Below are 53,320 nucleotides of genomic sequence, written 5' to 3'. Positions count from 1 at the left end.
TTCTTTAGAATTTATAAATATTCATACTACTTAGGTAGCTGTAAACCAAACTGCATAAAACCAACTACATCAAACACAAAGGAGCAGCTGAGCAGTGAGAAACAAAAACCTCTTCCATAAGTTGTCTGGGCTCTGGATCAGTCACATCATCTTTGGAAATCATCTCTTTGTCAATCTCCCCAGTGGAGATGTAGCCAAAGCACCACTCCCGGAAAAAGTTAGGTGGAGGACCACCTTGTGTAATGCTCACTGCAATAATCTCTCCAGCCGTCCTGTAGGAGTAGTGTATTATTACATAAACAAAATACTCATATGACGGTCACATTGCAGAATACAATTCTACATACTTGAAATTCTCCTTATGGTACTCAGTGATTGAGTAAATGGGGGTTTTCCCTGTACTCCCTCCCTGAAATAAGTTGGCTTCAACACCTGCCATCATTTCTATAATTGAAAGGGAATGCTTTATTTGAGATCTTTCATGTTATTAATCCACACAGTATATTATAATGTGCAGTAGGGCTGCAACAACGAATCGATTAAATCGATTATTAAAAAAGTTGGCAACGAATTTCATAATCGATTCGTTGCGTCGCGCGACTATCAATAAGTCGCGGAGAAGTATAAAAAAAAAGTTGTATATAAATAAAAAACAACAATTAAATTCTTACCACTGAATTAGCAGACTGTGATTTGAATCAGATAGACAGAAGATGAAAACACTTTCTTGTCTGTCCCAAGTTCCACTGTTTTTCCAAAATATGTGAGTGTGAGTCGTGAGAGTTTGTGAGCATGTGCTCTACTACACTATGAGTAGTGTAGTAGAGAACAACTTGAACAATAGAGAACAGTAGAGAACAATTTGTTCAAACAAATCCTGTTAAGTTTTCTGATTTGTATTTTTCTTTATTTTGTATAAATTATTTATTGTTCTGACAGCTCAGGTCCCTTTAAACAAAAATATACATCTTTTTGAGCACTTTATAAAAAATAAAATAAAAAAAGCATAATGTAAAGCATACATGTGTATGTTTTTTGTGGTAGTCCATTTTATTTTATTTTATTATTACAGCTCAGGGATGTTCAAGGAGCAATCCGTTTGTGCACTCTTATTTTTTGCACTGTGAATTTGCACTGTCAGTTCCGTTTTTGAATAAAGGGTTGGAAACGAATGCTTTTTTGTTTTCCCAAAAAAAAAAAAAAAATCCAATTCATCGATTAATCGAAAAAATAATCAACAGATTAATCGATTATTAAAATAATCGTTAGTTGCAGCCCTAATGTGCAGCCAACATCGTGTAAAGCCCTGAAGCTGTTTGACCATGAAGATAGCATGAAACCAGATAACACCCATACACTATAGTACATTTTCATTCATTATGACGAGGAAAACATACCTGTTAAGAATTCTTTCCGGAGAGCCTCATTGTCAATTCCTGATTCGCCAATGAAAGACACTCTAAGTGGATTTTTTGGAGAAGACTTCTTTTGACGCCTCCACTGCCCCATGCCCCTGGTAAACATGTCCTCTCTCGTGACAGAAATGTTGAAAACTGCTCTAGTGTCAACTCGTCCCTCAAGCGTATGGATGGCTTTGGCCAGACTAGAAGGAAAAAATAGAACATATATAGACCTCAAGGAAACCAGCAAATCAGTGATACGTGTTTCTGGAGAGGCAAGTTTAGATGTACCTGTTAGACTGTTTTTCTCCCCCTTTCAGTTCTTCACCAGCATGTTTTTTGTTGTTGTCCAATTGAATGGTGTGCGTCTCTTGCTCTGTACTGTAAGCAAAGATTTAAGGTGACGTGCCTTCATTAGTGAAATCCTTGTGAAAATTATGACTAACAATGTTTAACAACATGCAAGAATAAATTAAATGAATAAAGAATGTGTTAGATGTGCATAATAGAAGAAAACCTTTCTCCACAGGTGCTGGCATGTACTTCAACAAAATACTCAGGAAACAACTCGGAGCACAAAGGACAGGCCACCTTTATAAAAACAGAATATTCTAAAGTGAAATTGCCAGATGCCAAATCATTTTCAATAATGTAACTGACCGACAATGCTTTGTTTTACCTTTACGTCCATCTTCTGAGAGACGGTTGGACATGGTAGCACACCTGGAGATGTCTATAATAAAATGTAAAATGAATGTCAATCAGACATACAATGAATAGTTTAAACAAATAGCTACACATGACTAATCTTACTTTCCCAGGATTGCTCAAAGCTGGGGACTCCTCAAAATCTGTCATCACATCTGGTTCATCATTCTGAAACATAGGGATGATAAAAAAGCTGTACATTTATGAAAAAAGTGCATTGATGATCCTGCATTGAAAATTATAGGATTAACATCAGAGTTGGCATTACCGGTTCAGAATATCTGCTGTCTGAACAGCTACCCAGCTCACACTCCTGGGCATGTAAAGCCAGCAACTGAACTGGCATGCTCAGATGACAAGTGGCACGTCGGGCTTTTGGCATCTTTTCAAACTCCTTGGATGAGTATGGCAAGGGGGAGGTGTCCAAAGTATCCTGGATGGGCATGATGTACAGCTGGCCTGACCCTCCTATATGGGAGTATGTACAATTTCATACAGGAGAAAGTGTTTGTTATTGAAAATTTAAATGCACTAATCTACCTACAATCGACAACATTTATGAGAACATAAACCATAGAGAATATTAATTTTATTCAACTGCTGACATATTATACCACAGGCATTAATTGAATAAGGGGGATCCGGTCTAACCAGCAGCTTTATATAGCATCCAGGCCCCTTCCAGTGGTACCATTTTTGAGTACGTATCCATGAGTATTGTTGATATCTATGGGGAGAGAGAAAAACAAGTGTGGAATTAAAAAATGTAACCCTCCCTCAGTGTCATCTCTGTTCAGGTAGATTTGTTACTGGCGCTTCTTGGGAAAACAACAAGGCACATCTCCATCCCGTTTCTTATTTTCTTCCATCTTACCTGGGAATGGTCAGCATGTTCAGTAATACTGACAGTCCTCCTGCCGAGTCCAGCCCGGAGCAGGACCATCTCATCAGAAGAATTTGGTGTTCGCTTAGTGCATTTATCCAACAGAAACAATTGGATAGGGGTTGACCTGACACTGTTAGTCCTTCTTTTGGGATATGGGGTGTAGCCTTTTGCCGATTTGAATAGGCCAGGAAAAGCACTGAAAGTTGAAAGAGAACTTGTAAGATAAATGGAATTTAAGAAGCTGTTATACAACATTAATTTTAAAACATCTTAGGTTCCAATTCAAGAAGACCCTGAACTTTATTGAATAGTTTTTACAATGACCATCCAGCTCAGGATGGCAATGATGTTCCATCACACTGATCATGGGAACACACTGTGTAAAACACTTTCAAACCTGGCCATATTGTGCTCCACTGTGTTTCTTGGTATACGAGGACCACCACCGGGGGTCCTCTGCTGCCCCTGGGCTACCTGACGCTGCCTTGTGCCAGTCTCCTCCCTGTTGCCAAGGGCAGACTGCTGCTGTCCCTGTGTAGGAGACTGCTCTTCCTGACCCTGTACTTCATCTGTGAAAACAACTACATAGGTCTATAAAATCCTCGGAGCTACATATAATGAACAAAACATAGTTTTGCAGCTGACTTTCTGTGACTCCCCCTACCAAAGCCATAACAGCGCAGTGGGCTCCAGTTTGGATCCCACCTTTGTTGATGTCTTACCTTCTTTGGATTTTTTTTTGTGCATCTCATCATGTGTCTTTTGTATTTTACGTGTCTTCTGTGTTTCATCTTGTAAAGTGTATTTGGACCATGCATTCAATTGTTTTTTTGAGGTATTATTATGTGGGCAGTTTATTTTTATAGCAAGGGGGAAAACTCAGTTTAAAAAAATACCCGTGAAACAGTTAAAATTACACCTGGACATGATAAATAGTCACATGACCTGAAAATAATAAGGTTTGTAAAGGTTTCAGTGGTCACGTTGATATTATGTTTTGTTGTTACTTACTGTGCAGCCATTATAAACAATAAAACGGTATCTTAAGGAATGACACACAGCTAAATAATCTTAAACAATGTTAACCCTTAAAGGGGCAAGCATTAATAAATTTGTTGGAAAAATTATTCATTGCTATTTTTGTATGTATCTAGACTAAAATGACACAGTTCATGCATTTTTTTCCAAAATATGACCTTTATTTTCTAAGTTACACTCTGTATCTCCCGAGATACATTGCCCATTTAGGGTAACATTTTGCAATGTATTCTTTTTTATTATAGTTCATATGACAACTTTTAAAACATTTAATGAACAATTAATTAGCTACGTTTTTTCATGTTATCCATACATAAAAAAAAACGTTTTCTCCCAAGATGCATTGCCTATGTAGGATATACATTTAACATTTCGTAACTTTTTAAACAGTTCATGTGCCGATTTTTAAAACACCTTTTTCCTGTTTTGTTTTTTTAATTCTACCATCTTCCCTGTGGTGCCCCACACCAGATATATTATATGGGCAATGGAAGCTGAGAAAACAGTTGCGAGCATTTTGTCCAGTGACCAGGCAAAGCCTCACTTTGCACTTCTGACACATGATGGATGTCTGCCCATCCTGGCACATCCTGCAACCTTTATCCTATTCAATATCTGTAGAGAACAGGCCTCAAAACATAAGAATATCTGTGAGTGATCAGCCCTGTTAAATACCCTTATATGGGCAATGTATCCCCCAGGATACAGGCATTCAATGCCTGATAATCAAAGTTCAACTGTACATTGTTTACCCAGGTCTCAGGTATGATGCACACCTTTTATATTTTTTATATTTATTGAGCTTTAAATATTGTCATATTTTGTGTATGACCCCATACAGTAGTGAAATACATAGCAATATTTGCATATGATTTAGCAGTTTATTGTCATAAATATCAAAAATCTAAAAGGTGTGCATCATACCTGAGACCTGGGTAAACAATGTACAGTTGGTTTTATGACTGTAAGTCATTGTCTTCAAATGCTATTGAGCTTTAAATATTGTCATATTTTGTGTATGACCCCATACAGTAGTGAAATACATAACAATATTTGCATATGATTTAGCAGTTTATTGTCATAAATATCAAAAATCTAAAAGGTGTGCATCATACCTGAGACCTGGGTGAACAATGTACAGTTGGTTTTATGACTGTAAGTCACTGTCTTCAAATGCTATTGAAGTTAGAAACGTTTATACCAATGTCGCATGTAATTTTGAGACGGTCCCTAAATATGCGAATATTGAACGTCCAACGTCAAACCAACTTCATGCCAGTGCTAAACCTCGTGGTTTGTTTTGCTGTGTGCTAGCGCTCGCCAGTCTATCGTCTTGTAATGCAGCCCACATGTTTCAGTTGTCCTTTTTCTAATGTTAGGCTGATTCTGAATGGAGATAGAATCCTGAACTTTTGCTCTCTTTGAAATTGTACGGGTGGGTGATTCTCCAACTACAGGCACTTTTGGCACTGTGAGATTATTGAAAAATCACTCTCTTAAAACACACTTAAAACAATCTTCCTAGCTTCGTTCATTTGTCTTCTAACACAATATAATAGTGGGCAGTTTTAGAATTCAGTGGAATATTATTATTTTTAACAGTTTTTCTGAAGAGTGCTTTCAGAGATGTCATTTCCACCACTTTTCAATTTATGTATTTTATTACAATATAATATTGTAAAACTGATAAGATTATGTATCAGTCAACAACATCATTGGCTACCTAATCATGTAACAAAATAAATCCTAATATTTCATGAACTTAATCATTTTTTATTTAAAGTTGCTAAATGCCACAGGTTGCCACGAGTTGGGATTTTTGCCTACAGCATTTCATTTTTGCTCAGGTCTATGTTTATTTTTAAAGTCACTCACACATATATTGTAAGTAATGAACTATTAATACTTGATTTAAAATAAATGTAGATCCACATCATTGGTTATTCTTAATTTTTTTTTCTTAAAAACGTCTCAGGTTACGTATGTAACCCTGGTTCCCTGAGAGGGAACGAGACGCTGCGTCGAGACGCGGTGGGAACGCTCTGCGTGATTGCGTCGTGAAGCACGTGTATAATCAGTCCAATGGAAAGACGAGACGTCATAGGCGGGTGACGTTATCGACCAGGAAGCTATAAAGCACCCCTGCGACAGACCGCGGCAGCTTCTGAAAGCCGAAGCAAGTCGATCACAGGCATGCAGGGAGTATGGCAAGGCGACGCAGCGTCCAAGTCATAAAATCTAACAAATGTATGCGGTGAGGACCTGCCTGCCGCATTACAGATGTCAGAGTGAAACTCCTGATAATAAAGCCTTAGAGGCAGCCATACTCCTGGTAGAATGGGCCGGGACAGCCAAAGGTGAAGGCTGTCCGGCCGCTTCATAAGCAAGTGAGATAGCCTCAACTACTCACTTGCTCATTATCTGTTTAGATGCAGGGCAACCTATCTTAGGTAACCTGAAGCAGACAAATAACTGCTCTTATATATATATGCCACAGGTTGCAGCTCTGTGGACATAAGCATCCAAGAGCCCGGACAGGGCAAAACAGATTAAGTTCTTCCTGATCTGGCTTGTATTAAGGTGGAGGACAGAAGGCCTGCAGCACAAATGACCCACAAATTTAGTAGGAATACAACCCGGCAAGGGGTGAGGAAAGACTATCACCATACCAGGTGCAAATCCAAGTACTTGCAGGCCTCAGCCTCAAGTACCACGGAGAAGATGAAATAAGGATCTCTCCTCAGAGATAACCCAGCAAAGAAACATTCATTGCAGAAATCAAGTACTGTACCATAGGGCAGATAGCAAGATTCAGAAGGCATTCTCCGCACCAGGCAGAGAATAGTTTCCATTTCAATGCATATTCAGTCTTCTCGTGGAGGGAGCTCTAGACTGGAGTATGGTCTCCACGACCTCAGTCGAGAGACCTGAATCTATGAGCTGGGCCCCCTCAGAGGCCGAGCCCATAGTATCCATAACTCTGGAAGAGAGTAACTCCCGGGAGCAAAGATATCGGGAAATGCGTACAGGTGTAGCCTCAACCACACCTAATACTTTGCATCCAGTTCAAGCAGAGCTGGATGCATCAGGGAGAACCAAATGGGCAATGCGTTGTATAAACGATGCGAAAGGTAGACTTGAGTTTTGACCGAAGTTCTCCTAAAGGAGCTCCACCACCTTGGGGTGAAGTCCCCATTCCCCGGGCCTCAGCCCCTGCCTCAACAGGATATCTGCTCTGATATACGAGACCATCAGTGCGTTGTCCGGAAGGACAAGCACATGGTAACCTCTCAGGTCTGGCAGGAAGTATTTGAGAGCTCGAAATACCGCCATCATTTCTAGCCGATTTATGTGGCAAGAACGTTGATGGTCCTGCAAAAGACCTTTCGCCGAGCGGCCACTCATGACCGCCCCCCATCCCGTGAGGGAAGCATCCGTCGAAAGCGTTACGCGTCGACAAGAAGCCCCCAGCACTGGGCCCTGGGCGAGGAACCAAGGTTTCTTCCACATGACCAAGGCACGAAGGCATCGCCGCGTGACCTTGATCGTGCGAAATGGATTTCCCCTCGGAGAAAACCCCTTGATCCTGAGCCACTGCAAAGGTCTCATGTACAAAAGGCCAAAAGTGATTACGTTGGACGCAGCTGCCATGAGCCCCAACAGTCTCTGAAACTGTTTCACAGTGAGTGACTGGCCTAGTTTTATCCCCTTTACGGCTGTGAGAATCGCAGAAATACGTGCAGGAGACAGACGTGCTTGCATTATTGTCGAATCCCATAAAACACCCAGAAAAGTGGTCCTCTGAGCTGGGAGGAGCACACTCTTCTTGGCGTTGAGCCACAACCCCAACCTCTTTATGTGAGACAGAACGACATCTCGATGCCGAACCGCCAACTGCTCGGACTGAGCTAAAATCAACCAATCGTCGATAAAGTATAATACGCGAATGCCCTGGAGTCTCAGAGGAGCCAGAGCTGCATCCACGCATTTTGTAAAGATGCGGGGTGATAAACCTAGGCCGAAGGGAAGAACCCAATACTGGTATGCTTCCCCCCGAAAGCAAACCTCAGGAACCTCCTGTGATATGAGGATGGATAGATAAGTAAGCGTCCTTCAAGTCTATTGTGACAAACCAGTCCTCGGACTGAATCTGTGACAATCATTTTAGCGTATAGCATACTTTGAACTTGAGATTCTGAAACCTGCTGTTTAATTGACGCAGGTCTAGAATAGGACGCAACCCCTCATCCTCTTTCGGAACAATGAAGTAACGGCTGTAAAACCCTGACTGTCTGCTGGGAGGAGAAACCCCTTCTATAGCTCCTTTTGCAGAAGTGTCAGTACTTCCTGCTCCATAACCAGAGCCTGCTCGCGGTCCACCACTGTGGGGAGGACCTCTAGAAATCTGTGCGGACGAGAACCGAACTGAATTCTGAAACCCTTTTCTAAAGTGTGCAGGACCCACTGAGAAATATATGGCAGTAGTTTCCACGCTGCCAGAAATTCTACTAGGAGAACCAGTCTCTCGAGACTGGCCTCTGGATTTGGTTGAACAGTCACTTTGGTGCCCTGAAGCGGCGAACCGGCAGGGAACAACCAAACTGACCGTTCTACGCCCCTCCTCGGAGGATCGTATGGGGACGCTGACACCTCGGTGCCCTGAACGGAGAACCGGCAGGGAACAACCGAACTGGCAGCGCTGCGACCCTCCTCAGAGAGTCGCACCCCAGAGGGTGCCGAGGAGAAACGATTTCTCAAAACCGTCCCTGCCCCGGGGAAACCTTCAGAAGCCTGATAGCCTCAGCGTCAGGACTTCTTGTCTAAGTTTTAATAGAGATAACGACAGTCCTCAGATCTTGCCTACCTCTAACTAGCTTTGTTCCGACGACCCTCCTCGGAGGATCGCTGGAAAAAAGCAGGCACCTCGGCGCCCTGAAACGGCGAACCGGCAGGGAAACCGAAATGACTGCTCTACGACCCTCCTCGGAGGATCGTTTGGGGACGCTGACACCTCGGTGTCCTGAAACGGCGAACCGGCAGAAAAACCGAACAGCCAGCGTTGCGACCCTCCTCAGAGAGTCGCACCCCAGAGGGCGCCGAGGAGAAACGATTTCTCAAAACCGTCCCTACCCCGGAGGGGACCACCCTCAGAAGCCTGCAGCCTCGGCGTCAGGGCTTCTTCCATTTTTAGCTATTTTAGAGATAAAACAGTCCTCAGATCTTGCATATCTCTAACTGGCTAGACTGTGACCGCCACCCAGGTCCCCATCGATTGTGGATGAGCCCGAATGGCGAATCTTTGTTTTACCGCACTCTATGCTGCGAGGAGCTTAAGTATGCTGAGACTGCTCCCGCCCAGCAGTCTCAGGAACGTTAGATCGGTGAGGAAGAAACCTTTGGAACGCCACTGAAGAGTTTATTTCTTCGTTTTTTTGAAAGCGGAGCGTCCAGAAGAAAAGACATATTTTATCTTAATTTTTCTTTACATCAGAAAAACTATATATATATATATATATATATATATAAATAAATATAACACTCCGTGGCCACCAGCAGGAAACAACCGAACTGGCAGCGCTGCGACCCTCCTCAGAGAGTCGCCACCCAGAGGACGCCGAGGAGAAACGATTTCTCGAAACCGTCCCTCCCCGGTATAGTTTATCTGTTGCGCGACGCAATTCTCGAATAGCGTCAGTGCTGTTACATCCTCACATTCATCCATGCTTATACATTTTACCTACCAGTGCTGCCTAATAATATTTATCTATTATTTATGGTGGCTGGTGGGTAACGTCGGGGTTATTATGACACCAACACGGGAGAGAGATAGCTTGCAAGCGTCTCTTTAACCCGAGGCACTGTCATACCATGATACTTAATACCCATAACATTACTGTAGTAAAAGTTTAGGGATAAAACACATAAACAGAAACCGGTTTATTCCACGATCTCGACACCTCAGTGTGGAGATAGGGAAAAAACGGCACTCCCCGACGAGGAGGCTGAGATATAGAGTTTCCTTTCTTTTTTTTTCCTTATACTTTCACTCTCATATATGTTCGGCTGGCCAGTAATATTTAACTTAGCAACAGCATTATATAAAACCTCCTTTTATAAGCTCCTCTTTATTCAACAGAGTTATGAGCTGACTTATTTATGTATTTATTGAAAACTCATAAACATCTGCCTTATTTTCTTTTATTTATTTATTTTTAAAACAAAAACACTAACGATACCAATTCCTCGGAACTGGAAATCGCAGCATGAGTGCCTCATCCCGGGGAGGAGAAACCGCAGAGCGTGCTTCTCCCCGAGATAAGGCACGTGGATCGAACAGGTGTTTGTTAGAACCATTTGCGATCCCCAAGATGCGCGTCGACGCCATGCCTCGGCAGCAGCGGGACCCGCGCCTCGGGGCGTGCGCACCGAACCGTCCTCCTCGAAGAACGGCCGGCGGGAGCGGAGCGTCCTCACGGACAGCTTCTCGCAATGCTCACAGTCAGCCCCCTCGAGAACTGACTGTTGGCATGCTCCACTCCCAAACAAGCAACACAAAGCTGAAGTGTGTGTCCCCACCCGTGATATAACGTGGGGAGGGAACAACACATCACTTGCTTGCTCTCTTTTGCCATAATAAATATATATATTGCAACTTGACAGACAACAATAAATATGACAAGGACAGAATACACAGATCGCTTGCTGAAGGCACAGAAAGCTGCCGCGGTCTGTCGCAGGGGTGCTTTATAGCTTCCTGGTCGATGACGTCACCCGCCTATGACGTCTCGTCTTTCCATTGGACTGATTATACACGTGCTTCACGACGCAATCACGCAGAGCGTTCCCACCGCGTCTCGACGCAGCTCGAAGTTCCCTTGAAAGGGAACTGTGTAGTGGTGGAAAGTGGTGGAAATGACGGTTTATGGTGGAAAGATTGTTTCTGTTTATTTTTACTTAAATTGCCAGTCCAAAATATTTTTAACCATGTATTTTATTATTTAACATATATGAGTTGAACAGTATACATAAAAATAATGATTACAAATGATATGCAAATTACATGAACCTGCTCATTTCATTCAAAAAAGCTGTAGAATGTGTGTGTGTGTGTGTGTGTGTGTGTGTGAGAGAGAGAGAGAGACTGAATGTAGTGTCATAGTGTCTGAGTGCATGAAACATCAAAATGCATGGAATGCCCCAGCTTATCAATCACGTTGTGTCGATTAGACATTAAAATGCTACCATCATAAACAGTTAAAAAGACACGAGTGTAACATCATAACCATATCATAACCGCTCTTTAGCAAAAATACAAAACAGATAACTAGATCATATACTATCAGAACAGATAACCATATCATATACAATCTGTATATGGATTGTTTGAGTTAATGTGTGTCAAATGGACTCAACTCATTAGACATTAAAATGCTACCATCATAAACAGTTAAAAAGACACGAGTGTAACATCATAACCATAACCGCATAGGCTACTTAAATACTTGAAACAGGCTAGACATACTAACATGTGTTATATAAACAACAACAGTAAAAAACAGTTATAACACATTATGTTCATCAATCATAACCACAATAACCTTGTGGGAGTGTGGGCTCTTTAGCAAAAATACAAAACAGATAACTAGATCATATACAATCAGAACAGATAACCATATCATATACAATCTGTATATGGATTGTTTGAGTTAATGTGTGTCAAATGGACTCAACTCATTGCAATTTTCTAACCTTTGCAATTCTCTCAACTCATTGCAATTTTCAGTCATCAAATGACTGAAGCAGTTACTTATCAACTATCTGGCAAATTTCCTGCCAGGCAGTAGCATTGATTTGAACATGACGTTTAGTCACTGCCGTAGGCTCAGGGATGAGACCAAGAACATTGTCTGGTTCGTACCAGATTACGTCATCACGCATCGGCCAGAAGAACCGATTACAGCCTATACCACTCATTGTTTTAACACGGACACAGCTGTCAGTTGCATCCACCTCCTGGATGATGCCTGGAAATGCATCTCCATCATATATGACGACACACCAGTTTCCAGTCAGGCCATCATTGACTTCTTCAATGCGCTGCAGCACATTGGTTGATGTGTTGTGCTGTGCTGGTGGGCCTTGTGAGAGGGCAACCGATCCTTCCTTCTGGAAGGTCACAACTTGCGGATCAAAGCAGCTGCAGCCATTTGGAGATGAACAGAGGCAACTTAGGATGCTCCAGGAGATCACACCAGGACTCTCTGAAACAATCTGGAAGGACACAAACTAATTATTACCATTGTCAAATTACTATTAATGTTATGTCATGGCCACAGAAAATGTTAGACTATTTGAATTTAGTAGGCTTACCTGATGGATTGTCATTGTGCCGCGAACAGTTTGAAGGTCATCTGGCAGAATAATTTTCAATGAAGAACAATTTGATGTTAGTCTTCGAAGCTAGAAGCTCATTGAAGAGAGTTTTTGGACTTGATATATCCTTTCCCATTGCAACCATTCTGTCTGCTTTCTGTTTCACTGCTGCTCCAACTCCGTCCGCAGGCCCTTTGCCATGACCATGTGGCCTGTTGGTGAGAGTCACCATACTGCACTGACTGGATCTCATTCCCATATTTGCAGAGGTAGTTCTCAGAGAAATCCAGATGTAAAATTAAGTCTCCCTCTCCCATCTTCTCCTTGAAATGGCTTATTGCCATGTATTGGTGCTTCATGTTATATGTGTGTCTCCCAAATTTATTTTTCAGCACAGATGAGAATTTTTCCAGTAAAGATTCCAGTGTGTCACAAACTTTGGTCTTGACTGTCAAATGTGCTTGAAACTTTACATTTGGCCCATTTTTTTTCTTTTTCTCTCTCTCCTCAGTAATGGACTTCCACTCATGCCACCAAACATTCTCACCACCATCAAAGGAGGCTGTTTGCAGATCTTTTTCTTTGCAATTGACACAATCACGGTACATGCACTCTTTTGTGCTATTCTCACAACAGAGAGAGGCCATGAGGTCGTCAACGTTGTTTGTGTTAATCACTTTACACTGCATCAACTTATCCGCCATGAATTGTGTATTGGCATGTCTTTTGCAGAGACATGTGTCTCTGTCCTGTACTCTCGGCCTAACCACCCAAAAGGGACGCCTCTTGGAGAATTGTGAGTAAGAAATCTTTTCCTCAGGAAATTCTTTTAGGAACTTCTCATGAAGACGTTGCATAGATTCATTCAAGAAGCGCTTCTGCATTTTAGTTTTATTGCTTGTTAGTGTTTCTTTTTTTCCTGTTGTGGCCCTTGAATTTTCATCCTGTGAGAGGAAGTTGAGGATGTAAAAATCACTTATTTAACATTGAATCAACATAGAAACAATATAAAATCAATCTTGCTTTATGTACAGCAAGATTCTATGCTAGTTTATCATGCTTGTACTGTGCTTGAATTTTTAAATGACTCCTTTCAGACAGAGACCATGTAGGGTTGCAATTAAATATGGTTTTCAATCAAAATGTCTTTCAAAGTAAACTACATCTTTCAGTTTACAAGCAAATGTATGTATTTATGCCCCCAAAACTGAACAGGAAATATCACATTCAGAAAAAAAAAGGCATTTTGTGGTGACAAAGACAGAAACAGCGCAGTACTACAGTAAGAAAGAATGAAACATTACTCTGATAAATATTTCACAAGGAGCCATTGCTTAATCTGTCAGCATTAGGCTACTACTTGTCAGTAATCAGTTTCACCCGTTTGTATCGCGACGCGAGTATCCCTTGTGTGCTAGCTTCATTAAGCGTTAGGCTAAACCGGAACTGAGATACCGTCAGCAGGAAGTATTGAGTGTCATGGCGACGCCCAATAAGACTCGCTTGTGAAAGTTGTGAAACGGTGGGGTTTTTTTGGGGGGGTGCGCCTTTTTTGACTTAAGGGTTCGCTCTAGAATGAAAATTAACAATTTACCCACGATGACGTTTGGCAAAAGACAAATTGAAATTCAGTAACGTCATGATTGACAGGTTCTCTGAGCGAAATAGTCATTGAAGCACCAACGGACTTTTTTTTCGGGATCTTTGGAGGACTGAGCTGATTGTATTTATTTGATCTTAACAAGCCTCTTGTCATACTGCAATCAACAGACATCAAAATTGGAGCAGAATGGAGGAACTGAGCAGAGGCCACTTAAAAAAAGTGCAGGGAGAGAGGACGGGCAGAAGTGTCGCACGGACACCGTCAGCGCCGTGAGGGCGAGGATTGATTTCACGGCTTTAATTCCTGCTCACTGGGCAGACTCAAGTCACAAGATGTCAATCGATGGCGGCTTGGCGCCGTCCATCTTTTTTACAATAACGTTTGTAAATTATATTTGACCAAAATATACGGACGTCTCGTCTTTGACCCTATTACAGCTGTTATTCCTCTATATTTTTACCCCTTTTAGGAAGTCGTGGAAACGCTATATCATCATGGATAAAATAAATAAATAGCTAGCTATTATTGGAATACAAAAATTCCAATATGAATTCTATGAAATTGATTAAATGGATTTAAAAAAACACACAAAAAAACACATAATGTACCACTTTATTTACAAAATATTAATCTCAGACGTATGTTCAAATAACGTCTCTTCTCACGTCAACACGTGAAAATCTCGTGAACGCTTATTGGAGATTAATATTTTAATAGGTAAACTATGTTTTTTGCCCAAAGCACTCGCATCGCTTCATAAAACTGAGGTTAAGCCACTGGAGTCACATTAATTAATTATGTCTTTACTACCTTTCTGGGGCTTGAAAGTGGTAGTTGTGTTTTCATCAAAAAGATCTTCATTTGTGTTCAGAAGATGAATGAAAGTCTTACAGGTTTGGAACAACAAGTGTGTGAGTAATTAATGACAGCATTTTAAATTTTTGGGTGAACTAACCCTTTAAGGGGTCTCTCTGGGCTGATGAGGTCACCACATATTATAGGCTCTAGGTCACCACACAGGTCATAGGTCATACACACGCACAAATATTATGACACTGAATATAGAAATCTAAACATACTCACCCAATTTCATCAAGGAAGCCAGCAGCACCCATAACAAAATTTCGAAAGGGCACCCGGACGTGGTCATAATCAAATGACAGAACCGGGAAGTTTTTCTTGGTGTGATTTCCATCGGTGCTCGTGTCTGGAGAGCTGGCGGCCCCTCCGATGGGCATCAAACTGCCCACCAGGAGCCCCAGGACAACGATGAACATAGCATTACAGTTTACTACAAAAACATTGTTTTTTTTTAATCGAAACAAAACTGTTAGTTTTACTAACAATTTAGCTTCCACCATGGCTAACTAATGAGTTAAAAAAAGTTAGCAGATGAGGGGAAAAAACGATTTATTACACCGTGAGTTTCCTGTAAATTACACCTTTTAGCCTTAAAGGCGTTCTGTGTAATGACTACACTGTACATATATTTTGTATCTGCTTCATACAAACTCTTCATTCAGGCTATATCATGCTCGTATATACCTACTGTATATAGTGATAGTGATATCAGGTTTGTGGAAGCTCTATTTTGATTTATGTAAGCTAGCAACAACAGGCTAACAAAAATGCATTACTTGAATTAACCTTGAACTTGAAACATAAAACCTATACACAGGTCTTTCTATCTGTCTGCTTTCCTGCTTATGTTTCTCTGTACTTGACTTTGTCCATCTCATTTTACAACTTTTGATTCCCAGATTAGGAAAAACTGTTCCAAGATTGCAGTGGTAAGTTTGTTTATAATTTGTCCATAATGCATTATTGTAAATAAGGTTTTAACCAAGCTGCATGGATTTAGTGGGCTGATTGTGAAATATGTGTAAAGGCAAGTTTATATCCATTTATATTCCAGGTTGAAGATGGCTCAGAGAGGTACTTGTATTTACTAATCTAGAAGCCTAAGTCTAGTGTGTAAAAGAAAACTGGTATGGTGTGCAAAATCCACTCTTTCCCTCAGCATTATGTTTTTTTAAATAACTGGTTTATTACTGACTACCTTTTTTGTTGTTTCTTAACAAGAGCGAACAGAGATAAGGGACGATCAGAGAAACACTCTTACATCCTTCTATAAGGAGGGAATGACAGGTGTTGGCTCGCCCTTGGTAGCAGCAACCGGTCTTGACATCTGTGTCATACAAGTAAGGGTTACTTGCTGCACTAATACACAGCTCTTTAAACGGGTTATAATCCCATGTCATTCATTTTGTTTACTGTCTTTCAGAACTGGATTGGAAATTACAAGAGATCCCAAAAAGGTTCTGAGACCCGGCCCTCAAAGCCAAAGTTTTACACTCGGGATTTGTCACCATACAACCTTTTTTGCAGGGATGTTCTCCGAAAGAAAGGTGAGAGGGACTGTTTGTCATATTAGAATTTCATGTTGTCAATTTTCATCAGTGGTTCACAAGGGTCATGAAACTAATGTTTAGTATACTATTTGGCAGGCACTTTACATGTAGAAGTTACATAGATTGATATAAGACTGGTCTGTTTGTTGATGTATTTACAAATTATTGTTTGAAAGGTGGATTTCACAATCCAAGGGCAAACCGAGGTGTCAGACACATTTTCTGCAGACTGTAAAGTGTTAAAGGAGAACTCCGGTCAATTTTAACATTGAGCTCATTTTTTTGTAAATTTGGAGTGCTGTCAATACAGAGAACAACGACAAAAATCGGTGTTGCCTACACCGTGTTATCCTCTTTTTAAAATTTGCACCCTATTGACTTCAATAGGGCAAGTTTTAAACAATATTTATGCTGTGAAACTATTATGTTAACCCTCTGAGGTCTGAGGGTTTTTTGGGGTCCTTGAGATGTTCTGACATGCCCTGACATTTGTGCTTTTTTCAGTTGCTTATAAACATATTAATGGCAAAGGTATAATTACACTCTATTTAACACAAACAGGGCTACCATAATATGTGAGCAACATGCATGTACATGTTTGTATTTTTGAGAGAATAATGTTTATGCATGGTTATTGAAAAAACTAAAAACTAAAGTTTCTGAAATAAGGCCACAAAACACATACTAAATACGTGTCAATAAGACTTTTGACTAATTGATGTCTTTGCCTAGAGTTTTTTCTTCAAAATGATGTGAAAATCATCCTGCCCTTATCATTCACATAACACAATACATTGATTTAAATCTTGTAAAACACTTTTTGTTTGTAAAGGCAATATGCGCAAGGGGCGTCAACCATTCAACAGCATCATGCATATGTAGTGGTTCACACCTCAGGAGACAATGGGGCCCGCATACTTAATGAGCCATTCATTCAGGTGTGTCACCTATAGCCACAAGAAAGAACGCAAGAGCAATATATATACAGTATATATATATATATATATATATATATATATATATATATATATATATATATATATATATATATATATATATTCTATCAAATTGGTTCACAGTTGGAAGCATGTCAATTTTTTTATTAATTTTTTTTTACAAATTTTGCTTGCAAATTGTATAATATCCAAGGAAAACATGTCTATTAATTGTGCAGTTAATTCTCATACTGTATTTTCAGTTTTGGAATATGTATCCTCTCCCCAAATTTGTCAATAATAAAACACAATAAAAATTATTTAAAGAAAATGCTTATATTTACCTTTTAAAATTTGTTTACATCTACCTTGTAAATATATATTTTTTTATTAAAAAGGTTACAATTACAACAACAATTGAAGTGTAATCTTTCTTTGTAAAAACTAAAGTATACATTTTATCATACATATTTCAAACTTCGAATATAGCCTACATTTGACAAAACATACTATATTTAACATATTAGCAAAAATTGGCAAACAAAAGCTTATTTGAGGTGGCATATTTTACAGTAAAAATGTGTAATCTATCCAAAACTAATCAACGAAATGTTGTCTTTCATTTGTCTGTAAAATAGGTCTTTCGTTTTTATTATAAGGAATATAAATGTTAATTTGCAGTTTAATACGTTGCTTATACAAATACATTTTATTTCAACATATTTCAATCGATTTTACTCAGTATAGCAAAATAGTTTGCTAAAAGCAGATCATTTATTCACACACAGAAACGCAATTCAAATTTAAACCGTCTTTTTGCGAGTTGTGGTAAACAGCGCATCTCTGCGTTCATTCATTCACACAGAAACGCGATTTACTTGAGAATGAAAAAAAAAACTTACTACATTATTCCATCCGTTGCTCCTCGAAATACCAGCACTTCTGAGGTAAGTTTTCCATTATTATTATTCCTCACAGCGCTGCGAGACAGTGTAGACAACTACACTTATCTGAATAAACTTGATGTGTTTTCTCGAGCTGATATGGGGGCGTTCACAGTTTGTATGGGATCGTCTCAGTCATTTGCGTTTGAATAGCGCGCGCTCTCCGTGGGCGTGGCCGATTATAACGTAATGAGATGAGATGAGCTCGACTGGAATCGCTCTCTTTTAATACAGATTTCACAAGATGAGAATATTTGTTTTTTATATAAATTACTTCATTTAAAAGAAGAGAATTCAAGCTTCATGCCTGTGTGTCTGTATGCCTGTTTGACTGAGTATTCGCTCAGTTATTGTTAATTTTCGGACGCGTTTCAGAATGGACTTCACTGGCAGAGAGAAGGCAGAACTCGCTTCGTGTTTATTTTTCTTTATTTGGCAAAAAGCACAACACTTTGTTTTTATTGTGAGTATACACAAAAATAATACACATTTAACAGAATCGAATGATGTATGAAACTCCTATGGAAAATCAAAGTCAACAGAGTATTTATGAGTTTCTTTTACATTGATAAAAAAAAAGCGAACTGGTATCGCCGGCGATACCGTAGACCTCAGGGGGTTAAAATGGCTCCTCTGTTTTTCACTGATTTCTTCTGTACAAGAATGTCAGTTTTGACTTTTTGACAATTTTGACTTTTTATGTCGTAATTATGACTTTTTATCTCATAACAAGGGTCAGGTTTACTTGGTTTATGAAATGACGGTGAGTAAATAATGACATAATCGTGTGACTTTTGCACGAACTCTTCCTTTAAAACAAGGATTGTGAATACGATGGTCCAGATCTTTCTCAGAGTGGTCGTGACCGGTCACAAAAGCGCTTTGAGTGCTTTTAAAGGAAATAAGATTATTAAATTAAAATGATCTTTGTTATTAATAAAGTATAAGCAACGAAAACAAAACAGGATACATGATCACAACCAATCAATTTGGTCATGCAACTTTTTGGTGTAAAATCAAGTCTTTACAAATGCGAATCTCTGTGCGATCTCCACGAGTCTCTAGTTGGTTCTCAGGTCTGTTATGCAAATAAAGCGTGACTTCATTGGCCTTCACGTGTGGTTAACGCGTCGACAAAATAATTAGCCAGAGTAAATATGCACCATCTGACTGATAAATATAAGAAAGTTTCATATTATTGCTCCTGATAAATGAGTCTAATTCCTCGAGAGGTAAAACAACAAGTGATAAAGACAAATAAAGCCAATTTATGTGAACGAACACAAAACGCATCAATGCTCTGAAAACGACAACGGAAGCATTTTACCTGAATATAGAGTGAGACTGAACAGTGCGAGTGTTTGGTAATGCATAGATCTGTTCCCTCGAGCAGAATATTATAATTCCACAGTCAAAGCCACATGTACTTGCTGACACGAGTTCAAACCAGGCGTGATGTGACCAGCAATAATAAGGACCAATGAGATTTCACTGTTCTGTCACTCATCGCTAGTTGCGATTAAAAACCTCTTCAGCTCTGGCCACGCCTTGGAAAGGCCTTGGACCCACCAGTGGTATACATATATGGTATTGTTTGAAAGCTTAGAACCTCAGCTTTCCTGAACACCCCATCTCTTTTGCATGTATGTTACATATAAGAAGATAATAAGGTCTGAATTCGACCCCCCCGCAACGACCCCCCCTTGAGAAAATCATATAAATATGAAATTTTATATGATTTATATCACACAATCTCGCCAAAAATAGACAAGTCATATATCAAATAAAAGCTCTCACTCTTAAGAATATCACTGTGGAGTTTATTTCACCGATCCAACACATTACAGTAACATTATTCACAAAAGAATCACGACGATTATTTTGATTCCTTTGAACGAGCAAACACATGAGTCACATTCCTGTTCGGATCACTAAAATCATGTGGAGCTACTAGCCTCAAACGCAATATCAGCTCGTTCATTAGGTTGTTTTCTTCAAAATGAGACTATTTTCACATGTCTATGAGCATGCATGGCCAAACGACACTGTAATATGTCACCGATGTCCAGATCAAAACATGCGATGCAGACATATCGTCGCTGTCGGGCGGAAACCTCGTATGTCCAAATTTGGTCAATTTCATATTTTTTCACAAATCGATGCTATTGGTCAGTCCCCACGTGGTTCTGTTATTTTTACAAATTATTAACCAATCTAAAGTGTTGAAAATAGCTTGAGAGCAAATCTCATAACTCCATTGGACACTTCAACTGTCTGAGAATCCTCGTAACTCCACCTCTTCTTCACTCCGCGGCGGGAGCCTCGCGGCATTTTGTCTCCTCAGGATTGAAACTCGCAACGATTAAGAAACTCTCGTCGAGCAACACGTAAAGCAAGCCTTAACTCTGATTTTATCTGTGTTAAACTATGATATCAGTTATTGATGCATTTTAAATGTCTACGTATTACTAGGCTTATTATTAGGCTTATTATACTTGTGCATTGAAGTTTTAAAATGTATGTAATATAATACTTGAATTGAATTAAATGTTTTGGATACCAGCTTTAAATTATTGTTTTATTTATTATTTTACTGACTCGAAGTTGGCCCTGTGCATGTAAAATACCCCAAGTAGCAGGTTTTATTTATGGGAGAAAAAGGGTCTGTCTACTGGCGCCAGTAAGTTAAGCCTATTTTTGCATAACTCTGTCTGTTTTTTAGACAATAACGAGTGAAAATAGTTAGGTTAGATACATTTGAGTTGGCTTGTTTTGTTAAAAATCGATAGCTGTAATGCTTCGGTGCAGAAGGAAGCCTGTGAGCAACGAAGGTAAGTTTGCGTGCAGATTAGGCAAATTTCCACCTATTAGACAACGTTAGTCAGCTCATCATTTTTTGTTCTTCTTCACTTATAGCTCTTAAACCTTTAAAATGGAGTTTAGGAAGATGTATGTAACCACAGTCGTTAGCTTTGGTTAACTATTGAAGCCTTTTCTCTTGTCAAAAGGCTCAACGCGACCGCCGATTTTGTTTGCGTGCAGATATTAATTTCCGCCTATTTTAGACAGCCTAATATTTTGGTATTGCATCAATCATATCTCTTAAACGTTTAAAATGGAGTTTAGGAAGATGTATGTAACCACAATCATTAGATTTGAATAGCTCTTAAAGCCTTATCTCTTATCAAAAGGCTGAACACGACCGCAGACTGTGATGAACACTGCTGGCAGCAGCGACGTCTGTGTCCGTTCCATTATAATCAATGACAGCGTAACCTCGTATCTCCCTGCTCCCAAGTCATAAATCTCGTATCTCCGATTAAACATGATTTTAGGGAAATGTTGTGTTAATGTTGGTATACAACAGTATATGATAGCAATATAAGGTATAATACCAACTTTAACGATACAATGTTTAATAACTAAAAAAAAAATCAGTTTTTTTAATTTCCTGAAAAATAATGGTTTTGGAGATACGAGGATTCCGCCCGACAGCGACGATATACTCTTATTATCCATAGTTTTGATTGTCTATGTTAGCATCGATTTCTGATGACGTCATCACGTATTGCGTCATACGTCAGAAAAGCTAAGATTCTCAGCTTTCTATAGACACGTCAATCAAGCTTCTAGACCATTCAGAGCATGAGCTCTCACGTTGCAAAGTTGAGGAGGCGGGGACATTTTCATGATTTTCCAGCGGCTGCGTGCGATCATCGCAGATGAGTAGGAGTTGATGTTGGATGAGTTGGATAGTTTGGACAGTATTTTTTCGAGTTTTTGCGTGCTTTTTACAACTGGTTGGAGCGATTTGTCTTTGGACAATGGCTTCAAGAGAGTTTTTTGTTGGTGTGGATTCGGTTTTGGAGGAGCTTGATCGACTGAGAGACTGAAACTTGCAGCGTGGCAAGTAGCATACCATGCATAGACTGTAAAAAATATGGACAAAGCGTCTGTGACGTCACCCATAGACTTTCTGAAGAACGGGTTTGAAGCCGTTTATGGGGGGTATGGGCGGCGCCATCTTGGAAAATCTTGGGAAACCCTAACCCCGCCCACCTTCTGACGCAGAGCGTGTCACTCAGCTCGCTCTGCTACTCCGGTTATCTCTGTGTATATTTTAGGCAACGAAATATGTTATAAAACACCATACTAACTCTTTTCGTTTTCATTTAAAGAAATCTTAAACATTATAGCCACACAAATGTGGTTCAGGCAACGCGTATTGATTATATTCACTGCACATAACGTTTGCCTATTTATAACAAAACGAAATATAAAACACAAACCTGCCTCTTTTCGTTTTAAATATAATATAAAAATATTAAACATTTTAATATGGTCCAGGCAATATGTGCATTTGTACTAAACAACAGATGTTGCAGTAAACAACATTACAGATAATCTTCGTTGTATTAAAATTTAAAATGACAAAACTCAACCCAGTCTCTTTTTGTTAAATTTCAGTTTTATCAATATTAGCTATTATAAAAGTATAAGTAAAAGGTAAAGTTACAAGAAGCTATACAAATAAAGCAAACAATTCAGTCAAACATAAAAAGTCAGCGCTCGATCTAGTCTAACCATACAACGGTACAAGTTAAATATAGGTTATAAAGTTATGAAACTTCCCCTCAGCCAAAACGATTGCCCAGGGAACAAATTATAGATTCACGAGACCAAAAATCGCCCGTTAGATATAGACAAGACGAATTATATCTCATGTTTAACCACTACAGAGACGCCAGAGTCCGCGGCAAACCTCAAAACGTCTAGCCGATGAAAGGCTGCTCCAGGCGGGGTACATCGCGCCGAGCGCCCGGTCATCGCTGGATCTCACAACTGGATACAATTTTCATAAATCTTTATAAACCACAGATTTGAGCTTTAAACAACTACATTCTCGCCTGAAAAACTCTTAAAACTACATTTCATGATACAGAAACAGTAGTATTATATGTCAACTGTATTAAAAAATGGCGCTTCTTATGTTGTCATTCTCCGTGGCGCTGCCTTTCAGCTGTCAATCAAGCTGTCAATCAAAGTTAACCACGCCCTTATTGTCATACATTTTATATCTAAATACTATCTAAACTAACGAGTTAGAAAAAAATTCACTACCCTCGCCGTTGTCAGGCACTCGGAACCTATCGAAAAATCCAATAAAAGTCCATGGGACCAACCTGTAAAAACATGATTTTATGCTGTGAAAACGGACATTTTAACATGGGGGCTATGGACATTTGCTCCCTTTTGGGACCTTCCCCTAGCGGATTTTCGATGTATTGCAGTTTTTCGCACTTCCGGGTAGGCTTCATTTTTCAGATCAGAATGTTGCCCCTTGATACCATGAGGGCGAAGACCCTGCATTTGAGTGAGTAAACTTATAAACATTAGCTGTGTCCCAATGTGAAGACTGCATCCTTCGAAGGCTGCGGACTTCAAACGATGCAGCCTATGCGTCCTCCGAACGACACACCATGTAGCCTTCGTAGGATTTCCTAATTGTGCAGCCAGGTGTTCCCGATTACCGCTCCAGGCGCCAAGCAACGGTGCGAGAGTATGCTGCCATCCTGACAATTCATTTGATATAATTAAGTAAACAGCTATGGAGCCAGAATTGGCTATTGTCATTTTTATGTTTTATTTTTTACTGGAGGACCAGGTCATGTAGGCCTACTTTCGGCTTAGCCGAAGATTCAAATGTTCATTTATATCTTACCTTGATGCGATTTTGTAGGCTAGTGTATTCTTTTTATTATGCACATAAATGGACCATGGTAAATATATTTACACAGGTTTTCAACCCTATTTGAATATAAAACTCAGTTGAATATAAAAAGTCCAGTGCGAATGCTACTCCCACTCGTCATCGGCAGCTGTCAGTCACTGTTGCTAGGCGACAAGAACAATCCTCCTTCGCTAGACCGGTCCGAGCGCTTCAGATGCGCTCTTTGAAATGGGACGGTGCTGTAGTTAGCAACAATTTGTTAATATTGTGACAATAGGCCTACATTTTGTTACATACCAGTGGTGGTATGTAAGGAACTACATCGTTAATACTCGAAGTGATTTTCCCACACAGGACAGCAACACTACAAAATTATTTTACAATATGATGCATTGTTTTACAATAAACTACACAAAAGTATATAGTTTAAATGTATCAACCTTGAAAATATTCAGAAGTAAAATGCAACATATGCAGTAATATAAAAGCAGAACCATCATAAAAACCCTGACAATGTTTTTTTTCCTCCAGAATTCCTTTACTTTTACTCTTGATGCCTTAAGTAGGCCTACATTAGAGTATGGAAGATAAGTTTGCTTAACTAAGGTTTGAAATATATGACTAGTAGTTTTTCCCCAAAGCGGTATTAGTGGTTATTTAAAGTACTTCAGTGTAATAAAGTATCTCAATATTTATTCCATGAGTCAGCCCTGCAAACCTGTTGGTAGACGTGTATAGTGTAAATATGCAGTCAAACACTCTGGAGAGCATCCCAGATGATGTCCCACCAGCAGACGCCTTACCAGGGTCTCTATTGTGGAGCCCATCCCGGTCCAGCAGCAAACCAGGGTTTCCCACTCAGCGGAATAAAAGTCTACATCATTTTTTCTTTATGTTGATTTTGATATGTTTAAAATATGTTGTAAATAGTTGGGGGGAAAAAGTTATAGAAGAATTTGTTTCATGTAGAAATTATGACTGTCATTACAAAAATAAACAATGTCCCGAGCAATGAATTCTCTTTTATTTACACATTTAAAGTTGCATAATTTTTTTTTCCTTTTAAAAAATATAAGTGAAAAAAAGTTAAACAAGAATATATATATATATATATATATATATATATATATATATATATATATATATATATATATATACTGTATATATATACATACATATTTCTCAATGATTCTTTCAAGAGAAGAAAACAGCCTGTCCATTCTCTCTTGTGCTCTCCTCGCCTCTGCAGTCCCATGTCTTCTCTAATCAAGTCCAAAAACTCGTCCTCTCTGTCTTGCCTTCATCATGGTGCTGGTGCTGATGCTGCTGGTCCTGGTCCTGGTGCTGATGCTGATGCTGCTGCCTCTGGCTCTTCCTCTTCTTGGTCACACACTGCTGAACTCGGCCCTGGTGTGTCCTCAGGGATTGAGGCAATGAGGGTGCAATGCCTCTGTCCCAACAGATCATCTATGAGGACAAACCAGGGCCAAGTTTCAGCAGTGGGTTTCCCACTCACACCCTCTCCTGTCCCAGGACACGTGCAATCCTAAGGCAGAGCAAATTAACCATGGCTTGTTAATAACAACAGCACAATACATTTCAGCAAAGATGTGATCTCAACTTTCTTACTTTGTATTTTTAAAATCATATTCATGAATACTCAAATTTGGTTAAAACCTTTGTAGACATAGCTTGCATGACAGCACTACAAAAACACATAAAAGTGAAACCCCATTGCCTTATCTACTGCTTTTCTTATTGTTGTGGGCTTTATAGGGTGAGTGATATTTCTTATTTACACAATTAGACAGACTAGTGCATATATTACAATAAAATTTAATTTAATTTATTTCGTTTATTTATTTTTTTAATTGCAGTTTAATATATTGAGCTGTCTGCTCCTTGCTCCTGAAACAATTATTAAACTAATATTAGCACAAGTTTTGCCTCAGACCACCTGACAAATGAAGCCACGCAATGGTGATGGAGTTAAGATGAAGTTCATAAGAAAGAAAAACTTGTGGCTTTTAACTGTGGTTTCACTAGCTATTTGAGTAAATGAAAACATAATACTTACATTTAAATGTGAATTTGCCGTCCACCAGCGAACTCTCGGCCGTCATTTTTTTTTTTAGAAAAATGCTGTCGTCACCGACGCGCGATGACTTATGGGGTAGGATAGTCCGCTAAGTGTCCATTTATGTATCCTTCCTTTCACGGGGAAACGAAGGGTGCATTTGGCGTCGCTTTAGCCTTCGTCGCGCCGCGATGACGCAACCGGCCTTCGAATACGGACTTCGGAGGATGCAGAATTGACCTTTCGCCGGCTCCTCCCCCAAAACGGCCATTGTCCAATCACACATCATAGCAACCGTTACTATGTGAGCAGGTCCGACAAACAATTGACTCCAAGCAAGATGGTGAAGCGGTGCGCACACGGCGTTTGTAAATCGGATAGTAGATACCCCGAGAGATTGTCTGGAGGAGTTTTGTTTTTTCCATTTCCAAAGCCGAAAACGCAACGTGAGCGGTGTCTACAATGGATCAAACAGTGTGGACGGCCCCACTCCCAGTTAAATGTGTCGAACATTACAAAGCATAAATACGTCTGCTCAAATGTAAGACTAACAGCTTAACTTAAGTTACTTAACTAACGTTAGTTAACTTACCGTGTTGTCTAACATTAGATCTACTAACTAGAGGCAAGAACACAAATTGGACAAAAGTTATGATTACCATGGATATCATTGCCAGAATGTTAACCTACTCTCTAAGCTAAGTTTAACGAGCCCTTTAGCTTTAGCCAACAGTAACATGTTAACTAACGCTAGCTACATTAGCTGCTGTTGTGTTGGGTCTTTGAGCTCCCCAACTTAATTTTTTTTATCAGTTTACAACAAAGTCGAACATAGCGCCCCAACAAGCAACTTTAAATAATTTTGTTTTTATCTCTCATGTAGCATTTTATGAACGGAAAACCTACCCCTGAGTTCCCCAATCCCGTAAATGCTGTGCAAGGGCCTAACCCAGCTAAGGAGAAGCTTGGAGGCTGTCGAAAGTCGCCCAAAAAACGGTAGGCCAATTTATAAATATGATAAGCACTAATGGTAATAGTGCTTATCAACATGTTACATTTATAAGTTACTGTAAATAAGTTAAAGGGTGATGATGCTCATGTACAAAACGTGTGTACATACGCAGAGTCTGTGTGCAGAATGCCTCCTCCGGTTCCACCTCCACTACTGATACAGGAGAGTGTCAACAACATGCTTATGAAAGTGGTGAGTGGAACGCATTTTTCACATTACTACTGGCGTAAATGTATTTACTGTATTGTTTTCAATGATAAAATAGGCAGCAATGGGTTTCAGACATTTGATCTGTTCTTTTATTGGCAAATTCTCAGTTCATAGGTCAATCCAACATTGTTAGTTACAAAAGTAACTAGTTATAACGTTAGATATATACAGGAATACAAGTGCATCTCTCCCCAAATAAGATAAATATACAGGAATACAATAAATAATAATAAATTACAATTTATTGATCAATATAAACAGGAATATATATATATATATATATATATATATATATATATATATATATATATATATATATATATATATACATATATACAGGAATACAAGTGCATCTCTCCCCAAATAAGATGCAGTACCAAATCAAGCTGGATATTGGTGAAGAAAAAGCCGTGTGCAGAATCAAAATCAAACTCAAAAGAATGTGGACTGAGAAAAATTAATCTGTGACTGCACTTTTGCACTGTGGCGTTTTGCTCACCATTTTCAGTTTCAACTTTTGCCAAAAGAATATTACAATGTTAAAGTAACTTGCTCAACACTGCGAACCAAACAATCGAACAAAATAAGAATCACTGGCACATAATATAGAAGTTAAAGAAGAATGCATCAAGCTTGCACTTCATTTGTTCCCATTTTGCAGCATCAGAATGCATTCTCTCTAGGTGGTAGTCTTCTTCACATTTAACAAAGAAATCACACCAGGACATACCTGAGAGACCAAGCTGCCCCATTATTTGATAATGATGGGCATGACACTTGTTTAATTTATAGCTGCCATCAACCTGCTTGCAAAGGTAGGGACACTCTGTGAAGCTATTCTTGGAAGGGCACTTAATTTCTAAAAGGCCGTAGTTTGAGCTTTCACTCCCTCTCTCTATCACCTTACGGTCAGGTGACGTACCAAGGTGTGGGGCATTGGGATTTACAACAAAACGACATGGATACACTAGATGACCTGTGAGCTTGGTGTAATGTATCGCTGCTATAGGCTCTTGTTCTATGCCTCTTTTCATGGCCTTAGTTTGAACTGATCCTGCGCTCTTTAAACTTTTAGCTAGTTTTTCATGGTCAGCTCTCCTAGAGCAGATTCTTTTAAAAGAAGTTGATGTGATTCGGCCAGACCTTGCGTTAAACCATAAGTTGTTTGTGCTCTGTTCTCTGGTCTCCTGTTCCAGAGCTATAGAATCAGGCAAAGAAATGCTCAGTTCTGTGTAACGATGCATGGCACTTTCATTTAGCACTGTGCAGAAGCCGGCAGGTTGGGATGGCAGGGGAAAGTTGGGCAGGTCATCTGGTTGTCTAAATGTAGCTGCTCCAGGGTCAACACAAGGCTCTCCAATTTGACTAACCAGTGGCAGCTGTAAAAGGTGAGAACAATAAATTATAATCATTAATGTGCAAACATATTTTTCTTTACAGAGAGTCCTGAGCACCCCCCACTTCCTGGATGCCAGCGGGAAATGGAGCCTGAGGAGGAGCAGTCATGTCAGAGCACTGAAAAGGAGAAGGAATTGGAAGCAGAAAACAACAACATTAAATTGCAATTGTCTTTACAAGAAACTGAATTAAAAAGCCTTAAAGCACAAATTGGCACATTTAAAAAGAAAACTCTAACACCTGAACTTCTTAAAAGCAGTGAAATCCACAAGATGTTGGAATACAGTACAGGGTTTACATATGAACGATTCAATCAACTGTGCACAATATTTGACATTCCAAATGATCCACACACCACTCAAACAAATGTACCCCTAAACTACAAGCACAATGATTGGCAAATAACAGAGATGCCCCTCCGTACTCAGTTGCTGTTTGTTTTAATGAAACTCCGCAACAACGAAGACTTAAAAAGCCTTGCCTTCAGATTTAATATAAACATGCAAGCAGCAAGTAATATTTTCAATTCTTGGATTCATTATATGTTTGATGTATTAGGTGAATTACCAATTTGGCCTCACAGAGACGTCATAACACAAAACATGCCAGAAACTTACAATGTAGACTACCCGACCACATTTGCAATATTAGACTGCACAGAGCTAAAAATTGAAAGGCCAACATCACTGGTGTTGCAAAGCCAGAGCTATTCAAACTACAAAAGTACAAACACACTAAAATCACTAGTTGCCTGTGACCCCCGTGGTGCTGTGATTTTTTCATCTGCCCTGTTTACAGGAGCAATGTCAGACAAGGAGCTAGTCAGGCAGTGTGGCATCCTCCCGCTACTAGAGAAACTTATAGACAGTGGCTATTTGCAAAGAGGGGATGGCATTATGGCTGATAAGGGCTTTTTAATCGAGGAAGAGATGCAGGCACTTGGACTGAAGTTAAACCTGCCACCGTTTTAAAGGTCTAAGAGGCAAATGCCAGCTGGGGATGTGCTGGTGACAAAGCGCATTGCAAAGCACAGGGTGCATGTAGAGAGGGCCATCGCTAAAATAAAAAAGTTCAAGATAGTGTCAGGCAAAATTCCTAATACACGGTTAGGGATTATAAATCACATCTGGTATGTGGTGAGCATGCTTTCAAACTTCCAGCCACACATACTAAAGTAAGAGTCAGTCAGGGACAGTAGTAACAAAGCATGAAAACAAAGTATTGCTACATCATATATTACAAATGTTTTAACTGTTATTTTTACTGCATTTTGTAAGCCTGCAATAGTTAAGTCCTATAAACAGATTTCTGGATACTATGTGGTTAAATCCTTGTTTAATGTGTTTTTGTGTCTGTGTATAGTATGTCAGGCCAATGATTATTATTATTTTTACATTGTAAAACCATTTAAAATTGTAACTTCATGATTTTACTGAAACCCCAATAAACCTGTGAGGGAAAATCTTTTCTACAACAGTAAGTAATGCTACTATTGATTCTGACTGGTTTGTTTACATCTTTGATTGTTCATCTTACCTGGTGGCTTAGACCGCACCCCAATGCATATTTCCTGCCTTCAATTTCGATCTCTGGTGCAGCTTCATCAGCTATGTAGCTTATGGGTGCATCAGTCATCTCCCTAAGTAGACCATGTACTCCTGTCCCTAACTCTTTCCTATAACAATACATGCTGGTGAGTATTGTCATGTGACAGTACACAGAAATATATTCAGAACAGTGTGATGGTGGGACGGGGACGTACTTATTATGAACGTAACTGGACATGATGGGTTTCCGTTTGCGGTTGACTTTGGCCTTAGCTGCCACCACACTACTCACAGGTTGTCCAGTGATTTTTTTTACCCCTGGCTTTGTGCCATTGCTGGGGCTGGCTTGTGGAAGAGATGTCCTCACTTCTGGCACGGCACAGGTCCAGTGTGTGCATAAGGCCCACAATATGGGAGCAAAACCCTGGTGAACTAAATTAAGACGAATTACAGAAGTAGCATTAGTTATTAATGTTATTAGTTATGTTATTAGTGTTAGCTGTTTTCAGAATCAGAATGTTTTATATCCATTGTTGAACATAATTCACAACTAGGAAATAGCTTTGGCTTAGTTAAAGGTGCATAACAGATATAATAAAATAAAATGGATATTATATTTTGTTTGATCTATTTCGTTTTATTATATTATCTGTCATGCACCTTTAACTAAGCCAAAGCAATTTCCTATTTGGGAATTATGTTCAACAATGGATATAAAACATTCTGATTCTGATTCACAAAACGGCTATTCTCAAAACAACAGAGAAATGTTAGTTAGCTTTGAATGGCTTTGACGCACATGTAGGTTTAACAACATAACGTTACCCTTGTATTTTCACAAAATAGCTACTCGCAATAGACAATAATAGACCATAACATATGAAAGAGAACTTACCCGGCAGTGCAAGAGCATGACTGGTCCACAAGGCTGTGCTGGTTGCATTTGAGGTACAGGTCATGGGGTTTCTCTGATTTCGCTTGAGACCGGTAAGCATTAGCCTCAATAGTAGTCGTGTCTCCTTCCTTGTGTATTTTTATTTGTTGAATATATCCCTCCACTGCGTACTGTAACCCCTTTTGCCTCGATCTGGAGGATATCGCGGAGGTATTGTTCCAAAAAAGGTCACTGACACGCACGGGTATAGTTCCCATCATGGCAATCTGCAATCTGTCGCGCTGGTTTGGACCATTTGTTTGTCGGACGTAGCAACAGTAACTAAGGGGGGCGTGGCTCGGCGAAAGGTCAATTGAATTGGGACAGCCTTCATCGCGCCGCGGTGACGCAATCGGCCTTCAAATGCGACCTCCGAAGTGTGCAGCCTTTGAATTGGGACATCCTTCGTCGCTCCGCTGTGACGTTTCGACGCGCAGCTGTGACGCAATCGGCCTTCAAATACGGCCTTCGGAGGATGCAGACTTCACATTGGGACACAGCTACAGTGTTTGTGTATTTCATGAACAAATGCATGCAACAATACAAAATATGCATGCAACAGACATAAAGAAATAACATGTGCGTGCCAAAAGAAATATCAGATCCCATGCATGCACGCTAATTCAAATTAGCATGGGTTATTTTGCTAAGCGTGTGCGTAACGTTAGTTATTTTTTTGTCGCGTAAATGTATGTGTGCATGTCTGTTGCATGCATAATTGAGATTATTTTTGCATGCAAATACATGTGCAAAAATAAACGTGCACATATGCATGCCATAGTTCAAATAAGCTTAAGTTTTTTTTTACTTTTTTGCGCCCACGTGTGCTAAAATAATGTTACATGCAGATTTGTAATTTTCCACGCATTTGTTGCATTTTTTTTTTCATTTTGTAGACATTGCAGTGGTAAACCGTTTCATTCTTTACCAGCACCTCTGCACATCTCAGAACAAAAGTCCTCTCAGCCAGAAGGAGTTTAGAGAGAGACTTGTGTCTGAGCTGGCAGCACCTCAGATGCCCCAGAGCCGCCCACATCCACATCTCATGCCCCAGAGCCGCCAGTGTGGTGGTTACAAAAGTAGATACGTAATTGTAAATCATTAAGTAGATAAATAGTAGTAAATATGTTATATGTAAGATATATGGATGACAAGAGAATTTATTCCTTAAATGTGTTTATTTCGTTGATTAATGTTCCCTGCTCAATCGTTCGATTATTTGATTGCTTTTCCTTTGGGAGGTGTTCGCCTGCTTGAGGAGGGGGCGCGGGCGCGCGCGCGCTGCTCAAACAATACAGACTTTGATGATGTGCAGCAGCTCCGTGTCTGTGTTAATTTATTTATCTATTTCCCCTCATCAGGTATGAACTATGGATAGTAAAACAATAAGAGTATGTTTTTAATATGTAAGAGTTTAAGAAATGTTAACTACATTGTTTAAAGTGTTTAAGTTTACTGTTATTACGGACATGTAAAAGTTCGCTTCAAGTCACGTCTGTGTGCTGCGTCACGCGTGCTAGTTACACATTTCCATGCTAGTGATGGAGACCATGCGGTCTCAGAGAAAATACGCCATATTAGAGTAAAGTCCACAAATAACATGTGTTGTGGTGAAATAATACGATGAGTAAGTTGTAAGTGCCAAATAACTGTGAAAATGAGTGTCTGTACTAAAAAGTGTATCAGAAAGAATAATTCTATTCACATGGAAAATGTCATAAATGTTATCAGTGAATATCTCATAGTACATAATGCTTAATCTGTAGACACAGCAGTAAAGGGAAAATACTGTATGTATATGTAGTTATATATTTTGTGATTACTACTCTTGAAATTATGCGCTGTCATTGATTGACATAAGAGTGATTGAACTGTTTTACATTGCAATAAAACAATACAGACTTTGATGATATGCAGCAGCAGCAGCTCCGTGTCTGTGTTAATTTATTCATCTATTTCCCCTCATCAGGCGGTGAGGGTACTACACCCGCTTCTACATCTCATGCCCCAGAGCCGTCCACATCTGCCACAGCAGCAGGTGAACAATGTTTTCCAGAGTACTTTGGGTCCGATGCCGCAAGTGGGAGGAGAGTTTGTGCTTTGTGCAAACTTTCAGGCCTCAAGTAAAGACTCCTATGTACTGTACAAAGTGCAATGTACCCTTGTGCTTGGTGCCATCTAGAAACTGTTTTAGAAAATGGTACACTGATGGACACTCTAAATAATGTCTTGTCATTTCATCAACAGTTGCAACCAAACAAACAAACAAACAAAAACTACAACTTGGGCTTGTTTTTTCTTCTTTCTTCTATAGTAACTTGTTGACTTTTTATAGTTACTATATGCTGTATATAGTTATTTTATATCTTAGATTTGTATATTGTGTTTTTGCACTGTTTTTTGCACATTTTTCTCTAAAACATTTATTTTGTTGAAGTTTATTATCTTTGTGTATAATAAAATACAAGAATTGCTACATTCTCATACCTCACTAATTTTTCCTCCCTTCAGTTAAATCTAAATAACTTTTCTTTAGAAGGTGATATCAAGAAGATATTTTTTCCACTGGTTACTGCCACATAGAGGATTCAAAAGAAACCTTCCGCAGGGAAATACACCAAACAGGTCCTAAATTACAGACTCTCAAATAAAAACTTAATTAAAAAATTTATCAATATCTGACTTTTTATCCTTGTTTATCATAAAATTGTGAATAAATACAACAAAATATATGCAATATTCCACCACTGTGTTAAAATTTAGAGTGTTTTCTGTAAAAAGAGACAATTTTTATCCATTTACTCCAATGCATGTGGGTAGGACGCAATATTAAATTCAGGTATGCCCAATTCTTTTAGCAATCAAAAATGGAAACTGTAAAAGTAGACTTGGAGACACCGGTGACTCCTTTCCGATAAATCTCTAACTTTTTTTTTTAGAAGGAGATATCAAAAAAAAAAAAATTTCCCCCTGTTTACTGCCACCTAGTGGAATCAAAAGAAACTTTCTGAAGGGATATAGAAAAAAAAAGGTAAAAATTATTTTTTTTTTAAATAAAATATTAATTAAAAACTGTATCAAAAAATGACTTTTTATATGTGTTTATCATAAAATTGTGAATATATACAATATAATATATGCAATATTCCACCACTGTGTTAAAATTCAGAGTGTTTTCTGTAAAATGAGACCATTTTTATCCATTTACTCCAATGTATGTGGGTAGGACGCTCTTTTAAATTCAGGTATGCCTAATTCTCAAAAAAATCCAAAATATGTTGCAGAGCTGAAGAGGTTAAAACATTTGAATCGCATCATGCCTAGTAAGAACAGAGTTAAGGCCCATTCACACCAACAATTACTATAACTATACAGGAATGGGATATTTCTGGGGGGGAAATGGCCTTAATTTCTAAATAAATTGTAAAATGTTACATTTTCGAATACATTTATTGTATGCACGGATTGCTTGTGACTGCGCTGCGCGAGCTCACAGCGGCAGACTATTAGCATGTTAGCCAGGGCCAAACGAGAGTAGAAATCGACATTGCAACGCTTTAACTCGCCTGTAGCCCGGTGACTTTATGAATTTTGACAATGCACAGTTGTGAGAATGTTATATGGCTTAGTGCGATCATCAAACCACTACAGTTGTGATTATATAAATATACTGTATAGTCTGGCATGTTTCAGAGTAAAACTTAGTTCATGTTCAGTTTCGATTCAGTGTAAATGCTACTCTGCATGCGCTCTGTGTGTGTTTGAGACGCTTATAATCTGCATTCTTCCCGAATAGTTCATAAATCTGTTGTTGTCAACAGAGTTTTCCACCAAAATAAAAGTTCAATTGATTTAATGTTTGAAAGCAAAGATATTAAGGCAACCATAAATGTTAGTACTGTAATTTTACTGTAAAATAAAAATAAAATATTAATATTGTTGTTGTGTTTGTTAATAACAATTCTATATTTTATATAACATATTAAATTAACGCAATATATTATTAAATTAACGCAATATATTATTAAATACTCTATCTGTACATTTTACAATACATAATAGTATGTACTAATTTAATAAAATATATTTTTATTTTGTGTTCCTTCTCTTTTGTCTTTAGCTGATCACATGCCTGACTATATTATCGTCCACACCAATGCACAATAACGTTCTGTCGTTTATGTCTGCAACTATAAACACTCGAGCTCTTTAAAGTCTGGTGGATTCTGATTGGCTAACTGGTGGGTTCTGATTGGCTAACTGGTGGGTTCTGATTGGCTAACTGGTCAATGTTTTAATCGTTCATTAAAATCGTTCTGAAAGTGATTCTACCGATGCCGATATTGTTATCTCTGTCGTGTGGACTCTGCTATCCTTTTAAATTTAGAATGATTTTTAAAACTATATATTTTATGTTTACGTAATATCGTTTTAAACATCGTGCTTGGTGTGAACAAGCCTTTGGGCTTAAAATAAAAAGAACAATGACAAGCGGAAAAAAATAAATCTTTCATTTTCTTTATTTTGGTTCATCAACAGTTTGGTTTTCCTGACGTTTCTTCTCTCTTCCTATAGAATATAAATCTGTCCTCCATGTTCCAGTCGAAGAGCTCGTTCTGCTCTCTCAGGGGAGGAAGGGTTCGTCCTCGTCTTCCTCGTCGGCGGCGGGATCGCTCAGACAGCGCATGAGTCACTGCGGCTCTTTATCATCATCCTTGTACGCCATTTTGTCCTTGCTCTCCTTCGCAAGAGAGGGTGCTTTCATCACCAGGCCGCCCTCCTCCTTGCTCTCCTTCGGCTGGCTTGCTTTGCTGCCGAACTCTTCCCGCATGTTGCCGGACTCCGGGGTCTGCGGTGAGGCCAGGTCCACTTTAATAGTTAATAGCTCGTGGACACTGCATGTGGTTGAAGACCAAGAGCGCTTCGCAGAAGTAACGGTACAAGGTCTTGTCCGTGCTTGGGACCTCTTTGTTCATTTCCAGGTCCCCGCGGATCCTGAGGACGTCAGACTTAGACAACGGGCCAGGTCCACTTTAATAGTGGGGATGCTCTCTGTGCCAGCCTTGATGCCCCACGCTTGAGGGTCTGTTTCAGAGAAGAGGGAAATCTATCACACTAAACCTCTTTCTTAATCAGTATTTTACTCCAGTGTTCTAACAAACTGAATTAAAGATAAATTAAATAAAAAAAATATATACACAAAAAAACCCTCAAATTTAAACGAAAATTTTAATATATTAATCACATTAAAATAAAACAAATCAAAATATTTATAAAATACAATATTATAGTATATAAATAATAGTAAAATAGCACTGTTTTACTTAAAGATAAATGAACTTAAAAAGCATAAGTATAATTAATTATAGAATTGGCTATGCATTATAAATATTTTTTGAGGTTTTTTTTGTGTGTTCAAAGTAAAAATCTAAAATATTTTTATAAAGTTTGTTTGAAACAAGATTTTTTTTTTTTATATTTATCAATTAACATTCTAAAAAATATATAGTCTAATGCAATTAAATAAGCACAATTTAGTAAGATTAAAGTATTTTTACTGGAAAATAAATGAATACTGATTAAAAAAATTTGTTACAGTGCAAACAGTTCATTTATGCAATTTACTAATTCAAATATATAATTCACTGTAATAAGGGATTCAAGATGGTTTTCTGATTATTGCAATATGATGCATTTCTTGATTCTATCCATTGATACTATAGCTTATGCCAAAGTACTATAGTTATTTTTACTACTGTAAACCATAGTAATTCACTAGTGTCTGCTATATTCACTATATCTAATATCCATTTACCACAATTGTATTGTAACAATAACTTGTAGATGTTTGTAAGGAATATGGCTTGATTGTGTTGTTGAACATGGAAAGTTATGCATATGATTAAATCTGCTGAATCAATAGGGGGCGCTGTGCAACAACTGAAACCTGAGTGATCAACCGCACACTCACTGAGAGGAAAGACCCGGCGCTGCAGAGACAGATTTCAGTGACACAACAGGATCTTAAAGTCATGTGATCCAGCAGAGAAAGCGTGCGCTCACCTGAAGCCAGTCGAGCTCCAGTAATGGTCGGGGAATCAGGAGGCGGAGCTGGAACAGTGAGGCGATTGTTCATCAGTGATATCTGAAAGAAACAGTCTATTATGATTAATAAAGCACATTCCAGCTATCAGTGGCTTTAACTGAGATGAGTTTTGGTGGCCAGTAACTTATATACTGCCAATATACATATATAATAGAGTACATATGAATAAGGCCATTGGAAACGACAACTTATCTAATCAGCTAATATTGATATTTTTTTCATATCCAATGATGAATCAATCAAACGTTAACGTCAAACCTTCTTTTCCAGCTCTATCATCCTCTTGTGTTTGATGGGGTCGTTCCAGTCGTCCTCGAACGGATCAGCCACCAGCATGTGTCTATTGTACGAGCGCAGCTGAAAAAGCAGAAGACAATCTAGCTTGATCTGAATAACTCTCACGAGTGAATGAAACCGAAAGAAGCCTGGTTTGAGAGTGTGAAGTGAAGTGCTGACTCACTCTCTGGCGGGTCTTCTGCAGGTTTGTGCGCAGGATCTTATGGATTTCTTCCTCACAGGACTTGGAGAGCTGCGGCTTAGGCTGGATGTTCCTGGAAAACAAAGGGAAAAACTCATTATCCTAGAATAAAAAATAAATAAATCAGACCCATACATTCTATAAACAATCCATGAACTCCTTATGTTCTATTTACAGTAATGGCCAAAAGTGAGATAGACATCTTCACCCTTTATTTGAATATTATTAAAGATTTTGTAAGCAGATTGCAGAGTATTGCTTGGGGGCAATTTTTTTGTGTGTGATAACGCAATTATAATTTTTTATATAATTTTTGGTTATATAATTTTTGGCCAGGCTGTCATACGATATAAAAAAATTATGAACACATGCAAAAAAAAAAAAAAAGAAGAAGAAAGAACCAATGAATATCACAGTAGCAACTGATTATGTTGTAGTCAATATATGCTTTTTGTTTTTGCATAGTAAAATAAAACCTGTAGTTTGCCCTTTTTTTTGCCAAATAATATTGTCAGCTAAAAACATCAACCAAGTTCAGTGTTTTGTTCTTCCCTCATATTTTAAATATCTTATAAATAGAAACTATTCCTCATATATTGATGGTTTAATTAAACTTGTAGGGACATTAAAAACAAATATCCACTTTTTCTCCTGAATATAATTCCACACATTCTCCATTCATTGCATCAATTCCTTTCAGATTCCTTTCATTCTATGTTCTATATGCATTCTAAAAACTTGTTCTGTGCAATGCTTCATATGCATTTTTCACAATCCATTACATATTTTGCATGCATTCAACACATTCTCTTAATATTCATTCACATTCCAAAAATTCCACACGTTCTACTACAATATTCCATGCATTCAATATACTAATGCTATAAACATGCTATAATCATTCTTTAAATTCAAAGCAGATTCCACACTTTCTATATGCATTCTACACTATTCTCTATACCCCATAATTGTTAAGTCGTGATGCAGGCGAGGTGTGTACTCACTGCATGGAGCTGGTGGAGGGCATGGCAGAAGGCAGCTTGTATCCTCCTCTGTTCTCCACCAGCTCGATGTCCTGCTTCATCTCCATCTTGTGGAAGATGGTGATCAGCTGAGGTTCTTCGGAGCGCTCACCCGCTATCAGGCACTTCTTAATGTATTTTTCATTGAACCTGTTCAGTCTGGAAATGAGGAGGAAAAGGTGATGCTTTTGATATGATCTCTGGAGGGATAACAAAGTCCAGATAACAAACCCCTGCCTCCAGCATCATTAGTGGCACTGAACACTGAAACTGTGTCTGAAATCAGTGTGGTAGAGATGGGCACACACACACCTTCAAATACTAAATATATCAAAAATAATATATATTTTTTGAGATATCTTTTTCAGAGAAGGAGAAGCACAAATAGTTTTATCCATTTTATTCATACATGTGTCCCTGGACCACAAAACCAGTCACATGGGTCAATTTTTTTTTAAATTGAGATGTATACAGTACATCATCTGAAAACTGAATAAATAAGGATTCCATTGATGTATGGTTTGTTAGGATATGACAATATTTGGCCATCTATTTGAAAATCTGGAATCTGAGGGTGCAAAAAAAAAAATCAAAACACTGAGAACATCTCCTTTAAAATGGTCCATTTATGTTTGCGATTGTGCAGCATTCACACACAAAAATAAATGTTTTATATATTTACGGTCAGAAATTTACAAAATATCTTCATGGAACATGACCTTTACTTAATATCCTAATGATTTTTAGCATAAAAGAAAAAACAATCATTCTGACCCATACAATGTATTGTTGGCTATTGCCATAAATATACCCGTGCGACTTATGACTGGTTTTGTGATCCAGTGTCACATAAATGTGTGTGTGAATAAAATGGATCAAACTATTTGTGCTTCTTCTCTGATCCCAAATCTGATCCTGAAACTCACTTTCTCTTCAGCAGCAACAACAGCACAGTATATAAGGATGAAAAGACTGAACTCGGCCAAATATACTAAAAACATGTCTGATTTTAATGGCTAAACATCACTGACGTTAGCCAATCAAAAACATGTCATATCTAAATTCTTCAAACACCAGATGTAGGAGTCATTATGATTTCATTTAGAATTCAAATAATCACTTAAAATCACCAAATTTGACTTTTTGAGTTTTATACGTACTTGTCTCTCCAGTGATGATGTCCATAATGTCCGCAGATATCCTCAATGCCAGTTAGCAGATGGTCCAAAAACTAAAAGACAAATGTACGCGCTATTAAGTAAACATAAGCGACAATATGTCAATAACGCTGAGATTATCAGTTAAATATCTAACAGAAGCTACAGCTGACTATGATGTTGACAATGAGCAATAAAGTGGACAGCAGAGAGCTTTCTGCCAATCACTTAAAGCATTAACGATAATGAGACGCCCATGCAAATGGGTGTTTCCATAGCAACAATCAGTTTTATGAGTGGTGAATAAATGGCAATTTGTGGGCAAAATGTTCTGTACTGAGTTTTGTGGAGTGGATCCAAGCTCATGTCTGGCGTACAAACAGTAACCTGCTCTTTCTGCAGAACATTCACATTCAACTCATAACTATTTATAAAGTTAAATATGAACTTGAATGTTTACAGAGTCTCATCCTCATGAGTTTAATGTGAATGTTCTGCATATGAAGAGTTCAGATGCAAAAGCCTCTAAGTGCCATCTGGAATTTTCTTCTAGAATGATAATTTTTATCAAGCTTGTATATTTAAATTCAGTAATTTCACTTAAATGGCACTGAAAAATTACCTATGAATTGTCATTTAAGTGAAATTACTGAATTCCAGATGGCACTTAGAGGCTATATATATATATATATATATATATATATAGCCTCAAAGTGCCATCTGGAATTCATATATATATATATATATATATAGCCTCAAAGTGCCATCTGGAATTCATATATATATATATATATATATATATAGCCTCAAAGTGCCATCTGGAATTCATATATATATATATATATATATATATATATATATATATATAGCCTCAAAGTGCCATCTGGAATTCATATATATATATATATATATATAGCCTCAAAGTGCCATCTGGAATTCATATATATATATATATATATATAGCCTCAAAGTGCCATCTGGAATTCATATATATATATATATATATATATATATAGCCTCAAAGTGCCATCTGGAATTCATATATATATATATATAGCCTCAAAGTGCCATCTGGAATTCATATATATATATATATAGCCTCAAAGTGCCATCTGGAATTCATATATATATATATATATATAGCCTCAAAGTGCCATCTGGAATTCATATATATATATATATATATATATAGCCTCAAAGTGCCATCTGGAATTCATATATATATATATAGCCTCAAAGTGCCATCTGGAATTCATATATATATATAGCCTCAAAGTGCCATCTGGAATTCATATATATATATTAGGGGTGGAGCCGAACCCGAATACGGTATTCGGAAAGGCACAAATAACATGGTTTTTACAAATACTTATTTCAAACAAATACTTTAAAAAATATTTGTATTCGGGAACAAGAAAACCGTTATATCAAAAAGTTGCGTTTTCTCATGAGACCGCAGTACATGCCCGGATGAGTGAGTGAGAGAGAGAGAGTGACGTTCAGTCGGGGGAGGGGAAAAGAATAAAAGCGGTAACTGACACAGGCTGCTCCTCACATCTCCATTCTCCACACAGCAACAGAGCTCGCTCGGCTGAGCGAAAAAACGTAACTGCGTCACAATTTTGTTTAATGTTTTTTGTAGCTTAACTGGGTTCCAAAGGCAATTTTTAACTTTCAGGAAGCGGAGTTTGATCGGGATATTATTTCATTACGCTGCAATCGGGTGCTCTGTGTACGTAACGCTCTGTGTTAGCTTGGCTATTTATAGACTGTTGACAGAGTAACGTTAACGTTTGGTTAAAAAAGTTAAAAAATGCTTGTGTAGTGTCGAATTGTATGCACTTGTGGGAGTTATATGCCACATATATGCTTATATGCTATATTAACTTATGACAGTTCAGCGGGTTTTTTTTTTTTTTTTTTTTTTTTTTTTGCAGACAGCAATATGTAGGCTATAGGTTAGTTAACCTTAGCATTATAGCATAGCTTCCAGTCACTCATTAAATTAGATGAAACTCCCCACATGGATTTGGGCAACCAAATAGAAAAGAGTGTGGCTGCTGCTGAGCCATCTCTTGGTCCTCCACTAGCCAAAAAAACATTCTCAAGTTCTGTGTGGAAACATTTTACAGTCAGTGCTGCAGATATTACTAAAGTGATATGTAATGTGTGCAAAAGTCAAATCAGCAGAGGCAGAGATATCAAACATCTGTCAACATCTGCTATGCATAATCACATGCACTTAAAGCATCCTCTCCTGGTACTGTCTGCCAACCCCACCACAAGCACAAATCCCCCCACCAGCACCAAATCATCATCACAGCCATGTTCTACCCCTGCAAGTCAGTTTCAATCACCTATATTAGCTGCATTTAATGCAAAACAGGCTTATCCACCCAACCACCCCACTGCAAAGCAAATAACAAACACAGTGGGAGAAATGATTTGCCTTGACCTGATGCCCTACTCAGTAGTGGAGAATAAAGGTTTTCGCAAGCTTCTCAATGTGGTTGCACCTCGATACCAACTACCATCTCGTTGGCATTTCTCTCGCACAGTTATACCACAACTTTACCAAGATGCGAAAACAAAAGTAAAAGAAGCTCTCTCAAAAATTGAAGGGAAATTTGTGCACTGCACGTCTGACATCTGGACGAGCAAATTTTCCACAAATGCATATCTTTCTCTCACTGGCCACTGGATAGAATGCAAACAGAGTCCACAAGGAATAGATGAACATAAACGTGTGACAGCACTTCTCAAGATGGAGGTTCTTAATGAAGATCACACAGCAGCCAACATTCTATATCACCTCCAGGCCATTGTGAAACAATGGCAAGATGATGTTGGAGCGAAATTTTCTGTAGAGTATTTTGTCACAGATAATGCCACTAACATGGTTAAGGCAATGGCTGATGGTAACTATGTGCACATTAGGTGTATGGCTCACAACTTACACCTAGTGGTAACAGCTGCTCTAAAGGAGTGCCGGGGAGTGACCAATGTGATATTGATTGCTCGCAGGATCACTGGGTTTGTACACAGATCAAACAAAGCTGTCAACAAACTTCACAAAATCCAGGAAGAGCTTGGCCTTCCCAAGAACACTTTGGTGCATGATGTGTCAACCAGGTGGAATTCCTCCTTCCACATGCTCCAGCGGCTGTTGGAGCAGAGACGATCACTGACTGCCCTGAGTGCAGAGATGGATCTGGGAGGTGTAATGTCACACCATCAATGGGAACTAGTGCAGGCCACTGTGAAAATACTACAACCATTTGAGGAGGCAACACGCACTGTGTGTGAGGATGTGGCTTCTCTGTCTTCTGTTATCCCTTGTGTGCAGGCTCTCAAGAGTGCATTAACAAACTTAAATGTGCATGCGGATGTACAGGCTCTTCCAGGGGCTCTTAAAATGGTGACCACATTGCAGTCTCAGTTGGCTCAGCGCTTCCAGGCTGTCTTTGATGACCCCTCTGCTCATTACTTTAAAGCTACCTTACTGGATCCCCGATTCAAGAGCTTGCCCATGTCACTACTTAGTACATCAGAGTTTGACAGGCTCAAGGCAGATGTGGCTGCAGAGGTGGATGCAGAACTCCAAGCGGATGATGTTTCTGGGGTACCTGAAGATGCCAGTTCATCCTCAGTTGAGAGTGAGACCAGTGGGCAAAAAAGCCTCTTTTGGGGGGCAATGCACAATCTTGCTAAACCAAAAGCCAAATCTGACTCATCTGGTGATATGACCTCCCTCAAGATAGTTGAGAGCTACTTAGCTGAGGACAGCACTGAATCACTGACCTCAGATCCTGCAGTGACCTTCTGGTCAAAAATGATGCAGCCACAGCCAGCTCTGGCTCATGTGGCAATGAAATATCTCACCTGCCCCCCAACAAGTGTCTCCTCTGAAAGGATCTTTAGCACTGCAGGAGATATTGTGTCCCCACATCGCTCCAGACTGCTCCCCTCACATGTGGAGGAGCTTGTGTTCACAAAATACAACATGGAGAAATTTAACTGAGAATATGTTGGCAGAAGATATCTTCTTCCAAGTGAAATATGGTTAAGTTATGGATAACATAAAAAAAAAATTAAAACATAAAAAAAACATAAAACATAAAAAAAAAAAAACATTTAAATAAAACATAAAAACAAAAAAACCTTTGTGTCTGTTTTTTTTTTGGCAGAAAGTTTAAAATAGCAGGGCTGTATCTTTTAGTTTATAAGAGTATTATCTATAATACAACTTTTGTTCTGCCAGATCTCCAAGTCAGGAGTTGATAAAGTTTAGTTCTTGGAATTCTGTGCATTAGAAAGAAGTTATTTCAGAAAAAGAACAGTTCTTTGAAGTATTATTTGTTTTTATTTTGTCTGTTCAGCGTCCTCTAACAAGGACGGGTGGTGGTGGGGTTCATAATGTTGTTCACAATGGTATTTTATTAGTTGTTGGTTAGCCATCGATGAGTTGGCTGTTATGTTATTTTCTTTTCAATGACGTTCCTTGTTACATTTTCATTCTGTCGGTTCAGCGTCCTCCAACAAGGACGGGTGGTGGTGGGGTTCATAATGTTGTTCACAAATGGTATTTATTAGTTGTTGGTTTAACCATGGATGAGGTAATGGCTGTTATGTTATTTTCTTTCAATGATGTTCCTTGTTACATGTTCATTACTGGATTTATGGAAAAATATCAACCAATATTTCCATATCCATAATTATTATAATAGATTTAATTAAAGAATACTTAGACTATAGCGTAAATTAGAAGTGTAACGCAAAAACCCCCCGCAATTTTTACGCCTATTTTTAATTTTACTCGAATACAAATACAAATACAAATACTTTTTCCCCCTTAACAAATACAAATACAGATACAAATACTGGCTGCTCTGCACATCCCTAATATATATATATATATATAGCCTCAAAGTGCCATCTGGAATTCATATATATATATAGCCTCAAAGTGCCATCTGGAATTCATATATATATAGCCTCAAAGTGCCATCTGGAATTCATATATATATATATATATATATATATATATTAGAGGTGGGCATAGATTAATTTTTTTTAATCTTGAAATTAATCTAGATTAATCTAGATTAAAATGGCTCATTTGAATTCTGCCGAAGGCATTCAGAATATGTGTGCTACCCAAATAATGACTATAAAAGTAAGTCTTTGAGAACGGGTTTCTCAAGCCAGGTGGCGCATTAGACCAGGGGCTCATCTCCTGTTTCCAAAATGCATCACAAACTGCTTGAGAAAGCTGTTCTACTCATAGACTGTAAAAGGTTACTACTGTACTGTTACCGTCCGTAGGCAACATTAGGTAGGCCTATGTTATTATCAACTACTATAGGCTATCAATTATGACGACGAATATGCGTTGCAGCCGGGTTTACCTCGCGGCCGCGGGTAGATTGCGTCATCATAGCTTGTGTAGTATAGAGCCATCTCCCAACCCAACTTGGAAAATAGATTAACGGCGATATTTTTTTTATCGCGCGATAAGAGTCTCGCGTTAACGCAGCACGTTAACGCCGATAACGGCCCACCACTAATATATATATATTCATATATTAGGGCTGGTCCGAATACCATTTTTTGAGCTTCGAAGCTTTTGGTAGTAATGAACATAGAATATTCGAAGCGTCGGAGAGAGGGGGCTGAACATATTCTTCTCTCTAATAAAGGCAGGAATCTCTATGTGTCTGTCTCTCCATTTGCATTTTGATTATTTCGAGAACCGTTCATCCAATCGACTTCACAAGGGAGTGCAGTGTCGCATTAGGTGCAATATAGATAGACACGCGAGACGCAACACATTCAGAATTAATAAACTTTTAATAAACTACAGAACAGCGCGAGCGTGCGTGCATATATATATATATATATATATATATATATATATATATATGTATGTATGTATGTATGTGTGTATGTATACATATATATGTATATATATAAATAATGTGTGCTGATGCTGTGTGAGCCAATGCTATATCCCATATCAAAAACATACCAATATGCTTTATGTACTGGAAGAAGAGCAGAGTTCGTACTGCTGGACACTGACCTGCACAAATACAGTGAAGAGGATGACAGTGATGATGGCAGTGAGGAACATGTTTCTCATGGGGAACTGACGAGAGTCGAGCAGGTAGACCAGGGAGAAGGCGATCGCTCCTCTCAGTCCACTGTAAGCTACAATAAACTGGTCCTTAGTGGCGAGTTTCACAATACGGAACTTGTTGATCACGAAGGTCAAGCCGACTACACCTATGAATGAAGCAAAACGTTTAATTAAAGAGGGTGCTTTCATCACCAGGCCGCCCTCCTCCTTGCTCTCCTTCGGCTGGCTTGTTTTGCTGCCGAACTCTTCCCGCATGTTGCCGGACTCCGGGGTCTGCGGTGAGGCCAGGTCCACTTTAATAGTTAATAGCTCGTGGACACTGCATGTGGTTGAAGACCAAGAGCGCTTCGCAGAAGTAACGGTACAAGGTCTTGTCCGTGCTTGGGACCTCTTTGTTCATTTCCAGGTCCCCGCGGATCCTGAGGACGTCAGACTTAGACAACGGGGTCTGCGGTGAGGCCAGGTCCACTTTAATAGTGGGGATGCTCTCTGTGCCAGCCTTGATGCCCCACGCTTGAGGGTCTGTTTCAGAGAAGAGGGAAATCTATCACACTAAACCTCTTAATCCATAATCCTCCGGCCTTGGGCAGTTCACCGTCCAACCCTCCTGGGCAATTAACCTTGCCACCTTTGCTGGTGATGGTTTGTGGAGTTTGTAGTATGCTGAAATGTATGAGGAATAAGGTTTATAATATGCACAAAAAAATATGAATGAAAACTTGCTAATCTGCTGTTCAAATAGTTTGTGATGAGTTATGTCTTTGTTGTATGAAGAGACATACCTGGACAATGATTCCAGCAGCAGAGCTGCGTCCACGACATCCTGAAGTTGGAAAGCACCAGCGCTGAGTGCCAGGTAGTGGAGTAGTGCCCCCTTTTGTTGAGCTGGGAGGTTCTTGGCCGCTGTTTCAACAGCCCTCCTCACACATTGGCTGGTATAAGGGGCCATCTTATACCTACAGAAAGAAAATGAAAAAGGAAATGTTAATTGTGGTGTGACTTACAAAATGTGGATCCATTCACACACATGCACATTAATCTGTGTAGACACTTACAATTCATGGAGCCGGTTCATGTCCCGTGAGACACACTGAACTGCCTGGCCGTCCGAGGAGACAAAAAAACTATTGCAGTCTGTCTGAGGCTGTAGGTTCTCAGACCTGATCTTCACAAAGTACAGCTCCAAGAACTAAAAAAACAACGAGTTATTAAATGTAAAACACTGGTGGTAAGCATTGTTGTTTTCGTCAACGATGACGATAACAAAATGATTTCGTTGACGCACCTTTTTTTTATGACGATAACGTGACGATGACTAGCTAAAAATGGCTTTAAGGTGACTAAAACATGACGAGACGTTTTCGAGTTTTCGTTGACGAGATGAGACGAAACGAAAATGATTATAAGTCTGACGTTCACAATGCATGTCATTTCTGCCTATTTTGCGTGAAATCTGTCTGTTTTGAGCTAAAAAAGTATCAGCAATACTGCCGCTTCCTATCCTTGTTTTGGGTACACCCACCACCCGGCTGCCGCCATGCCGCGCACCAGATTCCACACAACAACAACACACCTGCGGCTGCGGCTAGTCACTCGCCACACATCTTCGATATGAGGCGCCGGACTGGACAAAAGCGAAACGAACTGCGCGAGCGAGCGACAGTGCGCGGGAGAGACCGAGTGAGTCTGCGCGCGCGAGAGACCGAGTGTACGCGAGAGAGACCGTGTGTGTCCGAGCATTAGTTTAGTGGGCTAATTGGTACAAAGTAATATATAATTCTTATATAACTTAGATTATAACATTAATTATTATTTAACTAATTATATAATAAAGCCACAATTGCCAAAGTAAGAATGTTTTTATTCCTGGCTTTTTTGGAGTAAAACAGTGATTCCACTGTTACCACTTTATCTGTGTATAATGTTGTAGTAGCTCAAATTGAATTGAGTTACAACACTCGAATTGCAACACTTGCTACAACCTGTCAAACCTAAGCCCATTTCCAATACTTTTTAACCTAAATTAATTTGTTAAAGACTATTTTTTTTTTTTTTTTACTAAAATTGACTAAAACTTGACTAAAACCTTTTTGTGTTTTCACTCGACTAAAACTTGACTAAAACCTTTTTGTGTTTTCGTCGACTAAAACTTGACTAAAACTATCAAGTTTATAAGTGACTAAAATGTGACTAAAACTAAAAAGCATTTTCGTCCAAAAGACTAAGACTAAGACTAAAACTAAAAGGGCTGCCAAAAACAACACTGGTGGTAAGAAATCTACTGTTTGCATCATATTAAAACTTACAGCTTCCTCCTCTTTTGTTAGAGCGATCCGCATGCTTGAGGCTCTATCCCCCTGCACGCCGACCACAACCCTTTCTCCCAGCTCAGTGCGGTTGACCCACTCTTCGTCCTGGAAAACATTGAAAATGTTTTACTTAATAATGCATACATGTGCAAACATTACAGTATATCACAAGTATAAACTCGTTAAAAATAGATGAACTTACCGTCAAGGCTTCCACAGCTCGTGGACACTGCATGTGGTTGAAGACCAAGAGCGCTTCGCAGAAGTAACGGTACAAGGTCTTGTCCGCGCTTGGGACCTCTTTGTTCATTTCCAGGTCCCCGCGGATCCTGAGGACGTCAGACTTAGACAACGGGCCAGGTCCACTTTAATAGTGGGGATGCTCTCTGTGCCAGCCTTGATGCCCCACGCTTGAGGGTCGGTTTCAGAGAAGAGGGAAATCTATCACACTAAACCTCTTTCTTAATCAGTATTTTACTCCAGTGTTCTAACAAACTGAATTAAAAAAGATAAATTAAATAAAAAAAATATACACAAAAAAACCCTCAAATTTAAACAAATTTTAATATATTAATATATTAACACATTAAAATAAAACAAATCAAAATATTTATAAAATACAATATTATAGTATATAAATAATAGTAAAATAGCACTGTTTTACTTAAAGATAAATGAACTTAAAAAGCATAAGTATAATTAATTATAGAATTGGCTATGGATTATAAATATTTGAGGTTTTTTTTGTGTGTTCAAAGTAAAAATCTAAAATATTTTTATAAAGTTTGTTTGAAACAAGATTTTTTTTTTTTATATTTATCAATTAACATTCTAAAAAATATATAGTCTAATCTTACTAAATTGTGCTTATTTAATTGCATTAAAGTATTTTTACTGGAAAATAAATGAATACTGATTAAAAAAATTATTTGTTACAGTGCAAACAGTTCATTTATGCAATTTACTAATTCAACTATATAATTCACTGTAATAAGGGATTCAAGATGGTTTTCTGATTATTGCAATATGATGCATTTCTTGATTCTATCCATTGATACTATAGTTTATGCCAAAGTACTATAGTTATTTTTACTACTGTAAACCATAGTAATTCACTATAGTGTCTGCTATATTCACTATATCTAATATCCATTTACCACAATTGTATTGTAACAATAACTTGTAGATGTTTGTAAGGAATATGGCTTGATTGTGTTGTTGAACATGGAAAGTTATGCATATGATTAAATCTGCTGAATCAATAGGGGGCGCTGTGCAACAACTGAAACCTGAGTGATCAACCGCACACTCACTGAGAGGAAAGACCCGGCGCTGCAGAGACAGATTTCAGTGACACAACAGGATCTTAAAGTCATGTGATCCAGCAGAGAAAGCGTGCGCTCACCTGAAGCCAGTCGAGCTCCAGTAATGGTCGGGGAATCAGGAGGCGGAGCTGGAACAGTGAGGCGATTGTTCATCAGTGATATCTGAAAGAAACAGTCTATTATGATTAATAAAGCACATTCCAGCTATCAGTGGCTTTAACTGAGATGAGTTTTGGTGGCCAGTAACTTATATACTGCCAATATACATATATAATAGAGTACATATGAATAAGGCCATTGGAAACGACAACTTATCTAATCAGCTAATATTGATATTTTTTTCATATCCAATGATGAATCAATCAATCGTTAATGTCAAACCTTCTTTTCCAGCTCTATCATCCTCTTGTGTTTGATGGGGTCGTTCCAGTCGTCCTCGAACGGATCAGCCACCAGCATGTGTCTATTGTACGAGCGCAGCTGAAAAAGCAGAAGACAATCTAGCTTGATCTGAATAACTCTCACGAGTGAATGAAACCGAAAGAAGCCTGGTTTGAGAGTGTGAAGTGAAGTGCTGACTCACTCTCTGGCGGGTCTTCTGCAGTTGTGCGCGCAGGATCTTCTGGATTTCTTCCTCACAGGACTTGGAGAGCTGCGGCTTAGGCTGGATGTTCCTGGAAAACAAAGAGAAAAACTCATTATCCTAGAATAAAAAATAAATAAATCAGACCCATACATTCTATAAACATTCCATGAACTCCTTATGTTCTATTTACAGTAGTGGCCAAAAGTGAGATAGACATCTTCACCCTGTATTTGAATATTATTAAAGATTTTGTAAGCAGATTGCAGAGTATTGCTTGGGGGCAATTTTTTTGTGTGTGATAACGCAATTATAATTTATATAATTTTTGGTTATATAATTTTTGGCCAGGCTGTCATACGATATAAAAAAAATTATGAACACATGCAAAAAAAAAAAAAAAAGAAGAAAGAACCAATGAATATCACAGTAGCAACTGATTATGTTGTAGTCAATATATGCTTTTTGTTTTTGCATAGTAAAATAAAACCTGTAGTTTGCCCTTTTTTTGCCAAATAATATTGTCAGCTAAAAACATCAACCAAGTTCAGTGTTTTGTTCTTCCCTCATATTTTAAATATTTTAAAAATAGAAACTATTCCTCATATATTGATGGTTTAATTAAACTTGTAGGGACATTAAAAACAAATATCCACTTTTTCTCCTGAATATAATTCCACACATTCTCCATTCATTGCATCAATTCCTTTCAGATTCCTTTCATTCTATGTTCTATATGCATTCTAAAAACTTGTTCTGTGCAATGCTTCATATGCATTTTTCACAATCCATTATGCATTTTTCACAATCCATTACATATTTTGCATGCATTCAACACATTCTCTTAATATTCATTCACATTCCAAAAATTCCACACGTTCTACTACAATATTCCATGCATTCAATATACTAATGCTATAAACATGCTATAATCATTCTTTAAATTCAAAGCAGATTCCACACTTTCTATATGCATTCTACACTATTCTCTATACCCCATAATTGTTAAGTCGTGATGCAGGCGAGGTGTGTACTCACTGCATGGAGCTGGTGGAGGGCATGGCAGAAGGCAGCTTGTATCCTCCTCTGTTCTCCACCAGCTCGATGTCCTGCTTCATCTCCATCTTGTGGAAGATGGTGATCAGCTGAGGTTCTTCGGAGCGCTCACCCGCTATCAGGCACTTCTTAATGTATTTTTCATTGAACCTGTTCAGTCTGGAAATGAGGAAAAGGTGATGCTTTTGATATGATCTCTGGAGGGATAACAAAGTCCAGATAACAAACCCCTGCCTCCAGCATCATTAGTGGCACTGAACACTGAAACTGTGTCTGAAATCAGTGTGGTAGAGATGGGCACACACACACACCTTCAAATACTAAATATATCAAAAATAATATATATTTTTTGAGATATTTTTCAGAGAAGGAGAAGCACAAATAGTTTGATCCATTTTATTCATACATGTGTCCCTGGACCACAAAACCAGTCACATGGGTCAATTTTTTTTTAAATTGAGATGTATACATCATCTGAAAACTGAATAAATAAGGATTCCATTGATGTATGGTTTGTTAGGATATGACAATATTTGGCCATCTATTTGAAAATCTGGAATCTGAGGGTGCAAAAAAAAAATCAAAACACTGAGAACATCTCCTTTAAAATGGTCCATTTATGTTTGCGATTGTGCAGCATTCACACACAAAAATAAATGTTTTATATATTTACGGTCAGAAATTTACAAAATATCTTCATGGAACATGACCTTTACTTAATATCCTAATGATTTTTAGCATAAAAGAAAAAACGATCATTTTGACCCATACAATGTATTGTTGGCTATTGCCATAAATATACCCGTGCGACTTATGACTGGTTTTGTGATCCAGTGTCACATATAAATGTGTGTGTGTGAATAAAATGGATCAAACTATTTGTGCTTCTTCTCTGATCCCAAATCTGATCCTGAAACTCACTTTCTCTTCAGCAGCAACAACAGCACAGTATATAAGGATGAAAAGACTGAACTCGGCCAAATATACTAAAAACATGTCTGATTTTAATGGCTAAACATCACTGACGTTAGCCAATCAAAAACATGTCATATCTAAATTCTTCATCAAACACCAGATGTAGGAGTCATTATGATTTCATTTAGAATTCAAATAATCACTTAAAATCACCAAATTTGACTTTTTGAGTTTTATACGTACTTGTTTCTCCAGTGATTATGTCCATAATGTCCGCAGATATCCTCAATGCCAGTTAGCAGATGGTCCAAAAACTAAAAGACAAATGTACGCGCTATTAAGTAAACATAAGCGACAATATGTCAATAACGCTGAGATTATCAGTTAAATATCTAACAGAAGCTACAGCTGACTATGATGTTGACAATGAGCAATAAAGTGGACAGCAGAGAGCTTTCTGCCAATCACTTAAAGCATTAACGATAATGAGACGCCCATGCAAATGGGTGTTTCCATAGCAACAATCAGTTTTATGAGTGGTGAATAAATGGCAATTTGTGGGCAAAATGTTCTGTACTGAGTTTTGTGGAGTGGATCCAAGCTCATGTCTGGCGTACAAACAGCAACCTGCTCTTTCTGCAGAACATTCACATTCAACTCATAACTAGATTTATAAAGTTAAATATGAACTTGAATGTTTACAGAGTCTCATCCTCATGAGTTTAATGTGAATGTTCTGCATATGAAGAGTTCAGATGCAAAAGCCTCTAAGTGCCATCTGGAATTTTCTTCTAGAATGATAATTTTTATCAAGCTTGTATATTTAAATTCAGTAATTTCACTTAAATGGCTCTGAAAATTACCTATGAATTGTCATTTAAGTGAAATTACTGAATTCCAGATGGCACTTAGAGGCTATATATATATATATATATATAGCCTCAAAGTGCCATCTGGAATTCATATATATATATATATATATATAGCCTCAAAGTGCCATCTGGAATTCATATATATATATAT

At 38.5% G+C, this 53,320-nt stretch overlaps 3 protein-coding genes and 3 long non-coding RNA genes across 8 annotated transcripts; 3 read left to right on the top strand and 3 right to left on the bottom strand.

The window, feature by feature from the left end:
• Positions 1 to 21,855: 21,855 nt before the first annotated feature.
• On the top strand, positions 21,856 to 37,219 carry LOC309502290 (uncharacterized protein). Its single transcript, XM_082174612.1, has 8 exons — positions 21,856 to 22,221; positions 23,651 to 23,672; positions 32,104 to 32,286; positions 32,449 to 32,568; positions 33,177 to 33,245; positions 35,783 to 36,071; positions 36,234 to 36,290; positions 37,131 to 37,219. Exons 1-7 carry the CDS (start codon positions 22,219 to 22,221, stop codon positions 36,286 to 36,288), a joined length of 741 nt encoding a protein of 246 aa, XP_082030738.1. The 5' UTR covers positions 21,856 to 22,218; the 3' UTR covers positions 36,289 to 36,290; positions 37,131 to 37,219.
• LOC309503374 lies at positions 26,970 to 28,872 on the top strand. The gene is made up of 3 exons (XR_014207625.1): positions 26,970 to 27,102; positions 27,231 to 27,310; positions 28,769 to 28,872. It is a non-coding gene; the product is annotated as an uncharacterized lncRNA (long non-coding RNA).
• On the bottom strand, positions 29,676 to 31,228 carry LOC309503647. The gene is made up of 4 exons (XR_014207791.1): positions 31,169 to 31,228; positions 30,489 to 30,705; positions 30,263 to 30,401; positions 29,676 to 29,782 (listed from the first exon to the last, which is right to left on the bottom strand). It is a non-coding gene; the product is annotated as an uncharacterized lncRNA (long non-coding RNA).
• Positions 37,220 to 46,365: 9,146 nt separating the features above from the next.
• LOC309502824 (sodium/hydrogen exchanger 1-like) lies at positions 46,366 to 50,217 on the bottom strand. The gene is made up of 3 exons (XM_082175367.1): positions 50,125 to 50,217; positions 49,824 to 49,905; positions 46,366 to 46,631 (listed from the first exon to the last, which is right to left on the bottom strand). Exons 1-3 carry the CDS (start codon positions 50,200 to 50,202, stop codon positions 46,405 to 46,407), a joined length of 387 nt encoding a protein of 128 aa, XP_082031493.1. The 5' UTR covers positions 50,203 to 50,217; the 3' UTR covers positions 46,366 to 46,404.
• LOC309503281 lies at positions 46,383 to 50,264 on the top strand. 2 transcript variants are annotated; one of them, XR_014207594.1, is made up of 4 exons: positions 46,383 to 46,397; positions 46,573 to 47,337; positions 49,684 to 49,879; positions 50,137 to 50,264. It is a non-coding gene; the product is annotated as an uncharacterized lncRNA (long non-coding RNA). The 2 variants fall into 2 exon arrangements; XR_014207595.1 differs by lacking the exons at positions 46,383 to 46,397; positions 46,573 to 47,337 and adding an exon at positions 48,765 to 48,835.
• LOC309502348 (uncharacterized protein) lies at positions 46,637 to 48,700 on the bottom strand (the record flags this gene model as incomplete). 2 transcript variants are annotated; one of them, XM_082174725.1, is made up of 5 exons in its annotated part: positions 48,621 to 48,700; positions 48,416 to 48,523; positions 47,165 to 47,298; positions 46,892 to 47,065; positions 46,637 to 46,772 (listed from the first exon to the last, which is right to left on the bottom strand). In XM_082174725.1, exons 1-5 carry the CDS (start codon positions 48,651 to 48,653, stop codon positions 46,637 to 46,639), a joined length of 585 nt encoding a protein of 194 aa, XP_082030851.1. In that variant the 5' UTR covers positions 48,654 to 48,700. The 2 variants fall into 2 exon arrangements, with proteins under 2 accessions (XP_082030851.1, XP_082030850.1); XM_082174724.1 differs by having other exon boundaries at positions 46,657 to 47,065.
• Positions 50,265 to 53,320: the final 3,056 nt, after the last annotated feature.

This window comes from Leuciscus leuciscus (assembly GCF_965113295.1).
Source record: "Leuciscus leuciscus genome assembly, chromosome: 1".
Lineage (NCBI taxonomy): Eukaryota > Metazoa > Chordata > Actinopteri > Cypriniformes > Leuciscidae > Leuciscus > Leuciscus leuciscus.
Note: the sequence above shows the minus strand (reverse complement) of the source record. Positions and strands in the feature narration are given on the sequence as shown.

Coding starts and splice junctions, on each gene's coding strand:
- LOC309502290 (XM_082174612.1), top strand. Junction 32,569..33,176: donor TATCTATTTCCCCTCATCAG/GTATGAACTATG, acceptor TCCCCTCATCAG/GCGGTGAGGGTACTACACCC. Junction 33,246..35,782: donor CACATCTGCCACAGCAGCAG/GTGAACAATGTT, acceptor CTCTTCCTATAG/AATATAAATCTGTCCTCCAT.
- LOC309502824 (XM_082175367.1), bottom strand. CDS start 50,202: ATGCTGGTGGCTGATCCGTTCGAGGACGACTGGAACGACCCCATCAAA. Junction 49,906..50,124: donor TGATAGAGCTGGAAAAGAAG/GTTTGACATTAA, acceptor TGTTTCTTTCAG/ATATCACTGATGAACAATCG. Junction 46,632..49,823: donor TGGAGCTCGACTGGCTTCAG/GTGAGCGCACGC, acceptor TCTCTGAAACAG/ACCCTCAAGCGTGGGGCATC.